Here is a 55,759-nt window from a genome sequence, read left to right as displayed (position 1 = left end):
CGGAAGAATTTGCCCCCTTCCTGACCAGGTCCTATTTTGCGATTCGGCACTGCATTACTTTAACGGACAATTGCGCTGTCGTGCGATGCTGTACCCAAATAAAATTGATGCCCTTTTTTCCCACAAATAGAGCTTTCTTTTGGTGGTATATGATCACCTGTGCGATTTTTATTTATTGCGCTATAAACAAAAAAAGAGCGACAATTTTGAAAAAAAAAAAAAAAAAAACAATATATTTCACATTCTGCTATATGAAATTCTCAAAAAAAAAATGTAAAAATCAAACTTTTTTAACATTTTAGGCCAATTTGTTTTCTGCTACATATTTTTGGTAAAAAAAATCGCAATAAGCATATTTTGATTGGTTTGCGCAAAAGTTATCGGGTCTACTAACTACGAGAAAGAGTTATGTCATTTTTATTGTTTTTTTTTTTTACTTGTAATGGCGGCGATCTGCGATATTTTGCGGGACTACAATATTGCGGCGGACAAATCAGTCCCCTGACTGACATTTTTGACACTTTTGGGGGGACCTGTGACATTACTACAGTAATCAGTGCTAAATATATGCACTGTTACTGTAATAATGACATTGGCAGGGAAGGGGTTAACATTATGGCGATCAAGGGGTTAAATGTGAGCCTAGGTGAGTGATTCTAACTGGGGGGGGGGGGGCGTAGCTTCTGAAATGACCATAGAGACATGTGATCCTATATAGAAGGATCACTGGGGCTCTATGATCATTGCAGGGAGAAAAACAGTCAGCTGTGTGCAGTCAGCGGGGAGCGATCGCAGGTGTCAATCGGAGCCGCCTGCCCCATGCATCGGCTTCCCTGCTGACGAGTGGGGGCAGGAGCTTGCCGCCGGCGGCGGCATGCTCTCGCCCCCTGGCCCTGTGTATGCAAGCAAAATGCACCTATGGCGATTTGCCTGGGAGCGGCTGCCTGCCGCCGTATAACTGCGGCGGCCGGTCAGCAACCAGTTAAAGGGTTCAGAGATGCAAAAAGCAGGTACCATGGAGTGAGGGAGAGGTGTAAGAAAGGCAGCGATCGGCTCATTTTGAACAGGGTAAAATGATGAAAGGTCTTTAACCACCTTAATACCGGTCACTTTCACCCCCTTCTTACCTAGAACAATTTTCAGGTTTCAGTGCTCTTACACTTTGAATGACAATTACTCAGTCATGCTACATTGTACCAAAATTAAATTTGTATCAATTTTTTTAGACAAATAGAGCTTTCTTTTGGTGGTATTTATTTACCACTGGGTTTTTTTCTTTTTTGCGATATAAGCTAAAAAAGAGCGAAAATTTAGAAAAAAATTCTGTTTTAAAAATGTTTTAATTTTGTCATTATTTTAGACCAGAATGTATTCTACTACATGTCTTTGGTAAGACAACAACTTGATAAGTGTATGATAATTGGTTTGTGTGGAAGTTATAGTGTCTACAAGCTATGATACGAATCACTAAAAATTGATCAATTCTGATGTACTGACTACCTATCTCATTTTTTGAGGCTCCTAAAATGTCAGGACATTACAAATACCCCCCAAATGACCCCTTTTTGTAAAGATGACAGTCCAAGGTATTTAGTAAGAGGCATAGTGAGTTTTTTTGAAGTTGCAATTTTTTGCCCACAATTGTTTGGAAAATTAAGAATTTTTTTTTTTTTACAAATTTGTCATACCCCTTCTGAGTATGGCGATACCACATGTGTGAGACTTTTCCACAGCCTGGCCAGATACGGAGGCCCAACATCCAAGTAGCACCGTCAGGCATTCTAAAGGCATAAATTACACCTTTTGTTTCCTGACTACCTATCACATTTTTTAAATGTCTTGGAGCACCAAGACAATGGAATTACCCACAAAATGACCACATTTTGGAAAGAAAACACCCTAATGAATATTCTGCGAGGCATAATGAGTCTTTTGACTATGTGATTTTTTCCACAAGTTTTTGGAAAATGTGGAAAGAAAATGAAAACCAATTTTTTTTACACAAAGTTGTCAAATTATAAAATATTTCTAACACATAGCATGTACTGTACATACCAAGAATTACACTTTAAAATACATTCTGCTACTCCTCCTGGGTATGTAGATACCACATGTGTGGGACATTTCCACAGCATGGCTACATACAGAGGCCCAACATCAAAGTAGCACCGTCAGGCATTCTAAAGGCATAAATGTCACATTTAGTTTTCTGACTACCTATTGCGTTTTTGAAGGCCTTGGAGCAACAGGACAATAGAAACACCAACAAAATTGTCAGGATCCAGACTGGTAGCAGGAGCGGTGCAGGGAGTGGATCCGCTGTGTCAGTGAGAGAATGGCGTGGACCGTACCGGAGGATCGGTTCTAAGTAGTTACTGGTTTTCACCAGAGCCCGCCGCAAATCGGGATGGTCTTGCTGCGGCGGTAACTACCAGGTCGTGTCCTCCGGTAGCGGCTCAACCTCACTGACTGCTGAGATAGGCGTAGTACAAAAGGGACAGGCAGAGGCGTAGTCAGACGTAGCAAAGGTCAGGGCAGGCAGCACAGGTTCAGAGGCGGTAATCGTTAGCAAAGGGTTCGGCAACAGGCAAGGGATTACACAAATAACGCTTTCACTAGGGCACTGAGGCAACAAAGATCCAGCATGGGCAGGAAGGGGCAGGTCACTTATATAGGAAACAGTAAGGGAGGTTTGGGCCAGGCACCAATTACTGGTGCACTGGCCCTTTAAATCTCAAACAGCTGGCGCCCGCGCGCCCTATGGTGCAGGGACGCGCGCGCCGGGAACCACGTGAGCGGGGAGCGGAGGAGAGAGCCGAAGCGGGCACAGGTGAGTGGACCTGGGACATGGGACACGCGCGGAGACACCTCGCAGCACGGACCGCGTCCCCGATGGAGGCAGGGACAGAGTGTCCCCGGTCAGAGAGTCTGACCGGGGTACTCTGCAGGGATGAACGCCACGAGCGCTCCAGGCCAGGAGCAAGGACTGGAGCGCTCAGCGTTACAAAAATTACCACATTTTGGAAAGCACACACAATAATGTATATTATATGAGGCATAATGAGTCTTTTGAACTTGTTATTTTTTTCCACAAGTTTTTAGAAAATGTGGAGGAAAAAATTTAAAACGTATTTATTTACAAAAAGTTGTACATTTTTAAAATATTTCTAACACATAGCATGTACATACCAAGAATGACACCCTAAAATGCATTCTGCTACTCCTCCTGAGTATGGCAATATCACCTGTGTGAGACTATTCCACAGCCTGGCCACATACATAGGCCCAACATCCAAGTAGCATCTTCAGGCTCTAACACATAGCATGTACATACAAAGAATTACACCACAAAATACATTCTGCTGAGCAAAGGGTAAAAAATTCCTGTACACATTTTGGCTTCTGGACAGGACTTGCGCTTGCAACTGCACAAGTAGTTGCAGAACTACTGGTGGATGCCTGCTTATTATCTGGGAGTGCTGCCCTGCTGGTTCTTGCCACAGGATTTATTGTGCTTCTGGTGGATGCCTCAGGGTTTATTGCGCTGGTGGTGGATGCCTGCGCCTCCTCAAACCTCCTGAGCCTCTTTGTTTGGATTCTGTCCTCAGTTTCCATTTCAGAGCCACTGCTTTCTCCTGGCTCATACTCGTCATCCAAGTCTGACAAATACAGTTCCCCGCTACTCCCTTCTGACAAACTCTGGAGTATATGGAAAGCCTCCTCGCTGCTAAATAATTTTGTAGCCATGTTGACAGATGTGTGACAGATGTGTCAGATGTGTAACAGATGTTGATCACTGTGTGATCACTGGGACAGATGTGGCAGATAATCACAGACAGATGTGGGCAAATGTTCACTGGGACAGATGTGGGCAGAAGTTCACTGGGACAGATGCAACATATGTTCACTGGGAAAGATGTGGCAGATGTTCACGGACATATATGGCAGATGATCACAGATATGGCAGATGATCACAGACAATTGTGGCAGATGATCATGGACAGATGAGGCAGATGTTCACTGGGAGAGATGTGCGACAGATGTGAGCAGGTGATCACGGACACATGTGCCAGATGATCAGGGACAGGTGTGGCAGATGATCATGGACAGATGTGTGACAGATGTGTGCAGGTGATCACAGACACATGTGCCAGATGATCAGGAACAGATGTGGCAGATGATCACAGACAGATGTGGCAGATGTTCACTGGGACAGAAGTGGCAGAACTTCATTGGGACAGATGTGGCAGATGATCACGGACAGATGTTGCAGGTGATCATGGACAGATGTTTGCCAGATGTATGCAGGTGATCACAGACACATGTGCCAGATGATCACAGACAGATGTGGAAGATGATCACAGACAGATGTGAAAGATGATCACGGATAGATGTACGCCAGAAATGCGCAGATGATCACGGGCAGATGTGTGCAGATGATCACAGACCGATGTGGCAGATTTTTACTGGAACTGATGTGGCAGATGATCATAGACAGATGTGACAGATGATCACAGACACTTGTGGCAGATGATCACTGGAACAGATGTGGCAGATGATCATGGGCAGATGTGTGCAGATGATCACAGACAGATGTGGCAGATTTTTATTGGAACCGATGTGGCAGATGATCATGGACAGATGTGGCAGATGATCACGGACAGATGTGGAAGATGATCACTAGGACAGATGTGCGCAGATAATCACTGGGATAGATGTGGCAGATGATCACGGACAGATGTGACAGATGATCACAGACAGATGTGGCAGATGATCACTGGGACAGATGTGGCAGATGATCACTGGGACAGATGTGGCAGATGATCATGAACTGATGTGGCAGATGATCATGGAAAAATGTGGCAGATGATCATGGACAGATGTGGCAAATGATCACTGAGACAGACGTGGCAGATGATCAAGTAGCGATGTGTGCAGATGATCACTGGGACAGATATTTTTACTGGGACAGATGTGTGACAGGTGTTTTTCACTGTGTGACAGGACATGGTTCAGGGACACTAGCTGGATGATCAGTGTGTAAAAAGCTGTAAAAAAATGGCTCAAAACTCACTGATCCCAGGCGGGCAGCACAGATCTCCTTCTCCTCAGGAGGCTCTGTGTGAGGAGAAGCAGAGCAGTTCGCCTCATAACAGCTCTATTTACATAACACAATGGCTGTGATTGGACACAGCCATCATGTGATCAGGAGGGTCAATCACAGAGCACTCCTGCTGAGCAGTGATGCGCTGTGTCAGGGATCACGCAGCTGCACGGGCACGCAGTCGCATGATCGTGTGTTCCTTCTGCAGGACATTCAGGAACATCCACTCAGAAGGAAGAAGCGCCCGCCCAGCCATTTACATGCAGTGGCTGGGTGGGAAGAAGTTAAACAATTGCCCCAGCACTAATTTACAATCAGTCTTTTTTAGGTTATGTCAACTAGGAAAAGTGGGGAGATGATCAGGCAAGAGTTTATTACAAAAACCTGGGGAAAATGAGAAAAAAGTAACAAATAATTTGTGTAAGGAGTAACAAGATAAAAAAAGAGGAGAACATGCACTGCCTAATGGGCAAGAAGGGTAAGTTACATATATATCTCAAAGGGGTATAGCCCAGTCTGCATGTGGGGAGGTGCAGCATGATGCAGCAGCAGTAAATACTCAGAGCACCCATTTGCAGGCAACAGAACTTGTGTTAACATTAAAGCTCATGGTTCACAAAAAGCCCCGCAGGAAGGCACCAGGATACTCACAGAAAGTAACAGCGATGTGTGGCAGAGCAGGTCTCAGATGTGCCAAAAGCGTCTGTCTTGAGGGGCAGAATGTGGTCTGGCTGGTCCATACCCAATTGGGGAGGCTTCCAGGAAGGATGACATGTCCCTACCCTTTCCCTACTCATCTGGAACCTCTCTCTACTGCTATTCGCTGTCCCTGACAGACAGGTGACCTGTCCCTACACACATGTGAAATGCACACCAAGCCCAGGAGCTAGGGTCTTAAATAGACTCTACCTGATCCAAGAAGGCTGATAGAGTCACATGGGACAGCAGCATCCAATCAGATATCTTCCCCAGTGACCCAGGAAACCATAGAGGAACCATGTTCCTCTTGACTCTCTCTTCCCTCTGCAATGCCGCTGCGGTTTAGTACCACCTGTGGTGGAGAAAGTAGACTGCACTTGCCTACCTGCTGCACTGTGTCTGTTTACATTACAGGTATTGCTGCAGGAGAGGCAGCTATTACAAAACAAAGAACAGCTAGAAGTCTGCCCTTTATTCACTAGGGGGAAAACTGAGGATATGAAATGTTAGAAACTATGAGGAGAAATGTGGAGGACTGTGGGAGATGTACAGTAATTCCTAAAAATACTTGGCCTGTTCTACAGTTTTGTTCTTCAATTTCTGTTCTCGGAGGCACTGAGGAGGGGGAGGAACGGTGTTTTAGGTTTTCCTGGGTTGAGTAGAGGGAGAGGAAAGGATTTGCAAAATCAGGCAGTCCCCCATCCAGCAACAAAAGATAGGCAGGCAGACCCCCACCCAGCAACAGTAGATAGACAACCCCCACCATCCAGTAATAATAGATAAAAAGCCCCCCCCCCAATCAAACAGTAGATAGGAAGCCCCCCATCCAACAACAGTAGATAGTCAGCCCCCTCCATCCAGCAATAGTAGATAGGCAGCCCCCCATCCAACAACAGTAGATAGGCAGCCCCCCCATCCAGCAACACTAGATAGACAGCCACCCCATCCAGCAACAGTAGATAGGTAGCTCCCCAATCCAGCAACAATAGATAGGCAGCCCGCCCCATCCAGAAACAGCAGAGAGGCAGCTCCCCCATCCAGCAACAGCAGAAAGGCAGCTTCCCATCCAGCAACAGTAGATAGGCAGTGTCCCTATCTAGCAACAGTAGATAGGCAGCCCCCTATTCAGCAACAGTAGATAGGCAGTCCCCTATCCAGCAACAGTAGATAGGCAGCCCCCTATCCAGCAACAGTAGATATGCAGCCCGCCAACCAACAACAGAAGATAGGCAGCCCCCCCCCCCCCCCTTCCAGCAACAGTAGATAGGCAACCCCCCAACCAGCAACAGTAGCTAGGCAGCCCCCAATCCAACAACAATAGATAGGAAGCCCCCCATCCAGAAACAGTAGTTGTGCAGCCCCCTCCAGAAACAATGATAAATTACTAGTAATAAACAATGTGTACATTGATCAGTAGGACTTAGCATTGCAGCCCAGCTCTCACTGGCAGCTGCTACTGGCACAAGAAGATGCAGTCATAGCTAGACAGGGATATAGGGAGGAGTGCAGCTGATATAACTCCGCCAGGTCTCCTTTGGGCTGCAGCCGGCACTACAGAAGCTGCTTCGGACTATGCGTCCGCCGGCTCACTCCATTGCCATTGGCTGCCTCAAACAAGCTAGAAAAAATTCCATCTTTATGGGGTTGATTTACTAAAATTGGAGAGTGCAAAATCTGGTGCAGCTCTGCATAGAAACCAATCAGCTTCCAGGTTTTTTTTTTTTTTTTCAAAGCTTAATTGAACAAGCTGAACTTTTGATTTTTCCTGTTTGGTTTCAATAGACTTCAATGGGGTTCGCCGTTCAGGTTAGAACATTTCCGCTGTTCCGGAGTTCTGCATGGGGGGGGGGTGTTTGGCCCATCCCTACAATTAACAAAGACAACAATAGGCAAGAAAAACATTGGCTTACAAAGCAAACACCCCCCCAGGCAATCATAACAGGTAAGGATGTACATACAGTCGGTAGCACACAGACTCCCAGCGGCTGACCACACTGTCGCTCGGGCTCCATCTAGCCGCCTTCATCGATGCCCCAATCTGAAAGGAATGAGAAGCATAATCAGTGCATCAGAGCCCCAATGCCACTAAGCATTTATGGAAAACTGGCAAAAACTGGAAGCGGGACAAAGCAGAGCCATACATGTGCCGCAATAGAGGGCTATCCCAGTACTGCCGCAGCAAAATAAATTGGGATAGTGACCGAACAGGGCACACATCCAAACCAGGAACAGGAAACAACTTCACTCTCGACCCCCGACTAACATGGTCAGTTTTGGATTGTTAAATCCAAAAAAGCCACAGCCGTTTCCGAACAATGAACATCATCACATACCAGACCACCAGACCATGGAAGTGCTAACAAGTTCACCAATGCACAAAACAAATGCTGCCTAAAACAAGGACGCCTCATATGCATAAAAACAAATAGAAGGAAGCACCTGTAAGTATGATCACAATGACCCCACAATTTAAACAGGAATGCCAAACCTGCCAATGTCCAGTTCATAGAAGACGCGGACACCTGATCTTCTACATTATGGCCTACGAAATACAGCAGCAACAACTGAGTGTCATCCTCTGAAACAACACCCCCCCCCCCCCCACTCCTTGCACTACGGCAAACCATTCCTCCCACACCCACGAATAAACTGACCAGGTAAAAAAAGTTCATATTCCCATCGCACTCCTTCCTGGATATAGGTACACCTGTTGTGGGTGCTGAAGCGATCACCAGCTGGACACTGGATCTATCACAGGTACATACATATTCGCCAGCACACTATGGATCTTGCAAAACAGTCCGAAGAAACTTTTTTTTGCAGAAAGGATCACATGCGAAACAATGCAATGTTTCGGAGTCACGCAGGACCCCTTTGTCAGGCATCACATGTATGTACCTAAACTAACCAGGTTGTTTCACTCATCGGCGAACGACGAATCAACGAACCGCTGATCCTGCGGCATCTGTGAAGAGTTTTACGTTGCAAGCATTGGTCCCACCCTCCATCCACACTGCCCTACCATTGTAAGTATCCAGAAATTGTTCCAACACTAGCAAGTCCTATTTGTGTTCCCCGGTCAACTGAACGTGATGGCTTGGAGCTCGCAACCCCCGCCTTGGCCATTGCCAGCTGGCGATTAAACAAAGTTAAGCTTGCCCAACAGAGACTGCAGCTGACGCAAGGTAATGTTGTTTCCCTGCCGGGCTGAACACACAGGCGCCCCCAAGTCAATAAGTTTTGAGTCTGTGAGGCGGCACCCCATAAGCCTTTGTGTCAAACAAAATGCCTAAGAAACAAACCACAGTGGAAGGTCCCTCCGTCTTGTCAGGGCCCAAAGGAACACCAAAAAACCTCTGCTATGTGCTGAACTGTGGCCAAAAAGGTATCATAAATGCTAGAATACGCCGGGCCAATGCAAAAAAAATCATCCAAGTAGTGGATGATGGAACGAAGGCCAGACACCTTGCACACCACCCACTCCAGGAAGGAGCTGCATGTCTCAAATAAGGAACTGGAAATTGAACACCCCATCGGCAAACAACGGCAACCCAAAAGATAGAAACTATGGGGATGAACAGGCATCAAACGGGAAGCAGATCCCACATCTGTCTTGACTAAGAGGGAACCCTCGCTGTATTTACAACCGCAGCAAACCACTGCATCAAATGAAGTATACGAAACCAAACACAAAGTCGGATCAATAGCTTTATTGACAGAACCACCCTGCGAGTAGGATAAGTGAGTTATCAGTTGGAATTTGTTAGGTCCCTTTTCAGTAACCACACCCAAAGGAGAAACCACTAAACCATCCAAGGGAGGGTCCCTGAAAGGACCAGACATACGCCCCAATTCAACCTACTTAACAGTTTAGCCGAAACCACCTCAGGGTGGTAATATGCCAAATGCAAATAATCAGCTGGTGGAGAAATGGAATCAAGCTGGCACGGAATATAAAAACCCTCTGAAAACTCCCGACCAAGCAGGCAAGCTGCCCCTCTATCCAGACATTTACCTAGAAAGGGTTGCATGTTTGCTACCTTCACCTGCATCCTCCCATTTTCCAGAAGACTCGTCTGATCACCCTTTTCTTTTATGGAAGCAACGATTGAAGGAATAGGAGCCCCCGCAGCCAGAGCACTAATGCTTATGCTAATGCTTAAAACAACAGGAGGACCCAAATCTACAGGTGCCCTCATTGAACTGCCAGCAATACCCCTTCCTTTACTGGCCGGTTGTCCCGAGGAAGCAAGACCCCTGGTCCCCGACTGAAACTGAGTGCTAGGCCGCGTCAAGGTCATCAGCTTCATCCAGAGACCTATGTCTTTGTGATCCCAATGCAAGGTTGGCCAAACCACCTTACTCTGGCTGAACTGCTTATCATATCGCAACCGGGCCATACCGCCATACACCCGGTGTGCATCACCAATGGCATCCAAAAAGCAGAATAAAGCGGAGCAATTCCCAAAGGCCTGCACCCAGTTAGAGAATGTCAGCGGAATCAAACTATACCTTCGCTTCTCCTTCTTCTCCTTTTTGCTCTCATCCGGTTTCAATTTGTCCAGGTAGAATTTTTCCAAAGTGAGGAAAGAAATTTTTTTTTACGTACTCACTCTTCCCTCTTTTTTTGTCCTTAATCTCAGGCTTAAGATGTGCTCCCAACAGTCCCTCGAAGCCCATGTAAACCTCACACTTCGCAGAATCCGCCAACCACACATCATCCCCCTCCTTAGCAGCATCCTTATCTCTTTGGTCGGATTTTGCAACCTCTGCAGACACCCTCTGCAGACCGGTAGTACCGAAATTACCCACTTTGATCCAGCACCATCCCCGGGTGCAGTGCTATGGACTGATGGAGGAATGGAAGGTCCCGTGGGTGTCTGAACACCCGCCACAGCATCCCACCCTCCCGCCACTGTAGCAAGAGTCTCAGATCCCCCAGATACCCACGCCACTGAAGGTAAACCGGGCACTGATGATGCCTTCAAGCACTGAAGGAGCTCCCACAAAATAACCAGCAGCGTTCCCAATGCCGGAGCACCCGTCCCAACGTCCCCCGACATTGCCACACCCGCAACCTCAAAACCTCCATCCAATGCAAACATCCCACATTCACTTCCAGGCACCCGGACATGTGCAGCACAGGACACAGCAGCTGCACAGGACACAGCAGCCACACTTGACCTACCAGGCTGCCCAGGATGCTGGATCCCCCAGCTGCCGTGCCTCTCCAGCCTCATCCTTGGAAGTACTCAGCTCTCCATCTGACCTTTCTTGGCTGTTGGTCACTGTTTCTTCAGCGCGGCGCACTCTGCCCACCCCCTGATGACGTCATTCATGGCTCCATCTTGCCGAAGCCCAGAGCCTCACTTAGCATGTCTCTGCAGGGCTCTCCCGCTCCATCGCCAGGGCCTGGAAGCCGCCTTCCTCTGCCTGATAGATGCCATTCCTGCAGCTGCACCGAAGCCCCGTTCGCTGGGGGAAGGGACCACGGCCGCACCGGGCAGCAGGCCAGGTCCCGCTGGCACCACTCTCCCACGCCGAGCACCCGCTGCTGCCTGTAAGCCAGCTGGCAGTGCTGCTCACCGCTCTAGGTAAGCTATGGATGCAGGAGGGATAGAAGGTGCCAAGGGCACATCAGGGAGCTCACCCTGTGGGTTCCGCAGAGGATGGGGATTCCTCCCTGGGCGTCACAGTGTCGCAGCTGACCGGTGCTTAGGGGTGCTGAGGGGCTCCCAGAGCGACGCTGAACCCAGGGAGTCAGTTCAGGACTCAAGCGCTCCAAAGGCCGGAACCTCCGAGCATGTGTGGTGGCAGGAGGGGGAGGATTGGTGCTCCTCTGCCTGACTCCCTCCAGCAGCCCAGAAACTTGCTTCTTCAGTTAGTCCTGGCCATTACTTGCTGCAGCAACCCTGAGCCGAGAAAGCAAACTTTCGAAGTCACCCATTTCTGGTTGTTTTGCTGCAGGTTCAGAAGAAAGTTAAGCTGCACTGTAAAAGTTGTCCCGTACAGTCTTTCTTCCAACTGAACGCCTCCCAAACCCTTCCCATGTTCTGATTCCTGAAACCCCACCTTCTTCCACCTTTCTACCAATCTAGTGAGTACCACCTTCCGCAAATTTATTTTTATCTCTGCATGACTCCTCCTATGCTCAAACCCCTTCTTACCCAGTTTTGTTGGCCCTGTCTCTAGGCTTCTTCCAAGTTCCTTCTTTACTCCGGGCCTCCCTTCTTCAGGAATATTTTAGAGAGTTAATTATCTGCAGAAAACAATAAAAATACAAACTACATACAAAAAAAATATAAGAGATCATAAAAAATATTTACTTTGAGCATTGCATAAATATGCTCCATAGCTGGTGAGGAGATTCAGCTTACCTAATACACCCAGATGGACAAACATACAGGACAGCACCAAAAAAACAATTTCCCCGGCAAGTGTTGGAGCAAAGTATAAAGAAAAATTGGCTTTATAATGGTAGAACCCAAAAGAAAAATTCTATAGCATATCAATTTCATGTAAACTGCATACAAATGCACAAGATACAGGTGCCCATCCTCCACAATGTATACACACCACAACAAGGCAAAATTTCTAAAACGGTCAATATCAGGCAGTGGACAGAGGTAAAGAGGGGGACAGTATATTGGATCTCACATCTCTAGGATGAATAGCCATCAAAATGCATCTCTACAACATATAGAAACATCAATATAAGGAGGTCTATCATATAGTTTAGATAAACTTAAGACTATGTAGAGAAGAGAAAGAGAGGGAAATGGCGCTGCCGAATGAAATGGGAAAAAAAAATCCCTTGGGGAGAGTATAGGGAGGAAAGGTATATGAGTGTATAAAAGGTGATAATTGGGATGGTAAGACAGTATTGCGGAGCCAATGTGATGTCACACAAGCATCACATAAATGGCAGTGAATCCAGTATTGGACAGATAATATGAAGTGACTGGTGCAATAAATAAAGAACCAGATAAAAATAAATCTGAAGATTAAGATGATAATATATGTATGGCACAACAAATGTAATACCTATGTTGACTCACAGATATCAGGTAAATTAGCAGTATATCAAATAATGCACAAATTATATAAAGTGGCAGGTGCAATAAATATAAAGAAGCAAATATATGAAGTGACTGGTATAGTGAATATACAATAAATAAAAAGACAAATAAATAAAGTGCCAAGTGCCGCAAAGAATAATAAAACTCATCAATGACGGATAACGTGAAGTCTATCAGGTAAATGACATATGGTAAGGTGCTCAGGTATTAGGAAGATGACTAAATAATGGTGATGATGTCACCAATAGGTGAGCAGGATGGTTGATTGGGTACAAGGTGTGTATACAAATCATGTATGAATAATCCTATAAAGTAACATTAAAGTGACGCTGTGCACAAAATATAAATAATAAAGTGACAATGTGCCAGCAGTGATAAATAATTCCTAATGCAAAAAGTCCATAAACAATGTAAACAGGTGGTGAATCCTCATGCAGTAAACCCAATGGTGGCCCTGTGGTGGGTAAAGTGGTGGGGTGCTTCTACTCCCTTAGGTAAATAGCCCACTCACCAGAAATACCCACCCCACACAGGGGTATAGAGCGGGTATGTATAATGTAGTAGTGTAATCCCTCTGATGGATCCTGATTCCCTCTGGAGATCTTGGAGCATAGACCGGGTAACCCCTGTATGGCTCCGGGGTACTCTGGGGGTCCTATCAGGGGTTCTTGGATATCCTAGGGGTTCCAAGTGGATAGATCCATGCTCTGTATGGGGTGCTAACCCCGATATTTCCTTGTTGCCATTCTCAATTCTAGCTTTGCGATCGACACCCTGCTTACTTGCTTTTCCACCAGGACTACCATGTGCACGTTGAAGAATCAGAGAGTGTGCAGACATGATACAGGAGATGGTCAGAGAGGATGCGGACATGGTACAGAAGACGGTCAGAGAGGGTGCGGATATGATACAGAAGACAGTCAGAGAGTTTGCGGGAATGGTACAGGAAATGGTCAGAGAGTGTGCGCACATGATACAGGAGATGGCCAGAGAGTGTGCGGACATGATACAGGAGATGGTCAGAGAGTGTGCAGGCATGATACAGCAGATGGTCAGAGAGTTTGGGGGCATGATACAGGAGATGGTCAGAGAGTGTGCAGGCAAGATACAAGAGACGGTCAGAGAGTGTTCAGATATGATACAGGAGACGGTCAGAGAGGGTGCGAACATGGTACAGCAGACGGTCAGAGAGGGTGTGGATATGGTACAAGAGATGGTCAGAAAAGGTGCGGACATGGTACAGGACCTAATGTGCTCCTCCAACCCCAACACAGCTCTGTACCCCCCCCCCCCCAACACACAGAACGTCCAGCAGATCACCCCATGGCCACTCACCTGCAACTGTGGTGCCTGCAGCATCTTCCCATGCACCTCTGGCTGTCAGCTCACTAAGAATTGAGAGGGAGGCGGACGGCAGCTCTGTGGTGCCCGCAGGATTTCCCTCCGGCTGCCAGATCACTTCCCTGTGTACAGTGGAGAGGGGAAGCACCTCCGACCTGGGCAGCTAATCGGCTTCAGTGTACGAGTGAATTCCTTTGCTTGTACACTGAAGAGAAAAGCCGATTAGCCTCTCCCCTCTCCACTTTACACAGGCAAGTGACCTGCTAGCCGGAGGGAGATCCCCTGGCCATGTTTTCACAGCTGGAAGCTTCGGCTGTCGTGGGGTTCTGACGGGTCGCCCAGAGAACACAGGGACAAAGCCAATTTCCTGTGATTTTTACCGGGACATGGACAGACTGGGACATGGTTCTGAATATCGTGATTGTCCCGGGAAAATCTGGACTGTTGGCAAGTATGCCATAGGGTCAACATACTTTGAGGAAATAACATCTACCAGGTCTTTAAAAGGTATATTCTGTGTCACTGTTCTAGTTCCCGTTATTTATTTGATCGATTGGCGCACCAAATCCCGGAAGAGAGTCCCAGCGGGCTTCAGATGCCCTCATCAAGGATGGCTGCATTGTGAATCATGAGATTATCGATGTTGCACAAAGAGCATTAAGGGAAAACTTTCAAGGATTGCCAATTTGTAAACACGAGCGGTGACTGTCACGGGGGGTTATTTAAATTTAAAAAAAAATGTCTGGAACTCCACTTTAGGTGATAGAGTCTCTCAATTGTGAATGATTTATATTATCTCATTATATGTATACATATTAGTATCCTGTGGGGAGAATGAGGCTTGGACTGAATGCCAGTGCTAGAGGAGCCTTTGACATCCACACAAGGTGTACACACCAATGCGGGTATACAGGCACCGATACATATGAGTGTAATACCATATTTTATGATTTTAACATCGAATAATAAATGACTACACTATGGAACCTTTGAATTATGTCTCCTATGGAGTCACTTCTCCTATCTATGCCTTATTCTATTGGAGGAGTAAAGTGGAGTGTTTGCAGCAGAAGAATTCCAGCCTTGGGCATTCTAAGTACATTTTGACCCACCTGTAACAACGGGCGGAACACCTCTGGTGAGTTTACATCTACCACTTGAGCACTAGCAGTGAAGATAAAAGGAAACCTCCATATTGCAGCAACCTTATTGGTGTTGGGAACTGTCACACTGGACTTAATCTTAATTTTTTTTTAATCTTTGTTTTGACATATTTTCATTATATCATTAGCATTTTATTTATGCATATATTTCTATTCACTATGGTTGATTGTATTCACATTGTATTCAACAACCATTCATGCTATGTGAGCGCCATCCTTTTTGTTTTATGCATTGTATAGAGGAGTTGTTTTCTTTTTTTAAAGGGGCTGCCACATTATTTTAATCATTTAGGGCGCCACACACTGGTATTATTTTTTGAGAGATGCAGATCAGAGACACTGGTGAGGTGTTAGCAGTGCCACTGTCAACAGGTGTCACCTGGGTGCACCGCTCTCACATTCACCCACTCTCTAGACTCACTCCACAAAGCCGCTGTTCACCTCCCATTGGCTGCCTTGCTTCCAGTACAGTAACTCGCTGAACAGGTAAAGGGGCGGAGCACTCATTGATTAATTGTGCAATGCCCGGGAGATGGAGGGAGAAAAACAGCCTGTTGCTACACATTTTCAGACACCCTTTCAGGGACGCTATCAAAGTGGAAGAGGCAGAGGGGGATTCAGGGGTAGAGCAGGGCATTCTCAAAACAGGCCCCCTTTTAATAATAGACCCCTGCAGAAAACGGGCTGTCTCAACCGTGGTGTCAGTGATTCCCCCGCAGCTGACCAGCCTGCTTTGCAGCAACCTGCCCCACAGCGGCAACAGAAGCCTAGAGTTAAGTTTAACATTAACTGGCAGCCCCAACATCCGCAACAATGATGGTGCCCAGAAGGTGGGGACCCGGCATTTCCCCTTGTGTCACTCAATTATCAACAACTGCCTATGATTTCCCTTTGTGTAGATGGCACAAACCTTCCATTTCTAGTTGATTGTGGAGCGACTTGCAGCTCCATATTACAAGAATTTTGGAATGGAGAGACATTGGATGCCGAACCTTCAATGGGAATTAATGGGATCCCCACCAAGACATTTAAACCCCCCCCCTTTACCAATTGTAGATGAGTCAGGAGAGCACTCAATCATTTGGCACAGTTTCAGAATAATACCTAGGTGCCCGCTTAGTTTGTTGGGGAGGAACTTGATGGGAAAGTTAGGAATCACAGTGATGGTTACACCAGAAGGAGGGCTTATTGTAACATCAGAAAATATATCCATCTGTGTCCCTACCCCAGAAAATACTTATTTCCTTTGGAAGGAAATTGATATTGATGTTGACCCGGGAGTGTGGGCCACGGATTCCCTGGATGTAGGACTGATTCCATGTACTCCTTACAAGGCCACCCTAAAACCAGGAGTGGGCCCCATTCAGCATAAACAGTATCCTTTATCCAAGGAAAAGGAGGATGGAATCAGACCTATAGTAACTAGGTTTTTGGAAAAGGGAATACATAAAGAAGTAGTCTCGCCTTACAACACTCCCATCAATCCAGTGAAGAAAGCTGATGGTACTTATCGCTTTGTTCAGGACCTTAGGGCCATAAACAACCTGGTTATACCAATAGCCCCAGTGGTGCCATCTCTACTGACAGCCATCCCGTCCGATGCCACCCCTTTTACAGTGATTGATCTAAGCAATGCGTTCTTTAGTGTCCCAGTGCACGAGGAGACTCAGCCCATCTTTGCTTTTTGGTTTTACGGTCAGACTGTGACCTGGTGTAGGCTGCCGCATACTCTATAGTTCTCCAGATCACTCTAAGGGGGTGGACACCTGTCCATGGATCAGTCCTGCTACAGTATGTGGATGATATCCTCATATGTAGTTCATCAAGGGAGGCCAGTCAGAGCGATTCAGTGAGTTTACTAAGGTACTTGCATGTGTGTGGACACAAGGTGTCCAAGAAAAAACTACAATGGTGTCAGGAAAGTGTTGAATACCTTGGCTTTGTTCTCACAGAGGGGGAAAGGAGAATCAGTCACAAAAGAGCTGTGGCTCTAGTGGGTCTTACCCGCCCACAAACCAGAAAGGACATGCTCACCTTTCTCGGGATCACAAGCTATTACAGACAATGGATCCCAGACTGCTCCTATTTTGACAATATTTTGAGACAAGCCACAGGTCCTGAAATGTCAGATATTGTGAAATGGTCACAGGAAATGTTGAATGCATATGTGTATTTGAAAAATGCTATGGTTGTAGCGCCTGCACTGGGTCTCCCAAATTATGGAAAAATGTTTCATGTGTTTGCAAGGGACAATTGTAAGACCATGGCGGGTGTACTCGCTCAGGAGCATGGTGGAAAACTTCGCCCTATAGCTTTTTTTTCAAAGGTGGTACCGATTGCGGTACAAGGTATGCTTGGCTGCCTCAGAGAGCTGGCAGCTTGCGTGATGTTAGTGGAAATGGCCACATCTTTTACCCTGGGCAAGCCCACCGCATTGCATACCACCCACAATGTCACAATACTGTTAAAGAATGTTCATACCCAGCACATGTCTTCTCAGAGACTGAGTGGATATGAAATCATTCTTCTCTCAAACCCAGAGTTAACCATCAAATATGCATCCCCAGATTCTGGCCCCACCCCCATTTTGAATGGGTTACTGGGTTTGAAGGGTGAGGAGGATGAAGTGGTGCCACAGCATTATTGCATAGCAGTAATTCACCAAGACACATCTCCGAGGGCAGATATGTCTTCCACAGCCATTGAGGTAGTGGTGTATTTAGGTTTTGTGCTGCCCTAGGCCTGACTAAACTTGTGCACAACCTAATTTAAATATGACCCACCCCTTCCTATAGAGGCCACACCCCTTCCTGTTTATGACCCACCCTGTCATCTGTAAACACAGACCATAACCACAGTCTATCAGTGCCCATCACCGTAGCTTCATCACTTCCTATAAGTTCAGCCTCATCAGTGCAGCCTTATCAGTGTCGCCTCATTACTGCCCATCAGTGCAGCATATCAGTGTGGCCTCATCAGTGGCCATCAGTACAGCCCCATCAGTGGCCATCAGTACAACCCCATCAGTGGCCACCAGAGCAGCCTATCAGTGCCCATTAGTACAGTCTTATGTCACGGGATTAGTAAGATTACTCCTTTCTTTTAAGATATTTGGACTTGTGATTGCTGCCACTGATTGTAATCATAGGATTATTTTACTTATTTGTATAATAAATAGGAAGTCCATAGTCATTATACAAATAGGTGAAATAATCAGTGGCAGCAACCACAAGTCCAAATATTTTATAAGATTGGAGTAATCTTACTAATCCAGTGACATATTGCGATAGCACATATGAGGTGAGCAGGTCCAAAATATTATTGCCATCATATACAATTAAAAGTCTTAATTGTATATGATGCAATTCAGTATGCTCACTCAAGGACAAGGATGTTTAAAGAAACTAAATTATATTACTGACATGATGCCGCCATACCTGGGGGGCGGAGGAGGGTAGGCGGAGCATTAGGCTGCAGTGCCACACTTATTAGCATTGGCGGCCGTTGGGCCAGTTGTATTAGGTGTGGTCGGCGGCCTGCGGTCTGTCCACATATCCTAACTCGCCAGTATTTTCATACCAGCAGGTAGCAGTGTGGCCGCTTTATGGGGGTGCCAGACTGATTTGCCTCCTGGACCCTGCCTCTGGCCCAATTTACCCAATAAAACTGGCACTGCGGGAGCCAGGAGGAGGCTGTTTTTTTTTTTTCATGCGGGGAGCAGCTTTTTTTTTTGCTGCCCCCCTGCAAAGTGCCGCCCTAGGCCTGGGCCTTGTTGGCCTAGGCCAGGATACAGCACTGCATTGAGGGAGCAGAGGATGTCTTTGTAGATGGTTCCTGCTCCAGGCCTAATGACTACACGTATCATGCAGGATACGCTGTAGTGCAGCTCCCAGATAGAATTATTGAAGCAAATTCTATACCTTATAAGTCAGCACAGGCAGCAGAGCTCATTGCCCTAACTAGAGCTTGCCAATTATTTGAGGGCAAGGATGTAAATATTTACACAGATTCAAAGTATGGTTTCGGTGTAATTCATGATTTTGGACTTATCTGGTTAAGAAGAGGTTTTGTAGCCGCAGATGGGAAAAGCATATCTCATTCTACACTTGTAACATCACTACTGCAGGCGGTTCAGCTCCCAAAGAAAATAGCTGTAATACATTGCAAGGCGCATACAGGGGAACAGACAGAAATAGCTAGAGGAAATGCAATAGCTGACATGGCTGCTAAGACAGCAGCCCTTACACAAGAGGCACAAATACAAATGCCCATGCTCACACCAGAAATCTCACTTCTAGATCACACATTATTGGAGTTGCAGACACATGCTACAGAGTGGGATTTGAAATGTTGGGCGGGTGATGATTTAGGAAAAGTAGAGAATGGCCTTTTTCTAAAAGAGGGGAAGCCATGTATCCCAGCAGCCAGCGACCCATTGTTTATCGCTCAGTATCATGGGGTGGGACACAGGAGTTCGGAGAGAACATGTGAAGTATTGCTTAAAGATTTTTTCATTGCAGGCCTACCCAAATTAGTGAAAGCATATGTTACTAGGTGCATTACTTGCATTAGGAACAACCCAAACATTCCACATAAGGCCGTACATGAGCATCTCCAATATCCATCAATGCCATTCATACATTTGCAAATAGACTTTACCCACATGCCCAAAGCAGGGAAAAGGCAAGAGTTCCTTTTAGTCATAGTAGACATGTTCAGCAGGTGGGTAGAAGCCTTTAGAACAGTGAAAGAGGATGCCCACACAGTGGCGCGCATTCTAACTCAGGAGATCATTCCCAGATGGGGATATCCGCTCCAAATTAACTCTGACAATGGCCCTGCGTTCACATCTAAAATATGTCAGGAGTTAGTTTAAGTCCTAAAGATAGATTGGAAGTTTCACATTCCCTATCACCCACAGAGTTCAGGTATAGTGGAAAGGATGAATAGGACTATAAAAGACAAACTAAGAAAAGCAACAGGAGGATCTTTCTCCGGCTGGCAGAAACTCCTCCCTGTTGTTTTGGCCGAAATTAGAATGACACTATGTAAGGGGACAATAGTTTATTCTCCATTTGAGATTTTGATGGGTAGACCTTTTCCCACACCTTGGGCAAGACAGCCAATCATTCTAGAGCCAGGAGATCTTGATCAGATTAGAGAGGTGTAACGGAACAGGGCACCCCTGACTGGGTACCTCCGTTGACAGATGCTCCTAGTGCTTCCCGAGGGGCTCCAAGCACTCCACCAGACACCATAACCACTTCAGACCCCACGAACCGCCGCAGCTTGGTTAGGGTCTCGCAATCTCCTACCCACCCTGGACCTACGGCAAGGCTCTAGGTTCCTGTGGGTGAACCTCTCTTTCCCCAGAGAGTGCAGCAGAACAAACTCTTATACAAGCTCTTACAAGAGCTTAGGGATTATCCAAGGGAGTATGGAGGACATAGCAATCCCTTGTAGCCGATTCTCCAATGAGAGACAGGACTCTAAATTGAGGGTGAACTAACTCTCTTCTTCTTTATTGAACAGACTTATATACAGTTTTCACCCACAAGGTTACCGCCTAGGTGGACCTTGTTGAAGACTGGACGTGATATTCACAATCCAATAGGAACAGAGTTTTACACATTTTCATACAGTGTACACAAAAATATACAATGTGGGACAATCCCCCTTCCCCCTTGGCATCCAACCCACATACCTATAAGTTTCTCTTAAGGCAGACAGACAGAACAATGGGAGGTCATTAACACCTAACAATGCGAAAGGGCAATCCACATTCCCTCTCAATACACAACAAAAGGAAAACCTGTCTGACATTGAAAGATATGTAAGATACACTTTATTTAGGAAGAACATATTTCATGGCAAATGGGAATAAATCTTTATATTCCTATATGGAAATATGGCTGGCAAATATGACCGTCCCATCTGAAGCAATTCAAACCATTAATTACAGTGGGTACGGAAAGTATTCAGACCCCCTTAAATTTTTCACTCTTTGTTATATTGCAGCCATTTGCTAAATTCATTTAAGTTCATTCTTCTTCCTCATGAATGTACACATAGCACCCCATACTGACAGAAAAACACAGAATTGTTGACATTGTTGCAGATTTAATAAAAAAGAAAAACTGAAATATCACATGGTCCTAAGTATTCAGATCCTTTGCTCAGTATTTAGTAGAAGCCCCCTTTTGATCTAATACAGCCAGGAGTCTTTTTGGGAAAGATGCATCAAGTCTTTCACACCTGGATTTGGGGATCCTCTGCCATTCCTCCTTGCAGATCCTCTCCAGTTCTGTCAGGTTGGATGGTAAACGTTGGTGGACAGCCATTTTTAGGTCTCTTCAGAGATGCTCAATTGAGTTTAAGTCAGGGCTCTGGCTGCGCCATTCAAGAACAGTCACGGAGTTGTTGTGAAGCCACTCCTTTGTTATTTTAGCTGTGTGCTTAGGGTCATTGTCTTGTTGGAAGGTAAACCTTCGGCCCAGTCTGAGGTCCAGAGCACTCTGGAGAAGGTTTTTGTCCAGGATATCCCTGTACTTGGCCGCATTCATCTTTCCCTCGATTACAACCAGTCCTCCTGTCCCTGCAGCTGAAAAACACCCCCACAGCATGATGCTGCCACCACCATGCTTAACTGTTGGGACTGTATTGGACAGGTGATGAGCAGTGCCTGGTTTTCTCCACACATACCGCTTAGAATTAAGGCCAAAAAGTTCTATTTTGGTCTCATCAGACCAGAGAATCTTATTTCTCACCATCTTGGAGTCCTTCAGGTGTTTTTTAGCAAACTCCATGCGGGCTTTCATGTGTCTTACACTGAGGAGAGGCTTCCATCGGGTCACTCTGCCATAAAGCCCCGACTGGTGGAGAGCTGCAGTGATGGTTGACTTTCTACAACTTTCTCCCATCTCCTGACTGCATCTCTGAAGCTCAGCCACAGTGATCTTTGGGTTCTTCTTTACCTCTCTCACCAAGGCTCTTCTCCCCCGATAGCTCAGTTTGGCCGGACGGCCAGCTCTAGGAAGGGTTCTGGTCGTCCCAAACGTCTTCCATTTGAGGATTATGGAGGCCACTGTGCTCTTAGGAACCTTAAGTGCAGCAGAAATCTTTTTGTAACCTTGGCCAGATCTGTGCCTTGCCACAATTCTGTCTCTGAGCTCTTCAGGCAGTTCCTTTGACCTCATGATTCTCATTTGCTCTGACATGCATTGTGATCTGGAAGGTCTTATATAGACAGGTGTGTGGCTTTCCTAATCAAGTCCAATCAGTATAATCAAACACAGCTGGACTCAAATGAAGGTGTAGAACCATCTCAAGGATGATCAGAAGAAATGGAAAGCACCTGAGTTAAATATATGAGTGTCACAGCAAAGGGTCTGAATACTTAGGACCATGTGATATTTCAGTTTTTCTTTTTTTAATAAATCTGCAACAATGTCAACAATTCTGTGTTTTTCCGTCAATATGGGGAGCTGTGTGTACATTCATGAGGAAGAAGAATGAACTTAAATGATTTTAGCAAATGGCTGCAATATAACAAAGAGTGAAAAATTTAAGGGGGTCTGAATACTTTCCGTACCCACTGTATCTGTCTTTAACCACTTTACCAAAGTAAAACAAGGTTTAGATCTGCCACGTAGTATAGTAAAGTAGCCTCCATCCCTAAAATATTTGCAAAAAAGGAAAAATCCAAAGTAACGGGACTTTAAATGAGGCATGGAATAAAGAGAAAGAATATTTATTCTATAAGACATAAGATGTACAGTTCATATAATCAGTAAATCATTGTTGTACTTTTCATAAATTCAATAAATAATTATTAAAATATATATATCGACCAGTATACAATACATGTTAAGGATATAAATACAGTAAAACAGAATTTCATATAGGGTCTCTGAACATTCGTTTCAAAAGGGATCACTGTATATATTGATTGATAAAATATATATAAGAATAAATTGTTGCATCCGAGTCAATTGTGTAATCTCAACGCGTTTCTTGGACCTCCGTCCATTCATCAGGAGTATTGGATGCTTATAAAGTATCTAGGAGAAGGAAGAGGGATAGAAACATTATTGCACCAAAGCATATGTATTTAAGGATATCAATTGAAGAGTCCGTATATGGCCTTATACCTTAGTCATCTTAAAGTCAATGGGGCATGAAAAACGTGAAACCCAGCCTAGAAGGGGAAGTAGTGGCATCAGATGCATGCTCTCCCCCGGGGTTGAGGTGCAGAGAAAGCCAAACGCGGGTGGGGATGGTGGAAATGCAGTCCAGGCTGATATATCGGAACTCCTAAATCTGGTGTTGATGGTACCAATGGGGTACCTGCTGGATCAGTAATATCTATTAAAAAAACATAATGAAAAAAAATAAATGTGGATCTAGTGGATAGACTATGTGGTAGAGTGGCGTTGAGAGCAAATATGCTAATCAAAAGAAAAACACCCAGATATGGTGTGTGGGACAATAAGTATATAGAGTGACAATGGAAAGTAGAGATCGTAATGACTGAATGAGAACCAAAATGGAAAGTGTGTAGAAGATAGTGCATCAACAGGGTAATTCAGCTATATCGATTGGAAAACATACCATAATGAATGTGCCTGTAGAAAAAGTCCCCCTGTGAAGCAATACGGTGAAAAGGAGAGCCGATGTCAGCCCAGCTGTGTACCCCGAGGCGCAGGCAGAGTCCGCACCAACGCCATGTAAAACCTCCAGTTATAGACGGAAATCCGCCCTCCCACATCCGGTCTGTCAGACCGGAAGTGGGTGGCGTTAAACCATCCGAGGCGGAGATGGAAAAGGAGGGGAATATGTCAAAGTGGTGACGCCCCCAATTGGCCGTCACACCAGACAACCCTACATGGCGCCGATGGATAGGGAGACATCCGCCCCCCAAAAATGGATGCTATAGCAGAGACAAAAAAAGGGGAGGAGCTCCAGCTACCCATCGCAGCCCCGGGAAGAGAAGTCTCACGTGCCACACTAAATACCCATTACGGATGGACTATATTTATTTTTTTTTTACTAAATTTTTTATTTATTTATTTTTCAATTTTTACATTAAACTTTTACATACACTCATGGTATCGATTATTATTTACAATATATCAGAGTCTGCATTTTTCCTTTATTTTCCCCTTTTCCTTTCTCTTTCTTTAACCTCATTCTCCTTCCCTTCTTGGGGATAAGTTATATCATCATTGTACTATATTTATAACCCAAGTATTCCTCATGTACCAGGTTTATTAAGGTCCTTTAGCCTCTGCAGTATTACATCACATCTCGTACCATGAAACACTTAACTTCCCCTTGTGGGGGGGGGGGGGGGGGAGAGAAAAAGAAAGAAGGAAAAAAAAAAAAAAGGGGGGGGGAACGCAAGAGGGGGGGGGGGGCTGGCTGGCTTAGGAATTTCTGGATATACACTTTATCCACTAGTCTTTCACACTGGGTTATGCCTTCTCGAGATGACGTATTCATTCCATCTATCCCAAATTAATTTATATTTGTCTATTTTGTGATTGGCATTTAGTACTAAGTTTTCTAATTTATTGACCTCTTCCACCTTATTGATCCACATATTCAAATCTGGTGGTTCCTCTTTTTTCCACCTTAAGGGGATGCACATTTTTGCTGCGTTAAGTAAGTAACGTATTATTGAATTTTCATATTGTTTTCTTGGGATGTTAGTTTTATGGAGTAGGAAGAGTGCAGGATCCATTATCAGCTGGTGTTCTGTCAAGTTTTGTGTAATTTCATAAATCTGCTTCCAAAATTTTTCCATTTTGGGACATGACCAAAAGATATGGATTAATGTCCCCTCGCCTTCTCCACACCTCCAACATCTGTCTGTATTTACTGATGAAATTTTATGCATTTTTACTGGGGTTTGGTACCACCTTGACATTATTTTAAAATTCGTTTCTTGTATTTTAGTACTGATGGATGTTGAATGTGTCATCTGGTATATCTGCCTCTTCTCTTCTTCCGTAAAGGACTTGTCTAATTCTTTCTCCCATTCCATCATATAACTTAATGGTCCCTTATCCCCGCTGTCCCCTAATAGTAAATACAGTTTAGATATGGGATGTAATAGAGTCCCTTTTTGTACACACATCTCTTCAAATTTTGTATATTGTAATTCCTCCTCTTTGAGTTTTGGTAGCTTCCCCAGGAAGTGTCCAAGCTGAGTCGCTCTCCAGCGGTCCAGTTGGAAATCTCCCATGGGGTCCACCATCTCCTCCTCCGTTATCCATCTCCCCTGCTTCATGAAATGATCTACTTGGTAAATTCCTTTTTCCTTCAAGTCCCTAAATTTTTTATCCTGAAAACCCGGGGTAAATCTAGGGTTACTCAGGACCGGGAATATGGCCGAATATTTCCTCGTCAATTTATATTGTTGAATAGTTTTTGCGCATGTCTTAATTGTAAGCCCTATAAGCAAGTGTTTTTTCATGTGATTTGGTATAAAGCGGCTACAGAATGGAGTTCTTTCCAATGAGATTTCAAATTGTGCCTGTTCTATATTTGGCCAAAGTTTTGTGTTTCTATGTCGGCACCAGTCCACAAGTCTACATAGATGAATAGTTTGGTAATACCTCCTCATGTCTAGTACCGACAAACCTCCTTCCTCTTTTCGTAGTGTCATTATTTTTTTGCTTAGTCTAGGATATTTAGCTGACCATATAAATTCCTTCAGTATACTGTCTGTGACGAGACCAATCTTGCCCCATTGCATTGGAGGAGCCTGGTTGCCCACCTGCTGCCTTTGGACTATGGACCAGACTTTAAAAGACTTTGTTCCCCTATGTTTTAGCTGCTACGCTCCAAATTCCTTTAAAGAGGTTGTCACTATGTCTGCAAATTCAATGTGTATTAGCTGCAGATGGAGGGGGGGGATTGTTTCCAGCAGCCCCCTCCTAAAGAATGTCTACTGATTAACTCAGTGCTTTTGTCTAAAATAGGACAGTATGTTAATAGGGTCTGCGACTATTGATAAGCATGTTAATGAGCTCACCTGGCTGTAATTACACAGTCATTGTTCATGTGGTATTCTCAAAGTATATATAAGTGTGTGTTTCTTGCAATAAAGGAGAAGAGAGTTACTCTTGATCAAAAAAAACCTCACTACAGAGCCTTGTCTCGTACTTGGGGGGGAATTATTGATGTGCTTCATGTATGGCGGATTGGAGTGGTCGATAGCTGTCCGGGTGTTTGGGAGTGGATTATCCTAGACGACTGTAACCCCTTTCATACTTTGGGGTGTCGTAACAATTGGTGGCAGCGGTGGGATCGTTCCCACAGCCAGAAGGACAGCTACAGGAGACACCATTCCGTGGATTTTACAATTGAGGGCAACGCATGTCCCAGTACAGCGACCCTGACAGCACCAGCATGGAACCAGCAGTGGAGTACAGATATTCTCTGAAAGAATATGACCGTATGATGTGGTTACGGATGAGCTTCTTCGGACCCAATCCACTGGAGAGATCCAAGCGGTTCGCGAAGAACTTAGTGTTCGGGACTCTGCTAGACAGGGCAGAGAGAGAGGGCCAGCTGGCACGTTGGGAGGAACTCCAGCGGCAGGTACAGTTAAGGGAAGAGGAGAACCCAGTCTCCATTCCCCAGCGGCAGCCTGATTTATTGGGAATTGGGAGCCCAGTCTCCATTCTCCAGCGGCAGGCTGAGTTACAGGGGGCAGAGACAGTCAGTCCTGTCGCCCAGCAGCAGATTGATTTGTTGGGAATTGGGAGCTCAGTCTCCATCCCACAGCAGCAGAGTGTCCTGCAGGAAACAGAGAGCCCAGTCTCCTTTCCTCAGCAACAGGACACTGTATTGGGAGCAGAGACAGTCGGTCTCCCTCCCCAGGGGCTGGAAGTATATTTGGGAGAGGAGCTTGTTACCCCCTCTCCCCATTGGCAGAGTGATATCCAGGGAATTGGGAGCGCAGTCTCCATCCCTCAGCGGCCGATTGACTTACAGGGGGCAGACACGGTTGGTCCTGTCCCCCAGCGGCAGATTGAGCTATTGGGAATTGGGAGCCCAGTCTCCATCCCACAGCAGCAGCTTAACATACCAGGGGGAGACAGTAAGCCCCCCAACAGTGCAGATGGGACCGTGGTCTCTGCACTCACAGCACAGGGGGTAGGGACAGTCGGTCCTGACCCCTAGCAACAGGGCTGTTTAGCCAAAGGGAAGACAGTCGGTCTTCCGCCACAGCAGCATGGTGGTGTATCTAAAGGGGAGACAGTCGGTCTCCCCCTCCAACAACCCGTCTCCAACCAGGCTACTTCTGTGGTAGCGCTGGCACCAGGGCAGAGTACCGCTGGTCTCTGCCCACTCAGCAACCCACCAAGGCAGTCTGCCAGTCTCCCACACAGCCAAGGTGAGGCACCTGGACATGGACAAAATTCTCCTCTACCCAGGTGTAGTGACCATTTATTGTGGGTGGGCTGTACTGTGTTTTCTGCTTTGTGGGTGGGCTGCTGGACTAACGAGGGCACTGACCGGCAGGAGGTCAGGTACCCTGTTAGTCTTTTTGGAAAGGGGGAGAGATGTGACGAGACCAATCTTGCCCCATTGCATTGGAGGAGCCTGGTTGCCCACCTGCTGCCTTTGGACTATGGACCAGACTTTAAAAGACTTTGTTCCCCTATGTTTTAGCTGCTACGCTCCAAATTCCTTTAAAGAGGTTGTCACTATGTCTGCAAATTCAATGTGTATTAGCTGCAGATGGAGGGGGGGGATTGTTTCCAGCAGCCCCCTCCTAAAGAATGTCTACTGATTAACTCAGTGCTTTTGTCTAAAATAGGACAGTATGTTAATAGGGTCTGCGACTATTGATAAGCATGTTAATGAGCTCACCTGGCTGTAATTACACAGTCATTGTTCATGTGGTATTCTCAAAGTATATATAAGTGTGTGTTTCTTGCAATAAAGGAGAAGAGAGTTACTCTTGATCAAAAAAAACCTCACTACAGAGCCTTGTCTCGTACTTGGGGGGGAATTATTGATGTGCTTCATGTATGGCGGATTGGAGTGGTCGATAGCTGTCCGGGTGTTTGGGAGTGGATTATCCTAGACGACTGTAACCCCTTTCATACTTTGGGGTGTCGTAACACTGTCTATTTGTTTAAAGTAGTTATGTGGTATAGCTATTGGTAAGGTTTGAAAGAAATACAAAAATTTTGGTAGAATAGTCATTTTCACAATATTGCATCTAGCCCACCATGATAACAGTCCCTTGCTCCATTTTTGCAGGAGACTTCGTATAGATTTCAACAGTGCTGGATAATTTTCCTCATATAACTGGGAGAATTTTGTTGTTATTTGTATGCCCAAGTATTTTAGTGCTCTACTTGTCCACTTTAGTCTAAAATTTGAGCTTAGCTGTTTCTGCAATTCTTGTCCTATGCCCACCCCCATAGCTTCTGATTTTTCCAAGTTTATTTTGAGGTTTGACAATTCTCCATACTCGGCAAATTCCCTTAAGAGATTCGGGAGCGAGATGATCGGGTTGGTGAGGGTAAACAGCATGTCGTCCGCGAAGGCTGATATCTTATGTTGTGTGTGACCAATTCTAATACCTGTAATATCTGGATTTAATCTTATTTTGCATAAGAATGGTTCTAACGTCAGGATAAAAAGCAGGTGTGAAAAAGGGCACCCCTGTCTCGTCCCATTCCGAATTGAAATGTCTTCCGACAACATGCTGTTCACCCTCACCTTTGCCGAGGGTACCGAATAGATCTGCATTATCCAATTCAGTACAGTCTCACCCATACCCACATACCTCACTACCTCCATCATAAAACACCACCTTACTCTATCAAAAGCTGTACTTATAAATATATTTTTTATCTGTTTTAATTGGGCTACATATAACAGGTTTAATACTTTTGTTGTATTGTCACGTGCTTCTCTTGTTGGTGTGAATCCTACTTGGTCTAAGTTTACCAGTTTTGTTATGTAGTTTGGGATTCTAGTAGCTATGATTTTTGTAAATATTTTCAAATCTGTATTTAATAAAGAAATTGGTCTGTAGCTAGTACATGATGTTGGATCTTTGCCTTCCTTAGGTAGTACTGTTATGTGCGCTTGTAACGTTTCTCTTAATATTTTCTTGCCTTTGCCCCAAGTATTAAACATATCTACCATAAATTTCTTTAACCGAGGGGTATATGTTTTATAATATTGAATAGTATATCCATCCGGACCTGGTGCTTTCCCGTTTTTAAAGTTAGAGATTGCTATAGTCAATTCCTCTTCTGTAATCTCAGAGCTCAATTCCTCTCTCTCATTTTCTGATAAACGTGGCATCCGTGATGCTTCTAGATAGTCCTCTATTTGGGAAGGCCTCAGGTTCTGAGGGTGTAGGTTGTATAGTAATTGGTAATATGTTTTAAATTCTTGGGCAATTTTCCCTGGAAGTTCTATTTTCTGTCCTTTCTTATTTATTATTAGTGGGACGTATGTGTTTAATGTCTGCTCCTGGATTGTTCTTGCTAAAGATTTCCCACATTTATCTCCCATTTCATATGTATTTTGGCGGCAAATCTGTAATGCTGCTTTTGCTTTATAGAAAAGTATGTTATTGATTTCTTGCCTTACCTCTATTAAGTTGTTTTTCGTCGCAGGCGAATTGTTGTGTTTGTGGGATGCTTCTAATTTCTGCAATTTAGTCAGAAGGGATTCTAATTGTACTGTTCTTTTTTTTTTAATTCTGGAGCCATGTTTAATCAGGGTACCCCTTACCACTGCTTTGTGTGCCTCCCAAATGTTCGGGTCTGTATCTATGATTTTGTTAAGTGAAAAGAACTCTTCTAATTCCCTCTTAATATCTGACCTGACTATTTCATCTTGTAGTAGACTTTCATTAAGCCTCCACGTCCGGTGCCCTCCTCCTTGTATATTACCTAATTCGTATTCTAGTATGACTGGGGCATGGTCTGACCATGTAATTACTCCTATTTGTATGTTCCTGATAGCGTGTAGTTGGTTGTGTGGGATGAAAAAATAGTCTATCCTCGAGTATTGCTTGTATACCGGGGAAAAGAATGTGTAGTCGCGTTCTCCTGGATGTGTTAAGCGCCATCCATCTATTAGCTGTGCACTATACAGACTATTTGATATATGTTTCCTAACCCTTACTGGTATTGAGGAGGTTCCTGTTGTAGTATCCTCTGAGGGTATTAAAGGGATATTAAAGTCGCCCCCCACTATAAGGTGACCTTCTTTGTATTCTGATAGTTCCCTGATCTTTTTTCCTATAAATACATTTTGCTGAGTGTTGGGTGCATATATTGTGGCCAGGGTGACCTTGGTATTACCTATATTTCCCTTTATAAAAAGTGATCTTCCATTTGGATCTTTAGACATTTGTTCATATTTCCATGGTACATTACGAGCTATTATAATCGATACTCCCCTGGATTTAGTCTCTATATTTGTGGCATGGTATGATATCGGGTAAGATCTATTTTTTAGAATTGGAATTTTGTCATCTCGAAAATGTGTCTCCTGTATGAAGGCTATATCCACCTTCGATCTTTTTAAGTCATTTAGTAAAACCCTTCTTTTTTCCGGGGTGTTAAGCCCTTTTGCGTTTATTGTTAATATACGTAGTACTTCCATTTTCCTCCCCCAAGCCCGTCTGACAAAACAAAAAAGGAGAAGAAGAAGGAAAAAGATAAAGAGAGAGAAGGGAGAGAAAAAAAAAAAACTCAAAAAGGGAAACCCCCCCCCTTCACCCCAATACAGACAAACACCTACCCTAGGGGTTCTAGCCCCTCTGATCCCTCCTATCAAGAGGTATAATTCCTCTTGTTTTAACCAATGTTATAAAGTTCTCTTCCTCTACTATCCCTTCGTTACCTAGAGCTTCTTTCCTACTTAGGGTTGAAGCTGTGTATACCCATGGCATCCCGCTCTCCACCCTCTCCCACCCCTCCCACCCGACACATCTCTGCCAATACATATTTTATGCTTACACAGTTTATTTCATCTCTATCCACTTTTCCCCTATTATCTTTATCATCAATAAGAGAAAAACCAGTCCCAATGAGTTACTAATGAGAGTAATGAGAGGCAAGAAGTGGCCGCACACAAAATTGGAAGAAAGAAGGGGATAAAAATAAATAAAAAAAAAAGGGGAAAAATTGTGTGTGTATGTGTATTGTTGGTGTTATATAAGTTTTTATCTTATTACAAATAGCAGTGTGTTTGATCTTAAATCCCTCTAGCTCCAATATGTGAAGTGATAAATCTGTGTCGTATATAAAGTGTAAAAAAAAAAAAAAAAAAAAAAAGGGGAGGGGGTAACCCCCTCCTTTAAGTGAATTTGTGTATATAAGTGTATTATTAATATTGTGTCTTCTCTATATTATTAGTCAAGAACAGTGTGTGGGGTCTTGAATCCCTCTAATCCCAATGTGGGGGGAGGTATTTCTGTGTACCATGTGGAGTGTCAGGAGAAAAAAAAAGGTGGGGGAGGTCCACTCTTTACCTCTTAAATCACCCCAGTGAATCACATAATATATTGTTACCCAATAAGCATGCAACACATTAATACATTTCATTAAGTCCCTTTCGGGGTTTCAAGATCACATATGTTTTCTTCGTTCTATGTAGAGCACGAAAACGAGACCCCCTAAAAAAAAAAAAAAAACCCCAAAAAGGAAAAAAAAAGGGGGGATATGTCCCCCATCAGCCAGGTGATAAAAAAAAAAAAAAAAAAAGAAAAGACACAGCAAAACGAAAAAACCAAAAAGAAGAAGAAAAAAAAAAAAAAAAAAAACCCTGTCCCCTCACCAACCAAGTGAAAAAATGTTGTTGAGCAATACCCCAAGAGAAAAAAAAAAGAAGGAAAAAAGGATAAACTTTTTGTTTCTTCATAAGCATTATAATAAGTAGTAGCACTTCCTCAGTCTTCCATAAAACCACTAATTTTCCTCTCCAAGTCTTCCACTTCGCCTCTATGTCCTCTTCTCTGGTCCCCAGTTACCGGATTCTTAGTTTCTAATACATTGGGGCTGTTTTTCTTAGAAAAAAAATTCCTCTCTTCTTTTTTTCTTTTTTCCCCTCTTCTCCCCCTCTGTCCCTCTTCAATCTCCTTTACTTAAATTTTCTCCCCTTCCATGACTAGCTGAGTTGGAGCTGGGAGCGCCCTGGGGTAAGTCCATTAGCCAATTTGGTACTTGTATTGGGTTCATCTCCATAAATTTAAAAAGTTCCTCAAAATCTTTTGGGGTCTTCAAAAAAAAAGGATCTGGGTCCCTTCCGTATTGTTACTGAGAAGGGGTATCCCCATCTATAAGTATAGCCTGCTATCTTCACTTTATCCAGTAGGGGTCGGAGTAAGGCTCTACGTTGTAGAGTAGGTCTTGAGACATCAGGTAGTATCTTGATCTTAACGTTCACATGATCAATTGTACCAAGTTCCCATGTTTTCCGTAAAATAGCCTCTTTTTGTTGGTACCTTAACAAACGGCATAGGACATCTCTAGACCTACTCCCATCTAGTTGTCTGGGCCCATTGACCCTATGTACCCGGTCAATCTCTATATCTCTGGCGTCTACGTCTGGCAGAAGGTTTACTATTATAGCCGACACTTTTTCTCTTAAATTTTCCCCTTCTCCTTCTTTACACTCTGGTAGTCCTCTTATCCTTATATTATTTCTACGGCTTCTATCTTCTGCTTCTTCTATTTGTAACTGTAGACGGGTAATACGCTCTAGGTTTGACTCACTCAGATCTTCCAATTTTGTTACCCTACTTGTTACTTCCAATACTGTTTTTTCCCCATTTTGTATTTTACTGGAAGCCTCCTTTATTTCCTCCTTTACCTCACGTATGTCTTTTTGATACTTCTCCTCCAGCCTTAAAATCAGGGATTCAATCTCCATTTTACCTATAGCATTTGTGACTCTATTACTAATTATCAATATAAGTATAGTCCATCCGTAATGGGTATTTAGTGTGGCATGTGAGACTTCTCTTCCCGGGGCTGCGATGGGTAGTGTCAGGGTCCGGACTGGTAGCAGGAGCGGTGCAGGGAGTGGATCCGCTGTGTCAGTGAGGGATTGGCGTGGACCGTACCGGAGGATCGGTTCTAAGTAGTTACTGGTTTTCACCAGAGCCCGCCGCAAGGATGGGCTTGTTGCGGCGGTAACTACCAGGTCGTGTCCTCTGGTAGCGGCTCAACCTCACCGACTGCTGATATAGGCGTAGTACAAAAGGGACAGGCAGAGGCGTAGTCAGACGTAGCAAAGGTCAGGGCAGGCAGCACAGGTTCAGAGGCGATAGTCGTTAGCAAAGGGTTCGGCAACAGGCAAAGGATTACACAAATAACGCTTTCACTAAGGCAACAAGGCAACAAAGATCCGGCAATGGCTGGAAGGGGCAGGTCACTTATATAGGAAACAGGAAACAGGTCACAGGAAACAGGTCACAGGAAACAGGTCACAGGAAACAGGAAACAGGTCACAGGTCACAGGAAACAGGAAACAGGAAACAGGTCACAGGAAACAGGAAGGGAGGTTTGGACCAGGCACCAATTACTGGTGCACAGGCCCCTTAAATTTCAAACGACCTGCGCGCGCGCGCCCTATGGTGCAGGGGCGCGCGCTCCGGGAACCATGTGAGCGGGGAGCGGAGGAGGGAGCCGGAGCGGGCACAGGTGAGTGGATCTGGAACGAACGCTGCGAGCGCTCCGGTCCAGAAGCAGGGACCGGAGCGCTCAGCGTTACAGGTAGCTGGAGCTCCTCCCCTTTTTTTGTCTCCTCTATAGCATCCATTTTTGGGGGGCGGGTGTCTCCCTATCCATCGGCGCCATGTAGGGTTGTCTGGTGTGACGGCCAATTGGGGGCGTCACCACTTTGACATATTCCCCTCCTTTTCCATCTCCGCCTCGGATGGTTTAACGCCACCCACTTCCGGTCTGACAGACCGGATGTGGGAGGGCGGATTTCCGTCTATAACTGGCGGTTTTACATGGCGTTGGTGCGGACTCTGCCTGCGCCTCGGGGTACACAGCTGGGCTGACACCGGCTCTCCTTTTCACCGTATTGCTTCACAGGGGGACTTTTTCTACAGGCACATTCATTATGGTATGTTTTCCAATCTATATAGCTGAATTACCCTGTTGATGCACTATCTTCTACACACTTTCCATTTTGGTTCTCATTCAGTCCTTACGATCTCTACTTTCTATTGTCACTCTATATACTTATTGTCCCACACACCATATCTGGGTGTTTTTCTTTTGATTAGCATATTTGCTCTCAACGCCACTCTACCACATAGTCTATCCACTAGATCCACATTTATTTTATTTCATTATGTTTTTTTAATAGATATTACTGATCCAGCAGGTACCCCATTGGTACCATCAACACCAGATTTAGGAGTTCCGATATATCAGCCTGGACTGCATTTCCACCATCCCCACCCGCGTTTGGCTTTCTCTGCACCTCAGCCCCGGGGGAGAGCATGCCTCTGATGCCACTACTTCCCCTTCTAGGCTTGGTTTCACGTTTTTCGTGCCCCATTGACTTTAAGATGACTAAGGTATAAGGCCATATACGGACTCTTCAATTGATATCCTTAAATACATATGCTTTGGTGCAATAATGTTTCTATCCCTCTTCCTTCTCCTAGATACTTTATAAGCATCCAATACTCCTGATGAATGGACGGAGGTCCAAGAAACGCGTTGAGATTACACAATTAACTCGGATGCAACAATTTATTCTTATATATATTTTATCAATCAATATATACAGTGATCCCTTTTGAAACGAATGTTCAGAGACCCTATATGAAATTCTGTTTTACTGTATTTATATCCTTAACATGTATTGTATACTGGTCGATATATATATTTTAATAATTATTTATTGAATTTATGAAAAGTACAACAATGATTTACTGATTATATGAACTGTACATCTTATGTCTTATAGAATAAATATTCTTTCTCTTTATTCCATGCCTTATTTAAAGTCCCGTTACTTTGGATTTTTCCTTTTTAACCACTTTACCACTAGAGCATTTTGCTGTCTTACGTCTGGGCCACTTTTTGCGATTCGGCGCTGTGCGACTTTAACTGACAATTGCGCGGTCGTGCAACGCCATACCCAAAGGAAATTTACGTCCTTTTTTTACCACAAACAGAGCTTTCTTTTGGTGGTATTTGATCACCTGTGCGATTTTTACTTTTTGTGCTATAAACAAAAAAAGAGTGTAAATTTTGAAAAAACAACAATATTTTTCACATTTTTTTATATGAAATCCCCCCAAAAAAAATGTAAAAATCAAAATTTTTTTTACATTTTTGGCCAATTTGTTTTCTGCTACCTATGTTTGGTAAAAAAATTCACAATAAGCGTATTTTGATTGGTTTGCGCAAAAGTTATTGCGTTTACTAACAAAGGGAAAGATTTCTGTCATTTTTGGTGTTTTTCTTTTTAAAGCGTAATGGCGGCGATCTGCGTTTTTTTTTGCGGGACTGCGACATTGCAGCGGACAGATCGGACCCTTGACTGACATTTTTGACACTTTTGGGGGTACCAGTGACATTACTGCAGTAATCAGTGCTATATATATGCACTGTTACTGTAAAAATTACACTGGCAGGGAAGGGGTTAATTTTATTGGAGAGGGAGGGGTTAATGTATGCCTGGTGCTTACTGACGTGTGGGGGGGGAGGTGACTGAGTGACACAAGGACAGATCCAGGGTTCAGCTATGCTGAACCCTGCAATCTGACCCTGCCTGTCACTTGGGAGATCCGCCCGCTTGTGTTTACACAAGCGGGCGGATCTCCACACTAGATCCCCGACGAACGGGGAAGAGTGGCGGCGATCGCCGCTGCTCCTCCCCTGGCCCGACTCCCGCTGTGACTGAATACAGCGGGAGCGAGCCTCCGGCGGCATGCGCGCGCCGCCCAGAAGGGGGAGTGTCTGACGACGTAGTACTACGTCGTCAGACGATAATGAGCCACATTGCCGCAGTAGTACTACGGTACTCAGACGGCAAGTGGTTAACTTCCAGTGACGGAGAGTACTGTCACAGGAGGATTATGTCCACAAATCGATTGAAACTTTAGACAAAGTGGAACGAAAAGTTGCTCGCACCTTTCCTTTTTCTTCACAGGTACCAACCCATCCCTTTAAGGTGGGAGATGAAGTAGTGGTCAAGCTGTTGCCACATCACAGGACCAAGGCTGGATTCCCGTTTGGACCCAAGACAAAGGTAGTCGCAGTGACCAGGACCACAGTCCTCGTAGAGAACCAACAAGCCTGGATCCATGCCAGTCGAGTAAAGAGGGTGGATTGTGTGAAGCAAGGCAAAGACAAAGGCAAAGACACAGATAAAGACACAGATAAAGGAGGAGAAACAGGTGTTGAAAATCCTCGAAGAGTGAGTGAAACAGGTGTTAAAGTCTCTGAAAATTAGCAAAATGACTGTACTCACAGCAATGAACTCTGGCAAACTGTGTATTCAGTTGGGGGCACTAGTATTTTTAGTGTTAACTCCAACTTGGATCGTAACTAACTGTATATATCACCCAGAAGACTTAGGCCCCCTTGAAAGACTGTGTGGAAACAAAGATCCCTGTAGCACAGAGACTTGTTAGGAGGAAAAGAGCTGTGTCAGCCCCTTCCAAATATCCCCAGATAGCTATTAAGAAAACAGGCAATGTAACCACATTTTGGTATAATTCTTCAAACATTCAAGTAGCCACTTTCATTTTTGACTATTGTGACATAGTACCTTGTCCATTTGACCCTGCTTGGCTATATCACTGGTGTAAGGACATTCCAGACTCTAGGGATATCTATGTGTGTGTCACAAATGAATATTGGGGGAATAAATGTGGATACTGGGGGGCTGTAGGATGGGATACAGGCCAAGATTGGGGATATAAACCACAGAGTGCTTTAGACAGGAAAGATAAGAATGGTAAATCACTTTTCAGTAGGATGACATTAAGGAGAATGGGAAGTTGCTATAGGAAGCAAATAAAGCTCACCCTGACCCTAGAGAATCCTAGCCCAGGGGATGCTGGTGTATATATGATGGGGATGTGGACAAAGGGAGACTCTGACCATGCACTAGGACGTTTCCAATTGAAAGATATGTATGGTTCCTCTGAGTGGGAGCCACAAGCAAAAGGGATAAACAATCCTTTAAAACCCCAGATGCAGACTTTGGGAGAAATGATAGCTATAGCAGACCCCACCTTTGAGGATACTATGACCATAGAGACAGTATTCTCTGATGTAAACTTATGGTTAGAATGGATGAGGTATAGTGCTAGCTCACATAACATGTCAGATTATTATGTCTGTGGAGGAGCTAGGCCACACTTAAGTACAGTGCCCCTTAACATTCCTGATAATATGGAGACTTGTTTTCTTAGCTTATATACCAATACCTCCACTGACCACTGTAACTGTGAAACATGGAAAAGGGAATATCCCATCATAGCTGACAAATCTAGGCCCACTGGATCTATTACCATCTACCCAGGTAACTACACATGTTACTTCGGATACAGTGGAGGGGGCAGGTACTTAGGGAACTTTACAGAGGGTTATTGCTCCACCTACAGGTCTACTGTTATAGAGAATCAAACAATGTTTTTGGGAGATATATATTGGATATGTGGAGATATGAAAATAAGGACTAGGCTGCCCAGGAAGTGGACAGGAGAGTGTGCCCTTGCTAAAGCAATAATGCCCCTACACATATTCACTGAAAATGACATAAACACACATCAGCTTAAGGGAAACACTAGAACTGCAGGGAAACAAAAGAGAGAGGTCCCCATGGGTAGTTTTGATCCACATGTTTATATAGATGCCATAGGTGTTCCAAGAGGGGTCCCAAATGAGTTTAAGGCCCGAGATCAGGTAGCGGCTGGATTTGAATCGCTGTTCCCCATAGTTACAATTATTAAGAATGTAGATTGGATAAATTACATTTATTATAATCAACAGAGATTTGTTAATTACGCACGAGATGCCCTTCAGGGAATAGCAGAACAATTAGAGTCCACCTCACAAATGACTTTTCTGAATCGGGTAGCATTAGATATGATGCTTGCAGAGAAAGGAGGTGTCTGTCACATGATAGAAAAAATAGGTACATGCTGCACATACATCCCCAGTAATACTGGTCCCAATGGAAAGGTCACATTAGCTATCCGAAAGCTAAAGAGTTTGTCGGTTGAGCTTAAGAAGAATTCAGGCCTTACCAATCCATGGGATGAGTTTTTCTTGGGATCAAGTATTTTTGGATGGTTAAAGGGGATCGTTACCAGCATAGTCTTAGTGGTAGTTTTCATTTTATTTTTGTATGCATTTGTCAAGTGCGCTATAGTATGCTTAGCAAAATGTGTTACACCCACTCCTCATACGTATATGCAATACTTACAGACTAGACGCCATGAAAGAGATATCGCTTTATAGGGAAACATGTTCATGTTTCAAGAGCAACTAGAAGCTATCTCCCAGATGACATTCCAGAATAGAATGGCTCTGGATATGATCCTTGTAGAAAAAGGGCGATACCTGTATACATTGTGGCAGTGCAACTAGTGGTGAGCAGGTATTTCTCCCAGGATTATCAACCAGGCAGGTTGAAAGGCTCCAGGAGGAATGTTTTACTGAGAAAAGACTGGGTTTTCAGTTTCCCCTATGGTGGATAAAGTCCAGTTGTGGACCTGGAGTCTAGAGATTTCCAAGCGATCTGGGTGGGAGAAAATCTCCAATCCTGGGACCAGGTCTTAGGAACAGCCAGCACACTGATTGTGCAGGTGGATCTGGGCCTTTTAAGACAGACAGGACCAGGGTTCTAGGCTCCACCCTCCCGAGGAGTCCTGGCGTGCAAGGGAGAAGGCTGCATGTTTGCACTGTACAAGTAGATAGTGAGCCTTTGGGCTGGAACAGCAAAGGAAGCTGGAGAAAGTGTGCTAACGAAGGTACAGTGTCTTTACAGAAACTCTGTTAGATGGCCAAGAGGGTCGAGGCTTAAAGCCTGAGCAGTGGTGCTTCTAGAGAGCCAGGTGGCTTTGCATTTTTCGTTTACATTACTGCTGTGGAAAGCTGAAACCCCTGCACGGGCAACTATTATGTTATTGGACTTATGTTTCTTTATATTTTCCTTTAATAAAAGTGGGCCAACAAGCCCTTAAACAGCACAACTGAATGGACTAAGCTCACTGGTAGGCTCTGCACTCAAGCTAAACACCCCTGAATATCACAACATATTGATAAAGTAAATAGATGTTGTACTTACATTCCTGATAATGCTGACCCCAGAGGTAAGGTCACTCTGGCCATTAAGAATTTTGGCATTGACAGCCCTTGGGATCAGTATTACGGGTGATTTAATAGTTAGAAGCAAGCTTTGGTATAGTTAGGAATTATTATTATAATCGGTATCATCATGCTTTGTGTGGTAACCTGCTTTAAGAAAATGCTTAGCAAAGGTATAGACGATTTATTTATGTATAACGGTGATGTTGCAGGACTAGATCAAACCACCCTCTTACCGCACACTTCACCCCCTTCCTTAGACTATAAAGGTTATGTAAAGCAATATAAGGATAAAAAGAATCTTATCATATAGATGGGCAGGGTGGGTCCTTTTAGTATAACAAGGAGCCCAAAGGACTAATGTCACCCACCTCTGGTTTAATTACCAAGGAGACTGTTTGTCCCTTAATGACACCGTAAGCATAATAAGAGAAAATCATTGTAAATAAATTCATAATTTTCAAGAGGGGATTGAAAGAGAATTTAGCAAGAGTTCTTCTTTATTAGTTTAATTGAGCAAGAGTTCATCCATTTTGATATTAGAAGACATTGTGTGAACATTGAAATAATAATTGTATGTCTCATGTATTTTGCTTAGAATGAGATACAATTATTAGTTAGAACTGTTTGTTCTTTATTTGGCCCTTATCTTGTCCTTCTCGAGAAACAATAGCTGTACAGTTTGTACACAGCTGGTTTCTGGTGAGAAACAAGCCTGAACTAATTTTCCTTCTTTCTACAGAAAGTCACTCATGATACAATGTATATTTGTGGGAACATTTCAAGGAGGCGTATCTGTATTCCCATTGTTCTTCTATGTTCTGAACAATTTACCTTTTAAAGCCAGCTAGGGGCGCCGGCCCTATTGCTGGCTATGGGGGGTGGGGTTTAGCATCCCACGTGCTCAGAGCAGTGGCGCCGATTGGCGGCCTTCTGGGTGTCATTGGGGCACAGAGCAATGCGCCCCGACACTCCCCATGCTACACGTGAAGTCCTGTGATTGATCCAGACTCCAGCCTGGACCAATCACATTCAGGACGTCTGACATTGTGACTCCTGGGGGCGGTGCGCCAGTGTGTGCGTCTGTCAACTTCCCTGTTCCCGCCCCCCGTCAGAGCGAGTAGCAGCGTGGGCGAGTCGAGACGTCTCTGAGCCCGGAGCAGGTAAGTGAAGCCTCGTGTGACTGTCTGGGGAGGATGAAAGGAGGGCAGGGAGAAGATTATCACTTAACTACCAAGGAGAGAGCTGCAGCGCAGAGCTTTTGTGCAGTCATCGTCCTCTCTGCAGTTCAATGTGCCCAGGGGTGGACTGACCATTTGGGAATTCGGGCGCTGCCCGAGGTCCCGGTGGTCAGTAGGGGGCCCCGTTCCCGGCATCTGCAGTCTGCACTCATTCACATCCCAGGGGCTCGCTACTCCGGCGCCTGACACTTCACAGCATGGGATTTAAATTCCCCCTGAGTAGCCGACACCAGCGATGTCCCGTCCGAGCACACAGTGAGTGTCTGGAAGGGGGGGGGGGGGGAAATCTCCAGCCTCTGCCCTCTCGATAGAGGTCACATAGGATCGTCAGTGAGGGATCGGGGAACAAGTGCACTGTGTCTAGAGCCTTCTGACAAATGGGTGAGCCAAGGAAGCCAGCACTGAGTGTGCTTCCTTCTCACTCACTTTCTCCACTTCCCCCTCTCCCTAACCTGTTGGCTTGATTTGCTCTGTGACTGTGCTGGAAGAATCTTACCGGGCTGTGCAGAGGTGAGGGAGTACTGAAGAGGGGATGGGGGTTGTTCACCTGTCAGTGTGTGTTTGTACATGTCTACTGCCTGTGTGTGTGCTACACTGAGACACAGGACAACACTGGCTGCATGCTGAGACCATTCACCCACACAGCATGTCACAGTACACAGGGATCCTGATAGATAGAGAGACAGTCCCTGACCTGGAGACCAGTCCCTCTCCTTCACCCACTGCTGTGGATGTCATTGTCCAGTTCCCTGATTAACCCCTTGCTTACTGGGCACTTAAACCCCCTTCCTGCCCAGGCCAATTTGTGTGGGTGTGGCTTGAGTGTGGGCGGAGACACAGGGGGGGCCCCATAATCTCCTATTTCCCAGGGGGCCCCATGAATTGTCAGTCCGCCCCTGAATGTGCCCATACATGCTGAGCAGGTAACAGGGAGCAGGTAGGAGGAGGATCTGAATGAGACTCTGCCTGTCACTCTCTCTGTCTCTCTCTCTTTTTTTCTGTTGCACTGTCCTCTTCTCTTGTTGCATGTCTGTTACCCTGCTGTCTCTTTCACCTCAGTCTGCTCATTCTCATTTTCCACTATACAAACACACCTTGCATTGTCCCTTTCTGCCTGTCACAATACACCTTGTCTCAATGGCAGTCTGTCACTATAAACAGTCATCCCATAAAATGTTGTCTTTAATTTATTTTTTACTTTATATTTTTTTTTTTTTTTTTTTTTTTTATTATAGAGTTGAGCCTCTCCTTACATGTTAGGGATGTCTCACAGCTGCTTGTGGCTTTTGATAGTTTGGGAAGTTTCTGCCTGGGAAGATCTGTCACTTGGCACTGGACATGAGGCAGGCAGTGGTGTGACTTGTCTGCTGTGGATGTGCAGGGGCTACCAGTCCCTTTAACACACTATTGTACAGTATAGGGTTTGTGACGATTGTACAGTATAGGGTTTGTGACGATTGTACAGTATAGGGTTTATGTGACGATTGTACAGTATAGGGTTTATGTGATGTCCCCTGAGCATAGTGAGATATGTCACTCACACCAGGTTTCCTATTTCTCTCTGTGTCTGTCTGTCTTGCTGTCTGTCTCTCTCTGTGTCTGTCTTGCTGTCTGTCTCTCTCTGTCTGCATGAGCATTGCTCTGTCCCACCTATATATATGTTCTGCAGCCTATACCATAACTGACCCATTTTTTAAATCTGCAGAACATTGCTCAGACCAATCTATATCTCTGTTCTGCAGATTACTCCTCTAGAGATCTGTAGAATATAATTCTTCCATTTATATTTTTGGCAGAATATCCCCTCTACAGATCTGCAGAGCATTGCTGTCCCATCTAGATTTATGGTCTGCAGATTATCTAATCACACAGACCCTTCTACAGATAGGCACAATATAGCTCTCTTCTAGCTCTCTTCTATCTGTAGAAGGGTCTGTGTGATTAGATAATCTGCAGACCATAAATCTAGATGGGACAGAGCAATGTTCTGCAGATCTGTAGAGGGGTAAGTGATGGGGAGAATCTGCCGAACATATAAATAGATAGGCACAATATAGTTCTCAACAAAAACAACTGGTTACTGTCCACACCTGTAACTGGTCTCTGCAGCAAGGAGCATTGGAAGGGCGATGCATATAACAAGACAAAAAAATTTCCAAGCTCTCCTTACCGACCAATCTGCGACCAACCGAATTGACCTGTCCAACAGTACGCGTTAAAAACAGGGGTTTAGTTGCACACATTTGCAAATACATGCGTAAGCCATGTACAAGTTACAGGTGTGGACAGTAACCAGTTGTTTTTGTTATAGACTATATTGACCAGGCAACGCACTGACATCTTTGCTGCCATTGTGCAATAGGCTGGATGTTCAGTGTGCCCCTGTGCCTTTAAGAAGGGGTGGGCTCCCTTCAGGTATATCTGTCCTACACCTGTCCATTAAATGCATGTGCTTCCATTGTTGTAGACTCTCAGAATTTAGAGTTAGGACCACAGATAATGGGGTGCCTTAACGGGGCTCTGTGGCTTACGCATGTATTTGCAAATGTGTGCAACTAACCCCCTGTTTTTAACGCATACTGTTGGACAGGTCAATTTGGTTGGTCGCAGATTGGTCGGTAAGGAGAGCTTGGAAATCTTTTTGTCTTGTTATATGCATCGCCCTTCCAATTGTAACGCTCCTGCGTTTTTGTAGTAGGCTGGATTTGCAGCTGCAGAATCTCCACTCAGTAGTCATGTAGAGATGTGTTGAATAACCAGATCCAACTCTCCAGACTCATCACTGTGGGCCTGTCAGCTTCAGCATACAGATATACACACTCAATAAGATGTTCCTGGAGTGGTAGGATGTATATGATAGTATGAAGATGATGTGCTGAAGGGACAGGTGTGAACAGTGACAGAGATGGCAAGCACTTGATAGAAATGTTCAGGAGAGTATTAGATGGTATTAGGTAGAATGCAGATAGGTTAGTAATCGAGTATGGTAACAGGTGGTAAGGACAGCAGATGACAAATACAGGATAGACTAACCCGGTGCAAGGATAGATGGTAGTAGACTCAAGAGCTAGCAATCTATGTAACAGTGCAGATGATAGAATTAGTATGCATAGATAGTAACAGTCCTTAATGTGCAGAGGTAGATAGTGTAAGTAAGGTTATGGAGGATTCCCCTGTGGGGTACTTATCACTAGTAAGGTTAGTAGTAGAAGGGTCCAGTAGTGAGGGAGTGATCCAGTAGCGAGATACAGGGATCAGTAGCGAGGTTCCGGTCTGTTCCAAGTAAAAGAGAATAGCTGGAGGTTGCGACAGCAAGACGAGCTTGTAAGCATGTGGACACACAGGCAGGTTGAACGAACAACGTGAGGGAGAACGCCGGCGGTTGAAATAGCCGCTCTGCGGCGCTCGGCGATGACGTCATCCGTCTTAAAGGTGTATGCGTACCACCTAATTAGAAAGGTGGGACGCATATTGAAAGAAAATGGAAAATAAGGGTACCAGAGGTACCAGAATCTTACAGTACCCCCCCCCCCTTAAGGCCGGCTCCGGAAAGGCCTATAGCACTGGTTTCTCCGGGTATTTCGAGTGAAACTTTCGTATAAGCCTAGGTGCGTGAACATCAGAGGTATCCAACCAGGTGTCGTCTTGGGGTCCATAGTTTTTCCATCTTATGAGATACCGGAGTCTTCCTCTGTGGATACGAGAATCCAAAATCTCCTTAATCTCATATTCTTCTCCGCCTTCAACTTGTACTGGAGGTGGAGGCAAGATGGTAGGCCTTATTCCTTGGTTAGGAACATGGGGTTTCAGTAGTGACACATAGAAGATGGGATGGATCTTGAGATCTGCTGGTAAGGTGAGCTGTACTGCAGCTTTTCCAATAAGTTTCTTAATTGGGAAGGGTCCCTGAAATAAAGGTCCAAGCTTTTTGCTAGGGATCTTTAATCTTAAATTTCTTGTCGATAGCCAAACGAGGTCCCCAATAGCATACTGAGGAGAAGGTCTTCTACGTAGGTCGTAGTACCTTTTTTGTTGGCTATGGGCGTGTGAGATAGTGGTATTAAGTAAACCCAGAGAGTCCTTTATTTGGGTAAGATAGTCTGAGGCTACTGGGTTACTTGATGGTAGGATGCGTGGTGGAAGAAGTGTGGGATGAAACCCATAGTTCAAGTAGAACGGACTTTGCTTAGTAGTACTGTGGGTTGCGTTGTTATAAGCAAATTCCGCCAGAGGGAGAAGGTCCACCCAATCATCCTGTAGGTATGATGTGTAGCAACGCAGATATTGTTCTATACACTGGTTGACTCTTTCAGTCTGTCCGTTGGTCTGAGGGTGGTAGGGAGAAGTGAGCTTTCGCTCAATCCGTAATATTTGACAAAGAGCTTGCCAAAATTTAGAGATGAACTGTGAACCACGGTCAGATAAAAGAGTCTTTGGAATTCTGTGTAACTTGAACACATGTTTCATCAGTAGTTCCGCTGTTTGTTTAGATAAGGGTAGTCTACAGATAGCGATGAAATGTGCCATCTTTGTCAGGTGGTCCACTGACACTAGAATGGTATTAAATCCTTTAGAAGGTGGTAGTTCTACTATAAAATCTAAGGACACAACTTCCCATGGAACCTGGGGTATTGGTAGACTGCAGAGTAGACCAGATGGTTTTGTAGTGTCAATTTTGGACCTTGCACAGATGTCACATGAAGATACAAATATTTGTACAGACGTCTTCATATCAGGCCACCAAAACTGCCTAGTAAGTAAATTAAGGATTTTCGTCATACCCATATGTCCTGCCATGGGCACATCATGTGATAACTCCAAGATCTTGGTGCGCATAGTAGGGGGTATGTAGAGTTTGTCGTTGTAATAGAGGAAGCCTTCTGCATCAGTACTTAGTTGTGGTGGAGGTGAATCCAATCCTATACTGTGCAAAATCTCTTCCTTCAGGGAACGAACAACCCCAATAATACGTTCATAGGGTATTATAGGAATAGAAGGGATTTCAGCGCAGTTATCTTCGGTTAATCGTGATAGCGCATCCGCTTTTTTATTTTTGTCTGCAGGCGTGTAGGTCACTAAGAAGTTGAATCTTAGGAAGAATAATGACCATCGTACCTGCCGGTGGGAGAGAGTTTTGTTAGTCTGGAGGTATTGAAGGTTTTTATGATCTGTATATATGAGTATTGGTAACCGGGTACCCTCAAGTAGATGTCGCCAATTCTCCAGTGCCAGTTTTATAGCAAGCAACTCCTTTTCACCCACTGGGTAATTCACCTCTGGGCTGCTTAATGATTTTGAAAAGAAAGCAACTGGGTGGAGTGGTGAAGTATTTGTTGGTCGTTGGGAAAAAAACGGCTCCTACTGCCATATTTGACGCATCTACCTCCAGAATATATTGGAGGGATGGGTCTGGATGGCGTAGTATGTTACATAGTTACATAGTTACATAGTAGGTGAGGTTGAATAAAGACAATAGTCCATCTAGTTCAACCTGTGTAGGTGTGTGTGGCTGTAATCATCTCACATACCCCTGAATGTTCTGATCCTTGAGATGTAAGTCTAAGAGTCTTTTGAAAGCCACCATACTTCCCGCAGAAACCACCTCTTGTGGTAGAGAATTCCACAATCTTGTTGCCCTAACAGTAAAGAACCCCCCGCGTTGCCTGAGGTTAAAACGCTTCTCCTCTAATCGCATTGTATGCCCTCGAGTCCTCATGCAATCCCTTCGAATGAACAGCTTTTTTTCTAAGCTGGGATCCCCATTAAGATATTTATAAATTGCTATCATGTCCCCCCTCAGACGTCTCTTCTCCAGGGAGAATAAATCGAGCGATTGTAGACGCTCTTCATAGTCAAGGTCCTCCAATCCCCTAATTAGTTTAGTTGCCCTTCTCTGGACTCTCTCCAGCTCCAACACATCCCTCCTGAGGACTGGCGACCAGAACTGGACGGAATACTCCAGATGCGGTCGGACCAGAGTTTTATAAAGTGGAAGGATTATAGTCTTATCTCTGGAATGCATCCCTTTCTTTATGCATGCTAATATTCTGCTGGCTTTGGCAGCTGCCGCTTGACATTGCATGCTGTTTCCTAATCTATCATCAACCAAGACTCCCAGATCCTTCTCCATTTTTGATTCCCCCAAGGGCTCCCCTCCTAACGTGTATTGTGTTTTTATGTTTTTAGTCCCCAAGTGCAAAACCTTACACTTCTCCACGTTAAACCTCATTTGCCATGTCGTTGCCCACTCCGTTATTTTGTCCAGGTCATTCTGTAGGATATCTGCTTCATGTTGTGAAGTTATTGCCCTGCCCAATTTTGTGTCATCTGCAAAAACTGATATCGAACTACTGATCCCGACCTCAATGCTGTTTATGAATAAATTGAACAAGGTTGGTCCCAAGACTGAGCCTTGGGGGACCCCGCTTACCACCTCAGACCAGTCTGAGTATGCGCTGTTTATTACTACCCTTTGGACACGCCTTTTTAGCCAGTTCCGTATCCAAGAGCAAACCCTGCTATCGATACCTGCAGACCTTATTTTATAAATTAAGCGCTTGTGGGGAACTGTATCAAACGCCTTAGCGAAATCCAAGTACACCACATCCACTGGTCTCCCCCTATCTAGCTCACAGCTCACCTCCTCGTAGAATGTTAGGAGATTGGTTTGACAAGAACGCCCATTTGTAAACCCGTGCTGATTACTGCTGATGATGTTGTTGTCTTTAGCAAACTCTACGATATAGTCCCTTATCATCCCCTCCAGAAGTTTACATACTACTGATGTCAAACTGACAGGCCTATAATTTCCCGGGATATGCCTCTGGCCCTTTTTGAATATTGGAATCACGTTAGCTTTCCTCCAATCCCCTGGTACATCTCCTGTCCTAATACTGTCAGCAAAGATCAGGAACAGTGGTCTCGATATAACTTTACTGACTTCCTTGAGTACTCTCGGATGTACGCCATCCGGTCCTGGTGATTTGTTTGTGTTAAGTTTATCCAGCCTTTCCCTGATTTCCCCCTCTGTTAGCCATAGTGGCAAGTCCTGTGTATTACTACTAACCATACAGTCATGGTCAGTGTACCCCTCCGTTTCCTGTGTAAAGACTGACGAGAAAAAAGCATTCAGCACGGTTGCTTTTTCAGTGTCCTCTGTAACCATCCTCCCATCATTGTTAATTATGTGTGCAATATGCTCTGCCTTAGTTTTTTTGCTGTTGATATATTTAAAGAATTTCTTTGGGTTTTTTTTACTATCCTCTGCTATTTGTCTCTCAAAGTTGATTTTAGCCATCTTGATTTCGTATTTACTTTTCTTATTTGCCTCCTTGTATTGCTCGAAAGCAGATACAGTGCCCTCTGATTTATATTTCTTGAAGGCCAATTTTTTCCCCCTAATAAGTTTTTTGACGCTACAGTTTAGCCAGTCAGGTTTGGCTTTGTCTCTTCTAAATTTATTTCCCATAGGAATGCACTGCAAGATGCCTTTGCCTAATATGTTCCTAAAGCATTCCCATTTTTCCTCTGTGGTCAGGGATCCCAGGGTTTGGTCCCAGTTTACCCTTTCCATCAATGAGTACAATTTTGGAAAGTTTGCCCTTCTGAAGTTTAGGGTTCTTATGTTCCCCACTTGCCTTGTTATATTGTTATTTACACTAAATGTGATCATCCTGTGATCGCTAGAGCCCAGGTTGTCCTGGACTCCTACCTCCGAGATTAGGTCTGGGTCATTAGTGATCAATAGATCCAGGACTGCGTTTTCTCTGGTAGGGGAATCCACCAACTGTGACATGTAATTATCCAGTAAGGTTTCCGTGAATAGACGGGCCTTCTGTGAGTGTGCAGTCCCCTCTTCCCAGTCAATGTCGGGATAATTGAAGTCCCCCAATATGATGACTGATCTCAATTTTGCCACTTTACCCATTAGTGCTAAAAATTCCAGCTCTACCTCCTCCCCTTGGTTAGCTGGCCTATAGCAAACCCCCACAATTACTTTCCCCTTTTCACCTTCCCTATGGAGTTCAACCCACACAGATTCTAAATCCATGTTCATCCCATCCGTAATGTCACTCCTTTCTATCACCTTTATATTGTTCTTGACATAGAGACATACCCCTCCCCCTCTTTTTCCTACCCTGTCCTTCCGGTACACCGAATACCCTTGGATATTGGCCAGCCAGTCATGTGAGGGGTCGAACCAAGTCTCCGTTATTCCCACAAGGTCTATGTCCTCCTCATGTACTAACATTTCCAACTCATCCATTTTATTAGCTAGGCTCCTGGCATTAGTATATACCCCTCTTAGTTTTACGGAAGTTAAACGTGATTGGCGGTTATGTTTATTCCTGTTTGGTCTGAGATTTTCCCGCACAGACCCGTCAATTGACATTGTGGACCTACTGTCGCTGCTGACACTACAGCTGCCTTCTGTCCTCTGCTCCCTCCTGACTGACTCTACTTCTGAGCCCTCCCCCCCCGTCTCCTAGTTTAAAAGCCCCTCCAACTTGGTGGCCATCTTTCTCCCCAAAAGAGCTGTACCGTCCCCATTAAGGTGCAGCCCATCCTTACTAAAGAGCTGGTAGCCGACTGAGAAGTCAGCCCAGTTCTCCAGGAACCCAAACCCCTCCTTCCTACACCAATTCCTCAGCCACTTGTTAAGTTCCCTAATCTCCTTCTGCCTCTCTTGTGTGGCTCGAGGTACAGGCAGTATTTCAGAGAAAACCACCTTGGAGGTCCTTTTCTTCAATCTATTACCTAAGTCCCTGAAATCATTCTTAAGGATCCTCCACCTACCTTTAACTTTGTCATTAGTGCCCACATGCACCATGACCGCTGGGTCATCCCCAGCCCCCCACATCAATCTGTCTGCCAGATCTGCGATGTGCCGAACTCGGGCGCCCGGTAAACAACAAACTGTTCGGTTCACAAGATCTTTTTTACAGATTGCCCTCTCTGTCCTCTTGATAATTGAGTCCCCCACTACCACAACCTTTCTAACCTTTCCTGAGTTACGGCCCCCCTTCTTCCTGGAGCCTTCCCTCCCCTGGCAGCTGGGGGAGGGTGCATGCTCCAGCTCTGCCACCCCTGAGCTGATATCCCCCTCAACCTGCAACTCGGCAGATTTGTTAGGGTGTACCAACTCAGGATTGGCCTCCCTGGCACTCTTCCCTCTACCCTTCCTAACAGTCACCCAGCTGCGTACCTCTGCTGCTTGCGTCTCCTCTGTTCCTCCCTCCTCTATGCTGGCCCCTACCAACGCCTGATAGGTAATGTCCAAGCTCCTTTCCAGGTTGTTGATGCCACGCAGTGTTGCCACTGTGTTCTGTAGGTCCAGGATCTGGTCTACCAGAGCAACAAGTCGCTCACATCTTGCACAGCAGTATTCGCCCTCGAATGGTTCATCAAGGAACGCATACATGCAGCAAGAAGTGCACTGAGTGGCATCCGCAATCCTGTCGGACATTATTACCCACTACTCTATGGGGATATATTAACGAACTGCTCTTCCTAACCTACACTACCTCTAACTTCCCTGGTACTAACCTGGGGTCCTCACCAGTCGCTAGTATACTAACTAGTCACTAAGATCCTCACCAGTCGCAAAGATCCAACAGACGCAAAGATACTCACCAGTCGCAACGATACTCACCAGTCGCAACGATACTCACCAGTCGCAACGATACTCACCAGTCGCAACGATACACAACAGACGCAAAGATACTCACCAGTCGCAAAGATACTCACCAGTCGCAAAGATACTCACCCGATACACACCAGTTGCAAATATACTCACCAGTCGCAAGATGCTAACCCTCGCAAGATGCTAACCAGTCGCAAAATGCTCACTAGTCGCTAAGATACTCACCAGTCTCTAAAACACTCACGGTCGATCAGTCAAGAGCGCGGTCGGTCGGTCGGTCGCAGAACAGTCTTGTCAGTCGCAGAACAGTCTTGTCAGTCGCAGAACAGTCTTGTCAGTCGCAGAGCAGTCTGGGAGCAGAAGTAAAGCTTGATTTTAACAAGCAGAAAGCTCGATTTGCTTCTTCTGACCATTTGAATGGTTTCTTTATACTTGTCAGTTGTGTGAGAGGTCTCACAATGGCAGAAAAGTTCTTGATGAACTTCCTATAGAAGTTCGAAAATCCAAGGAATCGCTGTAATGCCTTACGAGTTGTTGGTATAGGCCAGTCCAGAATACAGGATATCTTGCTCATATCCATCTTAATTCCGGTTTTGGATATGATGTATCCTAGGAATAATATTTCTTCTTTATGAAATAGGCATTTTTTTTATTTCACGTATAGATTGTGTGCGAGTAATCTGGATAACACAATCTTATATGTTTTATATGTTCAGAGAGAGATCGAGAATAGATAAGTATATCGTCCAGATATACTACAACTCAGACATCAAGTAAGTCTCTAAAGATGTCGTTTATGAACCTTTGGAAAGCTGCGGGAGCATTACAAAACCCGAATGGCATCACAAGATATTCGAATAATCCGTATCTGGTTCTGAATGCTGTTTTCCACTCATCACCGTCACGGATTCGGATTAGGTTGTATGCCCCTTTCAGGTCTAATTTAGAGAAGTAAGTAGCCCCACGCACTTGTTCAATGAGTTCAGGGATGAGCGGTAAAGGATAGCGATCCTTTATTGTAATCGTATTTAATTGCCTATAATCGATAATAGGCCTAAGACTTGAATCCTTATTGCGGACAAAGAAAAGTCCTGCAGCTGTGGAAGAAGTAAAGGGTCTGATGAACCCTTTTGTCAAATTCTCATCCAAGTATTCCTTGAGATGAGAAAGTTCATCCTGTGAAATCGGATAAACATGACCGAAAGGCAATTTGCTGTTAGGGAGTAGATCGATAGTGCAATCATAATCCCTATGGGGAGGCAACACTTGAGCATTTTTTTCAAGGAATACTTCGGACAGGTCCTGATAGCATAGTGGTGCAATCTCATCTGACACCACAGACAGGATCTTTCCATAAGATGGGAGGTTACACGTAATCTCGCAATAGTGAGAAGGGAAAGACAAAGTCCGTCTTTTCCAATCTATGATTGGTTGATGTGTGTGTAACCAGGGGAGTCCCAAAATAATAGAAAAATGGGGTGAAGATAGTATATCAAAAGTGGTGGTCTCCATATGAGACTCGTTAGCAGTGACAAGGAGTGCTTGTGTCTGGTTGGTGATTGGACCAGAAGATAGTGGAATACCATTAATGAAACTAACAGAAACAGGTTTAGGTTTTGAAATAATAGGTATTTTATTTAAGGTAACAAAACATGTATCAATATAGTTTCCACAAGATCCGGTGTCGATCATAGCCTTGGTGGTAATCCTAGTCTGGTCCCACTGCAATGTCAAATGAACAAAGAGATAGGGGTTAGAAAAGGAAGTCGTTAATCCTCCTAGCAAGACATGTGAACACTCACCCTCTTTTTTGCGGACAAGGGGACAGACGCTTATCAAATGATCCGGGGATGCGCAGTACATGCAGAGGTTTCTGGATCTTCTTCTGGCTCGTTCAGTAGTTGATAAAGGTGGGCGTATGGTTCCTACCTCCATGGGAGTAGGGTCAACGGCCGAAATCCGAGAAGGACTAGACAATGGCATTCCCATTTTCTCAGCCTTTCTTTCACGCAGTCGCCTGTCGATGTTGATACTGAGTTGTATTAAGGCATCCAAGGTGCCAGGTAAATCCGCTCGGGCGAGCTCGTCTTTAACAGCTTCTGACAACCCGAGTCTGAATTTAGTTCGCAGAGATGTATCATTCCACCCTGAATCAAGGGTCCATCTTTTGAACTCAGCTACAAAGTCTTCTACAGGTCTCCTTCCTTGTTTTAAAGCCCTCAATTGAATATCAGCAGTACTCTGCCTGTTGGGGTCATCATATAAACTAGCGAGTTCCGCTAGGAATAAAGAATAGGAGTTGAGAAGCTGATCATTTTTCTCAAAGAGAGAGTCTGCCCAGGCCCGTGGATCACCCGTTAAGTATGAGATAACGGTACAGACTTTAATTTGATCAGTAGGGTATGTACGAGGTTTTAACAAAAAAAGCAACTGACATGCGTTTTTGAATTCACTAAATTTTTTCCGATCACCTGTAAACCGCTCGGGCGAGCTCGTCTTTAACAGCTTCTGACAACCCGAGTCTGAATTGAGTTCGCAGAGATGTATCATTCCACCCTGAATCAAGGGTCCATCTTTTGAACTCAGCTACAAAGTCTTCTACAGGTCTCCTTCCTTGTTTTAAAGCCCTCAATTGCATAAGGATGTAAATTACTTTCTCAAGGGCCAAGTTGTAGCGGCTAGATGACTGGGTCAGAGCAACTCCAAAACTCCAAAGCGGCTAGATGACTGGGTCAGAGCAACTCCAAAACTGCAGCTCTTGTGGGATGTTCCTAGTCTGTAGCGGTCAGGATCTACCAAAAGTGGTCCAGGAGGGTTTATTTTAGGTTCAGGGGGTTGAGCAGCAGTAAGCCGTGAGAGACGGCTTACCTGCTGTGTCAGAGTCTGATTTTCTTCTTTTACTTCAGTAAGAGCAAGTATTAATGTATTTACTTGTTGTGTTAATTGTGTCACTTGAGTGGGTAATTCTGCTGAATCCATTTTTTAGGTTCGTTCAATCTGTAACGCTCCTGCGTTTTTGTAGTAGGCTGGATTTGCAGCTGCAGAATCTCCACTCAGTAGTCATGTAGAGATGTGTTGAATAACCAGATCCAACTCTCCAGACTCATCACTGTGGGCCTGTCAGCTTCAGCATACAGATATACACACTCAATAAGATGTTCCTGGAGTGATAGGATGTATATGATAGTATGAAGATGATGTGCTGAAGGGACAGGTGTGAACAGTGACAGAGATGGCAAGCACTTGACAGAAATGTTCAGGAGAGTATTAGATGGTATTAGGTAGAATGCAGATAGGTTAGTAATCGAGTATGGTAACAGGTGGTAAGGACAGCAGATGACAAATACAGGATAGACTAACCCGGTGCAAGGATAGATGGTAGTAGACTCAAGAGCTAGCAATCTATGTAACAGTGCAGATGATAGAATTAGTATGCATAGATAGTAACAGTCCTTAATGTGCAGAGGTAGATAGTGTAAGTAAGGTTATGGAGGATTCCCCTGTGGGGTACTTATCACTAGTAAGGTTAGTAGTAGAAGGGTCCAGTAGTGAGAGAGTGATCCAGTAGCAAGGTTCCGGTCTGTTCCAAGTAAAAGAGAATAGCTGGAGGTTCCGGCAGCAAGACGAGCTTGTAAGCATGTGGACACACAGGCAGGTTGAACGAACAACGTGAGGGAGAACGCCGGCGGTTGAAATAGCCGCTCTGCGGTGCTCGGCGATGACGTCATCCGTCTTAAAGGTGTATGCGTACCACCCAATTAGAAAGGTGGGACGCATATTGAAAGAAAATGGAAAATAAGGGTACCAGAGGTACCAGAATCTTACACCAATGCTCCTTGCTGCAGAGACCAGTTACAGGTGTGTACAGTAACCAGTTGTTTTTGTTATAGACTATATTGACCAGGCAACGCACTGACATCTTTGCTGCCATTGTGCAATAGGCTGGATGTTCAGTGTGCCCCTGTGCCTTTAACCACTTAAGCCCCGGAAGATTTTACCCCCTTCCTGACCAGACCCCTTTTTTCAACTTGGCACTTTGTGACTTTAACTGACAATTGTGCGGTCATGCAATGTGGTACCCAAACTAAATTTACGTCCTTTTTTTCCCACAAACAGAGCTTTCTTTTGGTGGTATTTGGTCACCTCTGCACTTTTTATTTTTTGCGATATTAATAAAAAAGAGCGAACATTTTGCAAAAAAATGACATTTTCAACTTTGTCTTTTAAAAAATATCCAATATACTCAATTTATGTATTTTTTTTGGCCAAAATATATTTAGCTACATGTCTTTGACAAAAAAAAAATTAAATGAGCGTATTTTCATTGGTTTGCGCAAAAGTTATAGCGTCTACAAACTATGGTGTAAATACTGAAATTTACGCAGCTTTAATTTCTGACTGCCTATCTCATTTCATGAAGTGCTAAAATGCCAGGGCAGTACAAAACCCCCCCAAACTACCACTTTTTGGAAAGTAGACATCCTAAGGAATGTTCTGAGAGGCATGTTGAGCTCATTGAATATTTCATTTTTTTGTCACAGGTGTTTGAAAAATGACTAAAAAATTTTTTTTTTTTTTTACACAAAGTTGTCATTGAAATTATATATTGCTCACACATGCCATGGGTATATGTGTAATTACACCCCAAAATATATTCCGCTGCTTCTCCTGAGTACAGGGATACCACATATGTGAGACTTTTTGGGAGCCTAGCTGTGTACGGGAGCCCGAAAACAAATCGCCACCATCAGAATTTCAAAGGGTGTACATTTTTCATTGCATTTTCTCACTACCTATAACGGTTTAGGAGGCCCTGAAATGTCAAGATACCACAAAACCCCCCCAAATGACCCCATTTTGGAAAGTAGACACCCCAAGCTGTTTGCTGAGAGGCATGGTGAGTCCATGGAATATTTTATATTTTACCACAAGTTTTGGGAAAATTAAAAATTTTTTTTTTTTTTACACAACGTTGTCACTAAAAGATAAAATTCTCACACATGACATGGGTATATGTGGAATGACACCCCAAAATACATTCTGCCACTTCTCCTGAGTATGGGGATGCCCCATGTGTGAGACTTTTTGGGAGCCTAGCTGTGTACAGGACCGTGAAAACCAATCAACACTCTCAGGTTTTCTAAT

General features: G+C 44.6%; 1 pseudogene across 1 annotated transcript; it reads left to right on the top strand.

Moving 5' to 3' along the window:
• Positions 1–17,649: 17,649 nt before the first annotated feature.
• LOC309568293 lies at positions 17,650–38,357 on the top strand (annotated as a pseudogene). Its single transcript has 3 exons — positions 17,650–18,093; positions 36,561–36,827; positions 37,223–38,357. The product of its transcript is annotated as an uncharacterized misc_RNA (transcript).
• The last annotated feature ends 17,402 nt before the right edge of the window (positions 38,358–55,759 follow it).

This window comes from Pelophylax lessonae, assembly GCF_965119305.1.
Source record: "Pelophylax lessonae genome assembly, chromosome: 12".
NCBI classification, from domain to species: domain Eukaryota; kingdom Metazoa; phylum Chordata; class Amphibia; order Anura; family Ranidae; genus Pelophylax; species Pelophylax lessonae.
Note: the sequence above shows the minus strand (reverse complement) of the source record. Positions and strands in the feature narration are given on the sequence as shown.